We start from the raw sequence: 66,363 nt of genomic DNA, 5'->3' as shown, positions 1-66,363 counted from the left end.
TTAAATCAACAAGAGCAGATGCAAAAGTATACTCTGCAGCTGGTAGCTCCATGTTCTTCTGCATCTGTATCAGGGGTCAGATATCAGATATCCTTTGCAAGCAAACGAGCTCATGTAATGACAGCCCACTGCATCATTCAAATCGATACAGTTTCTCAAATGTTTGTTACGTTCAATATTGTTTCAATTGGTGGTTGTACATAATCATCGAAGAGAAATAATTGAAGATCTTTACAAAGAATGTGTTGACCCTGCCAAAGGAAAGGTGATTCAGTTATTTGTAATGATCTTTGAGTTATTATTTATCATGCCAATAAAAGTAACGATTTATAGTATTAGCATATTTTGACCCGATTCATACGACAAATATCGTAATAATTGACACTAGCAAACACATAATATCTATTTACAATGATTCATACTTTAAATAATGTGCAGCGGTTTTAATAGAAATCGCTAATTGAACAACAATTTGAACACACAAATTGATGTACATATCGCATAATATACTACAAATCGATATAACAATTCAGCATAATCGCTTATTTATATTACAAATCGATACGATAAATGTAAGTACTGTTATGCCTCACAAACCCTGAACAACAACAATCGTGGTAACTTTATAAATCATAAATACAAATTGTGGAGCCTGATCCATCAGATATTGAAGATGAAAAGCAAACGAAGAAGGATGAAGAAGAACTAAAGATGAAGAAGAAGAAGGATGACGAAGACAAGGAAAAGCAAAGGAAGGAGGAGGAGAATGAAAACTCGATATACATATCGTATAATATATTACAAATCGATACGGAAATTCAGCATAATAACTAACAAATTGATATTAACAAACAAAACAATAACTCTCAAATCTATAGTATATTATTACAACCGTGATTTGCGTTATACTATTCCAATATTTTCTATACAAAGGCAAATTGTTGTGGCCGACATAGACGTCATTGCGTAAATCTCATAAATCGTCAAGCGGAATACAGGTCTCACAAGGCATATCGATTTTTTACAACGAGCGAGATGTGAAACATTGTTTCTTTTATAAATGAATGACACATATTTTGGTAACAAAGCCAAATTGACACGATTTATGAGTTATGATTTATACATTTAAAGCAACAATGATTTATACATTTAACGCAGTAGCGATTTATTAAATATAAAGCTACCAAGATTTGTACTCAAGTTTGATAAATCGTGCAATGAGGTTTACTGTTAAAGCCCAAACGTTACAACGATGTGTACTTATGAAGGGTGTGATTTATACATCGTTTTATAAGTTTGAAGTAGCAATTTGTACGTTTAATTCAAGAACGATTTATATGTTTAATGCAATAGCGAATTATAACTGTTGATGATAGTGATTCACGTGACCCTAAACCCTAAACACTAAACCATAATCCCTAAACTTAAAACCCTAAACCATAAACCATAAACCCTATAACCTAAATCCTAAACCATAAACCATAAACCCTAAACCATTTTCCTGAAACCCTAAACCCTAAACCCTAAATATATTACTAAACCCTAAACCTTAAACACTAAACCCTAAACTGTAACCCTAAACCATAACCCCTAAACCCTAAACCATAAACCCAAAACCCTGAACCTTAAACCATAAACCCTAAACCGTAAACCCTAAATCATAAACCCTAAACCATAAACCCTAAACCCTAAACCCCAATCCCTACAACATAAACCCTAAATCTTAAACCCTAAATCCTAAACCATAGACATCGTGTCGATTTGTTCTTTAGTAAGTCTAAACACTGTATTGATTTGTTTACAGATATTTCCTTTCCGCCTTTTATGAACCAGTCATTAGGTAAATCGTGATACGACATATCGTTCACGTAGAAAACCCTCGTAAAAGCAAATCGCGAAAGGATATCATTCACATAAAAAACCCTCGTAAAAGCAAATCACGATAGGATATTGTTCACATAGACAAAACTGGTAAACGTAAATCGCAATAAGTCAAATCGTTTCCGATTTAGGTCTACTACTGTACAGATCTTGATAAAACACTTCTTCTATAAAACAGTGATAACGATTTTCAACTTTAACTTAATGTTTGTTGCTGTATAGATCATGATAGAACACTTCTTCTATATAAAAATGATAGTGATTTACAACTTTTTAATAGTTATTAAGTTGTAAATCAATTTGTACTTTACTAAGTCTAAATGTCGTGTCGATTTGTGTACACGTGCATAAAACCCTATTCTATGTAAAACCCTAATATAGATCTATGTAAAACCCTATTCTATGTAAAACCCTACCTGACCCGACCCGTTGTCCATGTCTAAAACCCTAATCTATTTAACCTATCTTTCTCTTTTTTGCGGCAGCGCAGCTTCTTCTTCTTCTTTTTTCTCCTTCGTCTTCTTCTTCTTCTTCTCCTTCTTCTTATTCTCCCTTGTATTTTTCTTTCTTCTTTGTTCTTCTGTGTTCCTTCTACATGTGCTTGATAGATGGGTTTTGATGTTGATAACGTAGTTGTTTCACGACATGAGGAAAGATCTGTATAATCTTCGATGATGATTATGGTTGTTATCTTCTGTGTATACATCGATATATTCATGACATATACGACTATGGCATATTTGACGTAAAGTATATCGAAGCATATGCAGAATATAATGACCATAATCATCTTCAATCGTTGCCGTCATACTGAAGCAAGCACAAATATTCTGCATGATAGACAGGGGGTGATGTTGATGTTCATCTATTTGATCTATTCCTACTGTCGGACCCTCCATTGTTCGCAAACCGTAATTCGTAGTTGGAAAAATATTTGCCTACCTTCGATATACTTCATGACAAATATGTACATAGGATCGGTTCATTTAAGGGGACAGTGCCTGAGCTGATGTTTGTGAAGCATATTCTCAAGAGTGCGCTCATTTCCTGTTGCAAAGCAATTCTATGTGACGATCGCATATATACCTCTCTAGAGCTCTTGCTAGCCGAAATATGAACTCTGTGCCAGAAGTGATAACATTGGAGGATCTTTGAAAGCAAATAATGTGCAACACTCAAAGCAAAGAATGTTCAGTTGAGGATATTTGTATGAGAAGCAAAGAATGTGCAACACTCATATATTTTGTAAATGAATGTGGTTGTAATATATCGTTTAAGTTAACTCAATTTATAGTTTACTATGCCTAAACATCGTGTCGATTTGTTTATTGTATTTTTCTTTTGGCCTTTTATGAATCAGTCATTGTATAAATCGTGGTAGGACATATTCACTTATACAAAGCTCATAAAATTAATTCGTGAAAGGACAATCGGTATCAAGCAAAATTTTGTATATAATCTTAAAAATCGATACTGAATAATACCTAATATCTTACACATCGATATACATATCACATAATATATTAATCATCGATACGACAATTCAGCATAATATTGATTTCTATCGTGATTCTGTATATCAATTTAAGATATTGTTTTGATTATTAATATCGATTTGAGATATTGTTTTGATTCAAAATATCGATTTTTAAGATATCAATGCGATTTTTCAAATCGATTTATGATTTTGTTCTGAATCTTAATATTGATTTCTATGTTGATTCTTAATATGGATTTAAGATATTGTTTTATTCTTAATATCACTTTAAGATACTGTTTTGATTATAAATATCAATTGTTAAGATATCAATAGGAATTTATATATCGATTTAAGATGTTTTGATTCCTAATGTCGATTTAAGATATTGTTCTGATTCTAAATATCGATTTTAAAGATATCAACATGAATTTTCAAATCGATTTAAGATATTGTTTTGAATTTTAATATTGATTTCTATGTTGATTCTTAATATCAATTTACGATGTTGTTTTGATTCTTAATATCGATTTAAGATGTTGACTTGATTTTAAATATTGATTTTTATCCTGATTATGTATATCGATTTATAAGCTATCAACAGTAATTTCTATATTGATTTGTATGATATTTGATCATCCGATTGTGTTATACTATGACAATATTTTTGCAACAAAGGCAAATCTTTATGGCCGACAACGACGCTATTTTAAAATCTTTTATTATAAGACGTGAACTGTCAAAAATGTGAACCGACAAAAAATCTTTGGCAGGTCCCATAAGCATTAAACTACTCAGCTATAAAAGGAGTTCTTCACAATATTTTCCCCTAATCGTTCCACAAAATTTCTAACGCTTTATCTTCTTTCGTCGAAGCACCCTTTACCGTCTCGATAAGTTTTTGTGTTGTGCAGGTGACCAATGGCTTACATTCCTAAGAGAAGGAACGTTTCATCGTCAGCGGAGAAAACTCTTGACAAAATCGTCCAAGAGTATGCTTTGTATGAGCAAGTAGAAGCATACTACAGAATAATGAAGATTGAGAATGATAAAGAAAGGGAGCAATTGTTGGTAAAGTATAGAGCAGAGCCTAATCCGTCAGATATTGAAGATAGTAATCCAACGATGAAAAAGAAGAAGGATGATGAAAAAAAGCGAAATGCAAGGAAGGAGGAGGATAATGAAAAAAAACAAAAGGAAACCAAGGCAAATGAAGGAGGAGGTGGAGGATAGGGAAAAGCAAAGGAATAATGAGGAGAAGGAAGAAGAGAAGTGAAGGCAAAAGGAGGAGGAGAAGTAAAAGCAAAGGAAGAATAAGGAGAAGGAGGAGAAGCGAAGGCAAAAGGAGGAAGAGGAGATGGAAAATCAAAGGAAGGAGAAGGAGGACGAAGAAGAGAAGGAAAGACAAAGGAAGAAGCAGGGGGAGGAGGAGGAGAGGGAAAGGCAATTGAAGGAGGAGGAAGAGAAAGAAATACAAAAGATGATGAAAAAGTTTTTAGCACAATGAAAGAGGATAAGGCAAATGAAGGAGGCAGAGAAGAGGGAAAGGCAAAAAAAGAATAAGGAGGAGAGAGAAAGGCAATTGAAGAAGATGGAGAAGGAAAGCCAAATGATGAAGATGGAAGAGAAAAGGCAAAAGAAGAAGCATCAAGATGAGGAAGAGAAGGAAAGGCAAAGGAAGGAGAAGGACAAGGTGGACGAGGAAGAGAAAGAAAGACAAAGAAAAGAGAAGGAGGACGAGAAAGAAAGGCAAAGGCAAAGGAAGAAAAAGGAAGACGAGGAAAAGAAGGAAAGACAAAAGAAGGAGAAGGTGGACGAGAAAGAGAAGAAAAGAGAAACGAAAGAAAAGGAGGATGAGGAAGAGAAGGAAAAAGAAAGAAAGAAGCAGGACGAGGAAGAGAAGGAAAAGGAAAGGAAAAAGCATATGATGGTCACGAAGGACAGAAGGAAGGAAGAAATACAAAAGCAGAGGAAGGAAGGGGATGAAGAGAAGAAAAGTGTGACCAAGGTACATTAATCGCTACTATATGTCATGGTGTACTGTTGTAGGTATTATTATCTATAGCGATTACTATATATAGTGATTATTATGTGTAGTGATTACTCTATATAGCGATTACTGCGATAGCGATTACTTTGCATAGTGATTACTCTGTATAGTGATTAACTGTGATTTGATATTTTGTGTTACAGGTAGGTCATAAGAGAAGCAAAATAATATATGAAAATCTGAAAGGGCGGTGTATGTGGCCTGTAGTTCTGTCGTGGTTCAGAAAGCTGAGTAAATATCAAAAGGACCGATTACGAGAGATGCACTTCGGTGGCCTTCTGGATCAACATTATTTTGAAAATTGCTAACACCATGACCCACCTGGTCAATAAGTTAAACCATAAGACGAACACGTTCCAGTTTGGGGGTTTTGAGATGACCATGACCCTAGAAGATGTGCCACAAATTACGGGTCTTAAGTGTCATGGAAGTGTTGTCCTAACACGGGATTTAAATTATAACCCAAGGGACAATTGCACGACCCTTCTAGGAATGTCGATGGAGGAATGACGTGAGTGCATTTCTGGTGGAGGCAATTCCTTATCGATGAAAGTTTATTTTTTCTGTAATAAATGGGAAGGTCGATCTGTTGCATGTGCATCTGAAACAACTGACTAAGAGTTGTGCGGCTTCCTTCTTTATTTTTTGGACTAACTTTATTTTTCGATTGTTCTGGTTCGAGAATAAGTTATTTGTGGCTGCAGTTTCTGGAAGACTTAGATAAAGTCAACATCTGGGCATGGGGTGTTGCTATGCTCACACACTTGTACAATCAACTTTAACATGCGAGTATCGGGACAAAAAATGGGGGGGGGAGGGGCATTTGTTCAGGTATTTGTTTATTACATATTTAGCGTTTTTGGACTAAGCTCGTTGAAGGTTGTAGTCTTACTAATATATTGTTTTTTGTAGGCCTAGACTTGAGAGCATATTGTCGCCTTGTGTCCTCAATGTGGCTTTGCGATTTATGGTTTTCCCATGATCGGTGCGTGGGCTTCAATAAATGTCAAGTGCGAAAATGCTCAATTCATTTTAGATAGGCTACAATTAAATGAGGTAAATGGTTTAAAATTGTTGTAATGTTTAGCATTCTTAAGTAATCATCGTTTTATGATTTTGTCATAATTAGTGCAAATCGTAATCTCCTTTGCATCTAACTTTCATTAGCGTAAATCGTTATATGGTTTAGCATTCTTAAGTAATCACTACTTTAGGAATTTATTTTCCTTAGTAAAAATCGTTATCAAATTTGCATCTAACTCTCATTGGCGTAAATCGTTGTAATGTTTAGCATTCTTAAGTAATCATCGCTTTAGGATCTTGTCTTCTTTAGTACAAATTGTCATCGCCTTTGCATCTAATTTTCATTACCGTAAATTATTGTAATGTTTAGCATTCTCAAGTAATCATCGCATTCATTATATCATTCTCCTTAGTACAAATCGTTATCACATTTGTAACTTACTTTCATTACATTAAATCGTTGTAATGTTTAGCATTCTTAACTAATAATCGCATTCAACATTTTGTCTTCTCTAGTACAAATCGTTATCACATTCAGCGTTTTGCATGAATAATTATATCTATATTTAAACCACAATCTCGATTATACAAGTTGTGTGGAGACCTTATGGGGATGGGGAGGATGGGGACGATGAGGTTTTTGCCAAGACTGCGAGACTGTCTGCCTGCAATATTTGGCTTTTTAGCAAATGTGAAGCCGAGATGCAACACGGTAGTCGAGTACTCTTACAAGCTGGCTTGGGACAGTCGATACCAAAATTGACTGTGGCATTGAAAAGGAGGGCGAATAGTGTTGGGGCTACAAACGTGAATTAGCACAAGCACTTCACAAAACAATTGGATGACTGGAAGAAAGGAGGTGTTCATGTCATACCATATGATTATAAAGAATGGCAATATGACCCCAACTATTTCAAACAATATTGGCAACCCATGCGTGGAAATCGACAGACTGAGGAGAAGCAACCTGAAAGTGAGGTCACTCTTGTCCCCAAGCATGTGGTCCTCTACCATAGACGTAACGTCCATCGTGTCCATTTGGCGAATACTATGATTCAATTTGTTGCAATACACGATAAGGAGCAAACATAGCTCCCAAAGGAGAAGTTATCGTTCGACCAAAGGTTTGTGATATTGGAGAGTGAGAATAAGGAGTTACGGAAGGACGTGCAGAATTTGAGTAAACAAATTGGGTCGCTGGTTGAGATGATTATCAGTGGGTTTTATAAGAACAAGGGAACGAAGAGGCCACCGATTAAAGATACTCCACCAAGTCTAAGAAAGAGATGAGTTTCATGTCCATCTGAGTCGTCAAGCGCAAGTGAATAAACATATGTGATTTATGTATCCCGATAATTCTATGTTGTAATTCTGACATTCTTTGTTGTAATTATATAATTCTTTTCTTAATAAGAGTAACCCAGAAGTGCCACTGAAAAATTGACAAGACTACATAAACTTAGGTTTGCAATTATATAACTCTTTCATGATTTGTACTACGTATAGCGATTACTGGCTTAGGGTTTATTATGTATTGTGATTTCTGTGATAGCGATTACTTTGTATAGCACTTTATATGTATAGTGTTTAGGAAGTTACAACGATTTATACTTACATTTGCTAAATCGTATAGCAATTACTAGTTTAGGGTTTATTACTTTTAGCGTTTCTTGTGATAGTGATTACTTAATATGTCGATTACTCAGTATAGCGATTATGAAGATAGCATTATTTGTACTTACGTTTGCTAACTCGTATAGCGATTACTGGTTTAGGGTTTATTATTTATAGTGTTTCTTGTGATAGCGATTACTTAGTTTAGTGATTATAGGTATGGCGATTATGCAGTTATCACGATTTGTACTTCTTGTGATAGCAATTTTAGCGATTACTAGTTTTGTGTTTATTATGTATAACGATTCTTTTAGATGCAAGAAACCTCGCATAACAATAGTCTAGGGTTTAAGATCTGACACACTACTGATGTTATGCTATGTGCCATTCATTTACACGTACTAATGTCGTGTCGATGATACTAGCAAATGAAATGACGTCTTTTAATTAATGCTCAATGTAATTTATTTAATTGCTAATATTCTTTTTGCGTGAATTTTGAAAACTGGCAGGATGTGAAACGATGTGAACAATAAATGAATGAATTGTCCTATTTTACAAGGCACACAAGACATTTCCTTTAATAGCATGAAACATGTGACGTTTCATTTAAAGAAGAAAAGGAGCCTTTCCTATGACCTGCTTCGTGAGCAACAAACAAAAAAATTGACGTTTCCTCTAACCTCCTTCTAAGCACAAGTTGTATCGATGTCGAAGGATGCTATGATTTATTCGAACGTTCGCAAACAAAAATACCTTCGATTTTTATAACTTGCTTCATCTTTTTTACGTCATTTACAGTTCGTTTACTGAATATAATGCTATAGTTATTTTACTGAATATTCAGCTAATTTCAGTACAGTATCTACAAAACAAGGTGCCAGAAAACTCAACAAAGTACTCGAAGAGAACATCGACCGGATGCGAGATGAATTTGCAGAAGGACACACTATCAGTAATTTTGTACGCATGAAACCACTATCAGTTATACATTAACGTATGTCATGGGTATGTATATTAACAAATGCATATTTGTTGTAAACAGACTATACACGATTTTGTCATGTATATTCAAAGCAAGGGAAGAACCATATCGGTCAGCATCGTCACCCCTTATTTTATGGTATATCGGTTATCTGATATGTTTATTTTATCATTTTATTTACTAATGTACCTTCATGTTTTAAACTTACTATTATTACTGTTTCGTTCAACAGAGTATTGTCCGTCGAATGCCATACGCGGCTGAATTTCTAGACGGGATACAATACTGGGGTGACGATGACCAAATGACAGACCTTTTTTCAAGTAAAAAGGTTTGTGACCATATTGATTTGTAAGATGCTAAATCTATTTAAGATCTTGTTTTGATTCTTAATATCGATTTTAAGTTATCAATAGGAATTTGCATATCAATTTAAGATATTGTTTTGATTCTTAATATTGATTTCTATGTTGATTCTAAATATCGTTTTTTAAGATATTGTTTAGATTCTTAATATCAATTTCTATGCTGATTCTTAATATCGATTTAGGATATTGTTTTGATTCTCAATATCGATTTAAGATATTGTTTTGATTCTCAATATCGATTTAAGATATTGCTCTGAATCTTAATATTGATTTATATGTTGATTCTTAATATCGATTTAAGATATTGTTTTGATTCTTAATATTGATTTCTCTACTGATTCTTAATATCTATTTTTAAGCTATCAATCAGAATTTCCATAGTGATTTAAGATATTGTTTTGATTCAATGTTGATTCCTAATATCGATTTAAGATATTGGTTTGATTCTTAATATCAATTTATATGTTGATTCTTAACATCGATTTTTATGGTATCAGTACACATTTCCATATCCATTTTTCAAGATATTTTATAATCGATTTGCAGATAATGATTCCTACATTGTGGCAATCGGAAAAGCATTGGGTCTTATACGTGTTGGATGTACGAGAACAAAAATTATGGCTATACAACTCCTTGGACTATGACATTGGTGTAGACCGTGACATTGTGCATTTGGTAAGTTTTCATCTTTAAGATTATTGTATCTTGTATCGTGGCTCAGAATTTACTTGCTTTTGCATAAACCACAAGTTGGATTTTTCAAAGACATGTTGGGTGTCGGCATTGGCCCATGGAGGCTTTACATCATAGAAGATGCTCCTTTACAAAATAATGGTGTCGATTGTGGCATCTTTGTAATAAAGTATATTGAAGCAATATACTATGGACGAGCACCATAATTCACCGTTGTATGATGTACACTTAAAGATGATTTATTAACCTATATTATTGATGACTACATTTTTATATTATTCTAATTTTCATTTTGTTTTCAGGATGATATACCTGGATTCCGTAAAGAACTATGCAAAGAATTGAAGGATTTTCTAGTTGAGGAAGATACAAAAACCTACACTGTAATATTACCTAGAAAGCTACGAAGGACGTGAGGCCCTTAGCAGTAAGAAGAAGTCATTTTAAACGTCTACCTGTTCTGAAGGATAACGTAAAGAGGGTTACATTCTACTGCTGAGAGAGAGATAACATTTTTTGCTTCAACTTTCAATTTCCAATTTTTTTGTGTATAGACATTTATAACAAATTTTGTAAGACTATGTACAAAATTCATATTGATCCATAAACCAAAACTACGAACCTGGCACACGTGTGTTGAATACGCAAATCGCCACCTCAAACTCCCAAATCGCAATAATGTAAATTCTGCAATAATTTAAGATATTATATCGATTTTTGTGAGATATTATTTTGGTTGTTAATATCGATTTGTAATATATTATGTTAAATTGTCGTATATTGATTTATAAGACATTATGCTAAAATGTCGTATATTGATTTGTAAGACATTATGTTGAATTGCCGTATACCGATTTGTAATATATTATGCAGAATTGTCGTATATCGATTTATAAGATTATATGTGTTTTCTAGTGTCGATTTGTGAGATATGATGTTTTTGTTAACATTGATTTGCAAGACATTATGCTGAAATACTGTATACTGATTTGTAAGACATTATGCTAAAACGCCGTATACCGATTTGTAATATATTATGCGGAATTATCATATATCGATTTGTAAGATTATATGTGTTTTCTAGTGTCGATCAGTGAGATATGATGTTTTAGTTAACATCGATTTAAGTGTAGCACACAAATGCCACTAAATAAATCATTGTACTTGTAGGCGTTCGAAAATAAAAATCAAACAAGCGTTTAGCGTTATGTAGCATGAAAATGCCACTCATTTGCTTTTACGAGTTGTGTTCCTATCGCAATTTACATAATGATTGATAAAAGTCTAAAACGATTTGCACAAACATTGACCATGCAATTTTACCGCTATTTGTACTCATACACAGTGCGATTTTTATTCAGATGTGGCCGACATAGACGTCATTGTGTAAATCGTTAGACCATTGCGATTTACACAATGATGTCTGTCTTTTAGATAATGAGCTTTGTCTAATTGAACGACACGTACCATCGCTAATCCCTTTTACAAGCCTTTGTACAACATATACATCGCTAATCCCTTTTGAGATTTTTATTCACGTAGGGTGAGCATAACAACGATTTCTTAACAGTACACATATCTAATCACTTATTGAATTTTCATTTACGAATGACAAACATTACAAGTCTTTGTTCACCTCATACATCGCTAATCTCTTTTGCAATTTGCATTCACGTAGGGTGAGCATCACAACGATTTATGAACAGTACACATCTCTAATCGCTCGTTAGATTTTCATTGACGAAGGGTGAACATTACAAGCCTTTGTACACCGCATACATAGCTAATCTCTCTTGTGATTTGTAAGATATTATATGTTTTCGAGTATCGATTTGTGAGATATGGTTTTGTTTGGTAATATCGATTTGTAAGCAATTATGTTAGATTTTCGTATATCGATTTATAATATATTATGCTCAATTTCTGTATATCGATGTGTAAAATATTATGTGTTTTCTAGTGTCAATTTTTATGATATTTGTAGTATGATTTCTATTATAGAATTACAACAAAGAATTATAACATTACAACACAGAAATATCGATTTACAACAAAGAATTATAGAATGATAAACATTACAATGATTTGTAAGATATGAAAGCTAGATACTACAACTATTTTGAAGCTGAAGAATCTACACTCGATTCCTGCGTTGCGTTGCTCGCTTTTGAATTAAACAGAGCCTGTAATGAAATAGAACACTATCATACACTACATTATGTTCAACAAGAAATGCTAACATCCTCCCAAAATTGTTATATACCAAAAGACTTGTCATACTCATGCAATCGTTCCACTCAAACATGTTGAATGGAATGCAGGTTCCAACATTATAGTGTACGTCTGTATGGTGTTGCTGCATGTTGGAAATTACACAAGTAAGATATTGATAGGTTGCACGTAATATAATTTACATGGGAAGCAATATATTGTATTAGATACATGTTCATGCGAAGGGCTTGGTTGCTTAAGGGTTGGTTGTTTCTTAGACATTTTCTTGCCAACCAATTACAGTGCACCCTTTGTCCTCCGACGACTGCGATCAGAAGCAGGTTTCCTTTTGATACCCTTCGCTAGGTGAATATTTTCATCATAATCTACAACGTTTACTCCTACCTTGTCGAAGATGATGTTTACGCTTCAATGCAACTTCTCACAAGAGTCAGGGAAAGCATGATTTTCACCTATGTTGTTCGATCTCGTTTTCTTAGATTGGTCTTCACGAGCTGCAACAGACTCATGATAAATTAACTGCACTTTTTCAAGTAATTCTCTTGACACGTTTCTCATACATACATAGGCTTCTTCGCTTTTCGATGTCAAATCTGCAACATGTATAAGTGACCTACATAGTTGTTGGTAACAGGTGGCTATCTGGCACTTCTCATCAACACTAGATGGACTGACATTATTTGTCTCTAGCAGTTCAATCTTTGTTTGTCTCGTCCATCTTCGCATTATATATGACAAGTATTTGTTGTATCTTTTCTTGATTAAGTGCCTTTAATTCATGACGACATAAAATACCTTTGAATTCAAATATTTTGCACGTACATTCAACTATTATGTTGTCAACATTGTATGTAACAAGTGCTTCTTGCCTTTTTGGATACTCTTCGTCATCCGATACAACATGGTATTTATGCATATTTTCATATTGCATATGTTCTTCTATGTTGCAATTCATTACCTGTATAACCTCTTTCTTAGTCCATTCAAATACAGTTAGTGTATACATATCTGCAGGTTATATCAATATTTTTATGCCCAAAGTTACAAGGCGGGTGTTGAAGCATTTTATTTCTTGTTCAAGCTCATTCTGTCTAAGACTGTCTACAAATAATTCATACTGTTCCATGAAACAAAACATTGTTAAACATGAATACAAGGTTTTTTTTAGTGTGACATGCATAGATTCAGCTCTTTGTGTGCTTATCATACCTGCACAAAAGTATTATCTTCCATATGCCAATGCTCACTTCTCTTTGTCTGCATATAAATGTTGTAACCACACACAATCTTCAAGGTCGTACATCTGAATCATTTGCTCTCACTCAGACATAAATGTGACCTCGTTTATGTTCTTAAGTACACACTATCTAAACTTTTTATCAAACCCTGTCTTCTGATAAAAAATGTGTCCTATGTTCTTTGCTGCATTTTGAAAGATATGCCACAAACATAGGCGATGATGTGCATGTGACACTGCAACTGCAATTGCATGATCATCATCTGTAAGTACAGCTCCAGGGTGCTTCCCATTCATTGCCTATGTAAATACTCTGAACAACCACTCAAAGGTTTTCTTGGTCTGGTCATACAAAAAAGCACCGCCTAATATGCAACTCCATGAGTGATGGTTCACTCCGACAAATTGTGCAAATGGCCACTATTCCGTATTAATCTTCACTGTCGTATAAAAAATAAGCACATCATTGAAGCATTCATAATCCACTTTTGACTTTAAATCTGCCCAAAACATATTCACAGCATACCCATCTTCATCCAATTGCATTCCACTAAAGAAACCAGTGTCAATGTTTGATTTTTTCTGTAGGTAATCAACCAAAGAACATATTCTTTTATTCTTCATATTTTCTGACCTCTTCTTTCTCAAGTGGTTTTTTAGATCCATAGGTGTGAATGATACATTCTCGCGACCACCATCTACGTGCACGCAAAAATTGTATGTCATCCTTGGTGCAATTCGGGCGGTATCAACTATTTCAGCAATTGCAGCATGCACTTCAGTTACTTTACGCTATGACCTTAACATAGGAGTCATAAATGAAGCAACTAATTCATGGTTATGATCATTGATTAAAGTACGAACTACATATTTTCCATTCAGAAGTCTTCTTAACACGATTCTCGTTGGACAACCGCATCTTGAATCTGGCTTGCTCCTTGTTGAATTTCCACTTGACTTCTTCCAACCTTTCTTAGAACAAACATATGCCTTTCTCATAACGACACCCTATGCATTTTTCGCCCAAAAATACCTTATAACACTAAAGCCAAGTTTTAAGGCATAATTATTGTAAAATTTGTATGTAGATTCCTCATTATTAAACTACATTCCCTATACGGGAACAAAGTCAAGTGTACTACCATGTAGACTTGAGGTGCCTACACCTTTGTCAAGTGCATTGTCATGATTGTCTACCTCATTATCAATTTGTATTTCGTCTGCTGGAATATTCAAGTCAATAGTGAATCCAATGCCAGCACCCTTCTTATCATGTGCATCATTAGTGCACATTCAGTTCTTCAGGTGCGTCGATAGTACGAATGTCCGTTGCGCCATGACTTTCCAATGATTGAGATACGTCATCTTCACTGCAATTAGTTGATATGCTCAACAATATCATGTGCAAAATATCAATTTGTGTCAGCCAGCGCATGCGTTTACTACGATTTATTCAAGATGCATATAACAACGACTACTGATTAGTTAAGCATAATAGCTTACAAATCGATACTCGAAAAGACATAATATCTTACAAATTAATAAATGATAACTCAACATAATATATTACAAATCGATAGTAACAAACAAAATAATATCTCACAATTTGACAGTAGAAAACACATAATATCTTACAAATCGATATACGACAATTCAACATAATATATTACAAATCGATATTGACAAAAAAAACAATATCTCACAAATCGATAATAGAAAACACACGATATCTTACAAATCGATATACGACAATTCAACGTAATATATTACAAATCAATATTAACAACCAAAATAATATCTCACAAATCGTCACTATAAGACACATAATAGCTTACAAATCGATATACGACAATTCAGCATAATATTATAAATCGACATCAACAAACAAAACAATATTTCATAAATCAACAATAGAAAACACATAATATCTTATAAATCGATATACGACAATTCAACATAATATATTAAAAACGAAACAATATCTCACCAATCGATATACATGTTACTACAACCGCAATTTGTGTTACATTGCATATACTGAGTGAATGGACGATACCAGTGGGGTAGAGACCCTTGTTCGCATCTATTACCAAGCATTCTTGTCAACAGGTCCCAACGTTTTACAAATGTCTTCAAGTTTCTAACCGTTAAAACGATATAATCTACCTGCAATAACAAAACAACGCCTTAATGACACTCACGATGACATACACTCTTCAACAATAACATGATGGCATGGAAAAGTACTCAAGACGCTTTAATGGCACTTGTTGGAATGTTTGTGCATCATTGCTTTTTTTCATACTGCCTAACAAAAATAAAGAAAAAGAGAAGACTGTAAAAAGAGATGGCCGACAAATCCCCCTTTGACACCCACCAATGATCGAACCAGTCATTCAATTTATAGTTATATCCACGAGGTAGGAATGAATTAGGATAAGTTTTCTATCTAATACAAGGCAGGAACGAGAAGGTGTCCATGTGTTGTAGTACAAGCTAAAAACAAAGACGGAATGTGCAAATCTATATACGGGGAGCGGGAGGACATTTTCGTCCAACGCATATCTATCTTACAGGAGGACATTTTCGTCAAAAGCATATCTACCTTTTTTGTATGTTATTTTATTATAAAGTCATCGTGGGAAATATTGGCATATGAATTATCGCGGGTCCCAAGATATTCCTCCATACACACAGGAACACACAAATTTGTGTTTCGGGGAGAACACAGAACACCCTCCCAATAAAGATCAGTGTTGCCAAGATGAAAATAAGAAGTACTAATGTTTAAAATTTCAAACCCGTGTCTTCACCTATTTTGACAATCTTTCCCATCCTATTGTTCTTGCAACGAAAGATAATTCTAGTCATGTGTGCGATGCTGTCGAGTTTGGGTACCAATTTCCTTTATCAATGTTGCTTATGAATGCATGATATGCTCATAGAGGTAGAGATGGACTTTTTAAAACTCAAACACAATGCCCGCCAATGTTATCAAGCAATTAATTGTAGGATTGCTATTACTGGATACAGAATCATCATGATTTCATCACTTAATTGAGCTTCTTAAGAGAATAATAGCTCCGGTAAGCCACTAAGAGTAATAAGATAACTTCTTATAGAGAACGATGTTCTAAATGCAATAGTTATTGGGCAAACCTCTCAAGACATATAATATCAAATCTTCTTCATTCGTTGGTCTTGCAGCCACAACAAGTTGGTGGATAAGAGTTTTTGCCTTTTGAAGGTATTTATCAATAGATTTTGTCCCTTTCTTGAGAGTTTACAATTGTTCTTTTAGCTTTAATACTCTTGAGAGGGAGTGGGCAACATATTTGCCTTTGAGAGTGTTTCATACATCATATGATGTCTTGAGTTCAATGACTTGAACATGGACAAGTTTAGATAATGATAAAATAGTTTAGTTGAGAAGAAGTTGGTCATGTTTCAGCCAAAATGAATGGGCTGGATTAATGATCTCGGTTTTTTGGTTAGAAAATCTAAAAAAACATGGTGGGTAAGGTTTTATTCCATGGACATATCCAAGAACATCATAAGAAAGTAACAAGGGAGTAAATTGAAACTCTAATAACAAAAAAAAAATGTTGTCAATTTAATGGAAGGAAAATGCTAAAGGCTTGTCAAAGTGGGCAATAAAAGAGAGAGACTTACTCATCTTAAATATGCCTGTTAAAGAGGATGATTATGTTGTCCTAACAACTCACAAAGCTTAAATGAACAATCCCTGAGACTTCTTGCGCTTCTATGGTACACAATAATCGACACTTTCTTTCTCCCTTATTCTCTTCCTGGTCGGTGTGCTCTCTGCAAGCCGTTCATCATGTCTACTATTGTCTCACTCTCCTTGTGCAAATGTTGCATCTTCTACTGATTTTTTATTTTGGCCATCATTAATTGGCTTTCTTCGCCTTGTCGGTATTGTATTTCCTTCTATCTTTCCATGCACGCCATCTAAATGCACCCTTCCTTTCCTTATGGGAATTGCATTTTCTGCAAAAATTTCTTTTATTTCCTTTGTAGACACTATCTTTTTAAGGTAAAAACAAATGTTTTTTTGTATTAAAATTTTAATTTTTTAAGATTTTTTTTAACTAAGTTTTCCATTGTGTCATCAAAATTCTCCTTAAGCAAAACAAGCAAGTGCACTAGCCTCAAATAATTAAAATAATATGATAATTTTACATAGATATGGATCCCCAAAAAACAAGGGTATTATAGAAAAAAAAAAGTTTGGAAAAAAAATGAATTGAATATAAGACGTGAGAGTTGTGAGATTTGCTCTTCAAGTTGTGCATATTTCTTCTTCTGCAAAATAGAGATCAACTACAATAAGGACTCAAAATCTTCAACGGTTGGACTTTAGCTTGCAAATGATTATACTACCAACACGATTCCTCGAAAAAAAGTGAGCTTGATGATGTGAGCCATTGTCAAGGCTCGAAAAAAAATATAAAAGTACAAGTATACTAATGTTAGAAATATCTATATTTATAATAATAAATAAATAGAATAAATGAAAATAAAATGACAGGATCTCACCTCGGGCTTATATAGCCTTTTCTTATGATATAGACGAGCATGAGGAAACTCTTATAGCACTAGGCATGGGCTTTGAGAGTGTAAGATCTACAATTTTTAGTCTGAATAAAAATATGAGGTACTTTTACATGATTTCATCGTATTGACCTGAAACGTGAAACATAGAGATTTCACAGAGCCAATTATACTTAAGACGCATATATCCTAAGAGATATTTGCTTAAAACGTTTAGAAAACTATACCATGCTTATTTGGCAAAATAAAAGAATTTTGTAGAGAAAATATGTTTAGTCTTGTCAAGATGAAGAGAATGACACATTCATTTTTTTTTTGAAAAATATTGACGAAACATAAAAAAATATGTGGGCCCCACAAAAATACCTTGTGAGCACCACATAAATATCTTATAGGTCCCATATAAATATCTCATAGAAATATCTAGTTAGGGCCCATAGGAGATATATCCATCCTTGTCCGAAAAGGGTAGGAAGAAATCAAGAAAAATATCATACTTATCCCTTAGAGTGGGGCCCACATTCAACCTCTATAAATAAGACCCCCTCCTCCTTTTAGAAAATCGCCACCCACTCTCTCTAACTTTCTCTCTCCTATCTCCGGTTTTGCTTCCTTTAGAAAAGACTCGCTTTTTAGAATAGTGCTTTCTCTCTTTATAAGAGCTCTCTCTAGAAAAAAAATTCTCTTTAGATTTTTTTTGTGTTTCTTCGCATCGATGAGTTTTACACGACACTTCTGGTTGTGATTGTACTGAACGTAAGGATGCACCGACCATGACTCAGGAGTTTCTCTATGCTTACGCTAAGCCATCTCTACCAAATTTTTAGTAGGTTTACACATTGTTCCCTATTTCAAGTTATATTTGTTGAAATAATTATCGTATGTTATGAGATTTTCCTTACCGTACACTTTTCTAAAAATGATATCAAATCCTAGTTCTTGGTTCATGCTCTTTAAGGACAACAAGTTTGTTTCAGTGTTCACACGTGTAACCTTGCATCTACTTCTCAATATTTATGGTGAATTATGTGTCATAGGGTCCTAGTCATTGCTTCACGCCCTTTAAGTCACCGCAAGCTTGCTTCGATGTTCACACACGTATCCTTGTGACTACTTTCTTATTTACTATATATATATATGTGTGTGTGTGTGTGTGTGTATTTATACATGTTACTTAGCCTGATGCGTAGTTTCATTCATCAGGCTCTACTTTACCTACTTTACTTTGTTGTCGCATAATTATGTGCACATACTCCTACTTTACACTATTTATTTTGTTGTTATGTACAGAGGCTCCTGTTTTTAATAAATACAAATGTGTTATAATAAGTGTATAAATGGTGACTAATCTATATCCCTTAAAACGATTCAAAAGCCTTATTGCATTCAAAATATTGTTTGGCAAATAAACTCTTTATTGTAAAGGTTCGAATTTATGCAAAACCATATTTACATAAACATCTAAGTTACCAACGTAAAGCCTAACTAAGGTCTAAGTTTTTGATAAACCATGAGAGATACAATATACATACAACAATGCACATCTATCAAAAAATGAAGGTAGCATTTTTTCCATTAAATAGAAGATATGCTACCAAAAATTCTGGCAAAATACTCACCTAAGCTAGTATGGATGGCACAATGATGCCCTTACTATCGAAACTTTGTTAGGTTGGCTCATTTCATTTCCTTTTTGAAAAGCACCGTACTCTCATTGCGCCACAATACCTATTGTGCCTTGTTAGGTCGATGCTCATTGTGGCTAAATATGCCCGAGTAACTGATCAAAAGTGATCATTAATTATCCATGCTTCTGTAAACTACTCTTACAAGAATAATACTCGTAAGCGTCGTTATGCCAAAATTGGTTATCCTCCCGCAATAGGTAAAGCACTCGTGAAGGTCATAGACCTCAATAACAATGTTTGCATGCATATAAGCAAACATAATGATAGTTCATGTCCACATGATAACTGACCCGTGCTTCAAAAAATTGACTGAGGTTGGGTTCATATTTTCCTTTGTGCATAATGCATTGGTTGCCTATGTGACACTTGACATTCTAGTAGTAAAGATTATGCCATCGAACCCCTTTAGGACTTACGCTCATTGAGGTAGACGTTGATGGTACCACCTCCAGTGACATACTTTATCTTATGAACCAAAAAGTCTAGGAGTCTCCTAGTCACTCGGAGGTTAGAAGGACGAGTTATCCCTACGACCTAGTTGGTGACCCCACTACTGCAGTAGTAGGATGCATCTGAACTGCCCTAACAGGGATCTCCCAACAAAAATCTGTTGCCCCACTATGAACATAATAACTCAGACATCTGGGTACAATAATACTTAGCATAAAAAACAACCAAATTGTTTCGTTTAACACCGAAGTTAGGTTCTCCTGCATACCAGGAAGTGAACTTGTATTTATCAAAATAATGCATAAGTTATACGTACACTAACAAATGAATGAATGAATGTAGTACTCATGCATCACCTTATATAAGGTACTAATCTTGATATAGTGTTGGACTGATCTTGTGAAAGACCCAAATTGTATCTGCATGGCAAAGCGAGGCTCAAAGAGCTCATACTTCAATCCATGAGATATTTATACGCTAAGTCATGGCGACTTGAGCTATGATATTTTCAACTACGGCTTTAAAGTGACCTTTTATGTTTTCAACATATTATACTTGTTAGAATTGAAATGCTTTTCTATCTGTCCAGGAATGGTTCTGACAACGTTTTATCGAAGATATAGGTACTGAACCTACAGTGTGCGACGTGGAGTATGACAACATTAAGATCCAAGGTTTCTACAGACTTCTTTAAGCATTTTGTATACAAACCCAATTTATGTAGTAATGTTTTACTAAACAGTACTGTCTGTAATAAATAATTCATTTTGGTTTGCTTAAATAAAATATTTTGATGTTCAATAAGTAATTAACCTTATACTTGTGACTCGCCTTATATCTTCTAAAATCGACTACTAACTATCATATATTTTCGCTGCTAAAATCTTTTTTAAATCTTGTTGTAAAGAAGAAAAAAATAATCTATGAAATTTGGACAAAGTGTTATTTTGAATATTTGAAGCATTACAAAGAGGCTAAGTGAGACGAAGGATTTGGGTTCTAAACTGGGCTAAGTGGGTACAACTGGTTGAGCTTACCTAAGCAGAGTCACGGTAGTGGGCTTTGAGAAGCTAGGGTGAGTAGTGAATGCAACATGGTATCAATGCTCTTAGATCTCAAATGCTAGATTATGGGTTAAAAAGATCAGGTTACTAGTTATAGTTTTTCTGTTGGATATGGATCTTAATCTTATAGATCTAAAATCCTGATATTCAAATCTATTCATGGATGATGTGGCAAGATCATTGCAATTATTGTCACGAAGGTCACTTTCTTATTGGCTAAATGTCTTCTAGCATGGAAGCTAAGCTTTTGAGCTAAAAAATTAGCTATAGTTTTTTCTGAGATTCCAAAATAAAGGTCAAGTTCAATGGTTTTAGTTTTCGGGCTTCTGGGATAGAGCTAGGAAATTTTCAAAGGTTTATCTCTAACTGAAGTGTAAATTTGAACCAAATGGTAATGGAGCCATCTTGATGACAAGTGTTATCTTGGCCACAATTGTGTCAAGGGATCCATTTCTGATGACAATTCAAGGAATGTTGATGACAACATTTTAAGTATCAATGACAACTGACTTGTTATTAGCGATAAGTTAGTTTTCTTTGGCCATAAGTTTTCACCCAGATGTCTATTTAAGATGATTTTGTATGCGTTGGAAAGATAACATCTTAACTTTAATCCATCTATTAAACAAAAGCCCCAAATCAACTGTTTTACTGGTAAAAAATACAATTAAAGTTAAATAAAACCAAAAATAGGATTTTGACTGTGCAAGTCACCTCATTTTGGTCATTACTCTTGATGGGAACATGAGATTGACTTGATTCTTGGTTCATTTGAGAGTTGAAGTCCTCTTTTCTTGAATGGAGACTTAGAGGATGTTGTTTTATGGTTGAAAGTGAATATATCTTGTCATGAAATGGCTTGGTCGAAAAGGGGTGTTTATGTCAACAAAAAAACACTTTATTGTGACCTATTTAAACTTGAATGACTACATGAAGAGATTAGCCGATATTCTTGCACACATGCCTTCCACCCCAACATTTATTTTATTAAAAATCATTGATGACATCTAGTAGAAGCATGTATATTTAGGCATATAACTAAGAATCAAGTTTTCCAAACCATTGGATGTTGACATAAGGCTCTCACTTGACAGTTTCTAGAAAAGCTATAGCTTATATTACGAATTTCGGAGAAGTAAGTTCCTTTTTGGGATAAGGGTGAAATGTTGGCATTTAAATAGAATTTTTTCCTGTAAAAAAATGCTTAAAACCTAAAACCAGTAACCTTCGAAACCTTGTCCTTCTGGAGGCTTGCCCCTTTACCCTCTCACCGCCGGTGAGTTTTCCGGCCAGTTGGAGAACCACCGACGGTGGTGGTGACAACGCTTAACCCGGGGCGCCCTCTCTCTCTCTCTCTCTCTCTCTGTGGCGGTGGTGCCCGGCCGTTGAGTTCGCGAGGGTCCGTCAAATCTCAACAGACCACTCGACTCTCTCTCAACTCTGAAGCAAAGTAGCAGAGACAAGGTAATCCTGCCTTCTAATCTCTCTCTCTCTCTGTTTGTGTCGCGAAAAGGGGGTTGCTAGCGCACCCTGTTCATCTCGGATTTTCGGTGTTTTTCCTTCTTGTCTACCTTTCTACCCTTCCAATAACAGATGGGTTTTGTGATTTTTGTGCATGTGTAACTTATTTTGGGTGTTACCTACGAGGTCTGTCATTCTGTTGCAATCGTTTTGTTGTCATTGTAGATAAATTTAATATTTTGCTAAGTGCTTGGTAGGTTTTATTAATCTGGTTGATAGTCTTGCTTAATGAAACTAGTTTTTGGTGAAGTGTTTGGTGGGCTTTAATTGCTCGGTTGATAATCTTGCGTAGTGAATCTATCTCGCCAAGCCTCAATTCGATTGCTGCAGTGATGAGTGAACGGGCTCGAATGTGTCATCATCCTAGTTTTGCATGAATACTATTAGAAATTTAAAATTTTATATCCTCCCATTATGGACTCCAATTGTTTGTGAAGTGTTTGGAACATGATGTTCTTGATCTTTTGTTGGGCTATTTAATTACTAATTTTCCTCTCTCAAAGCCTCTGTTTTTATGATATTATTATGCATTTGAATGGAGGCTTGGGAGACAACTTGGATGATACTTAGATGTAATTATAATGTATATGTTTATTATTTATGTTTTAGTAAACTAAATAAGAAATTGTGACTCGTTCAAGTCATTGAGTCTCAGGTGGCCAATCAGATATCGAGTTCTGAGAATACCAACCATTCTTTTCATAAAACTCATCTTATATCATCTTATGATCTTTTGTTAAGCAAAACAATGATGACTGTATTTTATTCACTTTCTTTGAGTAATCAAAAGTCAACTAAATGTTTTAAGACCACATTTATCTTAAACATAAAGTATAAAAGCAAGAATCTTAATGTAATAAATAAATAGTAGACTGTTTTCTCTAATAGCTGATAAATTAGGTGTCTTTTCGTAAAGTACCTTTTTTTAATATAAATATCTATCTTGAGTAGGTTTTCCCTCTTGATCTGGAATATTGCTATCAGTTAAATTTATTTAATCACTTATATCAAGGGTTTGTATAGATACCTAGCTGAGAATTCTTTGTTCCGAGAAATCTGGTGGGCCTTACATTCTATGCCAAATCAATACAACAGCAACAACAACAACTACCCCTTTATCCCAAAACAATTGGGGTCGGCGATATGAACCAAAAAAGAAATTCATTCTGGGTCTTCCACATGAATCCTTCTCCTCCAATCATTTCTATCCAATGCCATGTCCTCGGTGAGGTTCAAAGCATTTATATCCTTTCCTATCATCTCCATCCAAGTCTTCCTAGGCCTATCCCGACCTCTTTTAACTAATATATTTTCCCATTTCTCCATCCTTCTAACTGGAACATCATTAGGCCTTCGCCGAATATGTCCAAACCACCGTAAACGATTCTCTCTCATCTTATTTTCAATGGGTGCAATGCCTACCTTCTTACATATCTCCTCATTTCGAATCTTATCTTTTATTGTATTTCCACACATCCATCTAAGCATACACATCTCAGCTACACTCATTTTTTGAATATGATGTCTCTTGGCAGCCCAACATTCCGTACCATATAGTAAAGCAGGCCTAATAGTCGTCCTATAAAACTTTTCCTTCAACCGCAATGGCATTCTACGATCGCACAATACTCCAGTTGCACTTTTCCATTTCATCCACCCAACCTTTATCCTATGATTTACATCTCCATCAATTTCTCCATACTTTTGAATGATAGATCCCAAATATTTGAAACAATCATCCACCGTTATTTCTTGCTCACCAAGCTTCACTATACTCCCATCACTACTTCGTTGCTTACTAAACCGACATTCCATATATTCTGTCTTACTCTTACTCAACTTAAAACCTCTTGCTTCCAATGTCTGTCTCCATAATTCTAACTTAGCATTAACCCCAACTCTAGACTCATCAATCAAAATAATATCATCAGCAAACAACATACACCACGACACATTTTCTTGAATTGATCTCGTAAGCTCATCCATCACTATAGCAAATAGGAAAGGGCTTAAAGTAGATCCTTGATAAACCCAACAGTTATAGGAAAATTGGTTGTCACCCCTCCACAAGTGCGGACATTGGTTACTACTCCTTCATACATATCTTTAATTATACTAATGTACTTGAGAGAAACACCTTTTTTCATCATTGTCCACCAGAGAACGTCCCTAGGTACTCTATCGTATGCCTTCTCCAAATCAATAAAAACCATATGCAAATCTTTGTTCCTCTCTCTATATCTCTCAATAAGTTGTCTAAGAAGATGTATAACTTCCATAGTTGATCTTCCAGGCATAAAACCAAATTGATTCTCCGATATCATGACAACCTTCCTCAACCTAGATTCAATCACCCTCTCCCAAAGTTTCATAGTATGACTCATGAGTTTTATACTATGTCACATGGGTGCGGGTGCGGGTGCGGGTGCGGCACTTTCAAAAACCTAGGGTACGGGGGTGCGGCAGGGGCAAAAATGTAAAAAAAAAAAATATATATATATATATATAATTTTGAAGTTTTAACAGTTAACAGTAACACTATTATATATATATATATATATATATATATATATATATATATATATATATATATATATATAAAGAGAAACCTTGACAGTTTCAAGGTTGGCATAGTCATGGCATAGTCAGATAGACCATTTTCTTAGTCAACTATATGCTTGGACTGGTCAAAACAGGGGTATATTAACCAGGTTATATGAACATATACATGCTTGAGTGATTCAATGTAACTTCATATTTCTAACATTAAACCTTCCGCAGCATGTGTCATTAAATGAGTTATGGAACGAACTGCAGCAAAATTATGACCATGCAACAGAAACTAAAATCGAGTACAAACACATATAAGCATACACCTGTACGAAGAGCAACCAACAGAAGAACTTGAATGAAGAGAATACCTTGTGTTTTTTGAAACAGGAAAGTGAGCAACTGCACCTTAAAATATTGACAAATCAATAACTTCTGTAACTTGGTAGATCTTATAATCCTATGAACTGAACTTAGATAATGAATCAATCCCAAAACAAATAAATTAAACCCATTACATGCCCATAACATAGCAACACATTTTAAGCAATGGTTGATAGAACGACTTTTCAAAAAAGATGAAAGTAACATTTGACCTTAAGTCATCAAGCATAAGCAACTAATAAAATAGATTGTAAACGAAATAAAAAATCAAGAAGCTCCACAAAACCCATTTTAGCATAGAATCAAAAGCCCCAAAATCAAATAGTCAAAGATCCCCAAAAAATAAATACAAATTTCATTAACAATATACCTCTATAGCATCATCAATTCATCGAAAAATTTCGGAATGCCCAAACCCCCCAAATAACATTATTGAAAATTTTTTGGAATGCCCAAAACCCCTAAATAATATTATTGAATTTTTTTTGAAATGTCCAAAAAGCCTATAAATAAAAAGTTAAAAACCCTAGATGCTAATGACCCACATATAATACAATCAGAGAGAAGAGAGATAGTGAGAGTGACGAAGAGCGAGAGCGAGAGATAGTTAGAGTGACCGAGAGAAGAGAGACTATGAGAGAGACAGTGAGAGTGACGGAGAGAAGAGAGACCGTGAGTGAGAGAGAAAGCAAGTCAGAAGGAGACATACTTGAGAACTGAGGAGGAGCGGCCGGAAGGAGTCGGAGATCGTCGACATCGGCATTGGCTTTAGGCTTCACGAGGATTTTTGCCCTAATCCTCCTCCTCTCACTCGCTTTTCATCGGGCGAAAAAAAGTCTAAAAATTGGACTTAAATGACCTTGGGTGCATTGACCGCACCCAGGGTCGTGTTGACCACACCCGGTGCCGCACGCGCACCCGTGTCGCGTTGCGTCGATGTGGGTGCGGCATCTGCTTTGCCGAGTCCCTGTGACTTTGGTTTTATACCACGATAGTTTGTGTAATCTTGTATATCACCCTTATTCTTATATAGAGGCACCAAAGTACTCTTCCTCCACTCATTAGGCATCTTATTTGTCTGCCAAATCTTGTTAAAAAGATTTGTCAACCATTCTAAACATTTCTCTCCCAAGCATTTCCAAGCCTCGATAGGTATATCATCTGGGTCAACTGCCCGTCTTGATTTTATTTTCTTCAAAGCCTCTACAATTTCTTTCTTTTGAATTTTGCGCATGAAGTCACGATTTATCTCATGAAAAGGAATGGAGAAGTCTCCAAGATCCTGAGCATGACTTCTATTAAATAGCTTATCAAAATAATCTTTCCATCTCTCCTTAATCTCCTCATCTTTGACTAAAACCCTTTGCGTTTCATCTTTGATACATCTAACCATACCCAGATCCCTCGATTTCCTATCTCTCATCTTTACAAGCTTATAAATATCCTTCTCGCCCTCTTTGGTATCCAACTTGTCATAAACCTCCTTATATACCTTATCCCTCGCGTTTCGAACTACTTTTTTAGTTTCCTTCTTTGCTATCATATACTTCTCCAAATTCTCATTATCACGACTCTTACTTAGATTTTTATAATACTCTCTTTTAACCTTAATAGCTAATTTGACATCCTCGTTCCACCATGATGTATCCTAACCTAGCGGTGCACCGCCTTTAGACTCACCCAATACCTCCTTAGCCACCTTTCTCATGCCACCCACTATCTTATTCTACATTGATTCTGAATCATCCTCGAGACACCAATCAACTTCCTTAACTACCTGCTCTATAAACATTCCTTGTTTAGCTCCTTTTAGTGCCCACCACTTAATTCTAGGATATATCTTATGTCTATCCCTTTTGCAGCATTGTCTAATTCTAAGATCTAAAATTAAGACTCTATGTTGTGTAGCTACACTTTCTCCCGATATAACCTTACAATCGATGCAACAAACCCTATCTCTCTTTCTAAGTAGGAAAAAATCTATCTGACTCGTATTAACCCCACTTTTAAATGTTACTGGGTGAGACTCCCTCTTACTAAACCAAGTGTTTGCTAAGATCATATCATAGGACAAACCAAACACTTTCGTTTCTTTCTCCTATACCATAGCCTCCATGGATACTCTCAAATCCATTCTTACTAATGCCTACATGTCCATTAAGGTCACTGCCGATGAAAACATTTCTCCATAAGATATCCCTTGTACTATTCCATCTAAATCTTTCCAAAATTGACGCTTAATGGAATCATCTAAACCTACTTGAGGTGCATAAACACTAATAATATTAATAATATTCGTACCTAATACTAATTTAATAAGTAAAATCCTATCACCCTTCCTACGGACCTCAACTACATTATCTATAAACTCACGACTCATAATAATCCCTACTCCAGTCCTATTCTTATTTATTCCTGTATACCAAATCTTATATCCCCAAGGTTCTATCACTTTTGCTTTCTCACCTACCCATTTAGTCTCTTGTAGACATAAAATATCAATCTTTCTCATACACATAACATCTACTAACTCTACCAACTTACCAGTTAAAGATCCTATGTTCCAAGTGGCTAACCTAATTTTATGGTCTTGGACTAACTTCTTTACCCTCACCCGTCCAACAAAGTGAGGGAACCCTTGCCTATTTGACACCACACCCGGGCGCCGGTGTGACGCGTCGCTTCTGGGCGACGACCTAGCAACCCTTGCCCATTTATCACTGTCTCCGGGCCTATAGAGTACATCGCGTCACTCAGTAGGGAATGCCCCAACGAAATTCTCATATTGGTTCATATTCATAGGGTATGACTAAGTTTTTATGCTGGCTGTCATTGGCCTACCTTAACCCTCCTCCTTTATCCGGGCTTGGGATCGGCAGTGTATAACTAAACAGTTATACACAGGCGGAGTTTTCTATGCCAAATCAATATGGAGCTTTATTAAGTTTTCAAAAGTTACACCAATCTAAGATTTTCATGGTATTTTGGGTTACCACCTATAGAAACAGTAACATGATTTCCTGAAATAAGAGGGCCCACTTTAACCAACAATTTCCATGAGTCAGATCTCTAAAAACAACTAAAGAGAATTTCTTTTTCTACCAATTTTCCTTTTTGCCAAAGCACACCTTAAATTAAGCCTTTTTGTTTTACATCCATCCATCCATTAAAAGGACATTTGTATGTCCTAATATGACATTGGATGGTTCTAAAACCAAGGAGGGAATCCCTTGCCGCAAGGTCGAAGCTTGTATACTCTCTAGTGGGCAGCGGGGACCTTAAGTTAATCTAGCAGTAACTTATTAAACCCCTCTCCTTTGTATGTTTTATAAATAGCTTATTTTTCATTTGTATTTATTTAAATAAATATTTCATGTTTAATAGGTTTATCTTTATTTTTTAAACAAGTGTTCATAAATAAAAATAAAAACCATCATTTGTTAAACAAAAGCGGACTTTTTTTTCTTTCTATTTCTCCCATTCTATCACCATCGTCATCCCTCTTCCCTTGCTGCCATCATCTTAGGTTTAAATAGTTTGCAATCCAAACAATTATTTTCTTATAAATAAGAAACAATTTTTATTTATAAAATATTTTCTTATTTATGCTTACAAAAAATAAAAACACATCCAAACAGGACCTACAGTTTTATATCATCAATAAATATAGAAACAACAACGTTGATTACAAATCTGAAAACCACAACATAGACAAATGTGGACTTATATGAGCTACCCAGAAAATTAGCTCTTGCAAATAAAGATCTCATTGAAAGTTGTTATACATTCACATTCACTGACTGGATTATTAAAAACTAAAAGGGTATTTTATATTTATGTATGGCAAATTCATATTTATCTTCATTAGGTTCCAAATATTTTAGATAAATGACTAACTTTTTAAGAAATTACTCAGGTGATTGCTTCTGTCAGCCAAAGGAAGCAAGAAGAGACGTGGGCTAAGGCATGCCAGAGGAGAGAGAAGGGAGGGATGGAGGGGATCTCCAAGGAGGGGGCCCTCCCATCGTAAAGATTCAAGGTGTTGGCCTTGCCAACAACATCCCTCCTCCACTGAAGTTGGAAGTTGAAGAGTCCTCCGAGGGAATGAACCCTGGGAACATGTGGCAGGTCCACCTTCACTTATCCCTTAATGCCCTTCTTTTTTTTTCTTGTGGTTCTAGAGCTACATCACTTTATTGGTTTTTTGCTTATAACCAAAGCGGTGGCATATTTACCAAGGGCAGTTTAGTTAACGCTATTGTGTGTAATCTTATTTCCATGCTATTATGTGTGAACAAGCTTAATTGTTTTTCGGTCATTGTTGTGAAGGGCAGTCCAAGTCTTTAGAAAAAAAAGGTCAATATGTGAATGGAACTTTTTTATAGTTTGTACAGTTGGTCAAACCCATAGTTAGCAATACATGCAATGTCAAAAATGGTTAAATACTGAATACGTTGTTTGAAAATTCATAAAGATAGCTGAGAAAAATGACATAGAACAACGAGTCACAAAAAAATCGGTGTTGCTTCTTGTGGATTTCTTAGAGTGAGACATTTTGTGTTGAAGTACTACAGTGTTAGACTCTTGCAAGTTCTTGTTTGTTGCTGCTGTTAAGTTTGTGTAGAGTACTTGAATATTGTAGTTTGGGGTTTATGAAGTATGGACTATGGAGCAGAAGGATGCTATTCACATCATCCTCATCAATGGATGGGACCAATTACTCCTACTGGGTCGAATATGTAAGAACAGTTGGGAAGGGCCTATGATATGGTGGATATTTAGATGAGTCCAAAAGAAAGCCGGAAAATGATGATGAAAATTATGAGATTGCTTTTGATGAATGGGATAGAGATAATGCCAAGGTTAAATCCTGGCTTTTGAGTTCTAGTGAGCAAAATATTGCTCTGAATATTGTGAAGTTTGAAGAAGCTAAAGAAATATGGGGTTACTTTTTGAGCTGTCTAATTGAGCTCACAGATATCAACTGTCTCAAGAGCTCAAGAACTTGAGGCAAGAAGGCAAGTCAATTCAACCCTTCTTTACAGAGTTTCAATAATTATGGATGCTCTTTTCCCTATGCTTCCGAATGTGAAGTGTTCCAAATGTAAGAAGGGTGGGGAATGCAAAAAACTTGAAGCTGAGTTTAAGGACCAGCAGCAGGTCATAGACCTCCTCATGGCTCTGCGCATTGAATTTGATAGTGTGCACAATGGGATTCTTCATTGAGCATCCTTTCCCACCCTTATGCAGGCACTATCCGAGTTAATGGCAGAAGAGACCGAGAACAAGACTCTTGGTGCAAAACCATTTGAGACTGCATTGGCTACTACCTAGATTGGCTAGATATGAGCTTGCAGAGAGGATCAAAAATCAGTTTAAGAGCTGTAGCTTTGGAGGATTCCATTTATGGCATCAGCGGCTTGGCCACATTTTCAGCTCACGACTTTAGTATCTTTTGTCCACTTGGGCATGCTAAAGAATGCGAAAGTTGTAAGTTGGATAAAGTCATGCTCTATCGTTTGGGTCTAGAATAATTGAGTCTGTTAGAGCATGTTTGGGGACCTTCGCCAATGTTGTCTAAAGGAGGTTAATAAGTTCATAATTCAATCCAAAGTCATTAACATCTTCAATGCATGCTAACTTCAAAATCTTAGTGTAGAACAAATTCACATTGAAGTTTGAAATGAAGGACACAGTTTTTAAAAAATGTCATAACTTTTGAATACTCAACACAAATAGTATTAGGAAGTTCTTAGGAAGGCAAACATCGGAGTCATGGAAGATGAACAACATTGCTAGCTCAAAAGAGAAGCTTTAATTGAATGCTGAACTCATCGTCATTGCTTGCCACAAACTGCTTTATCCTATTATATTTTACAACTATGGTTGAAACTTCCAGAAAAGTAAAATGGTAAGCAAAATAGAAGGAAAAAGTAACAATCATCAAAGAACCATCCACGGTATACTTATTTTCAACTAAATCAGGATATTGAGATTAGCCTGAGAACAACATATAAAATAACCTTCATATAGGATTGCAATACAGTAGTAACAAAAACGAGTCCATTTCATCAGCAAAGAAGAACATAACTGTATTGTGTGTACAACATCATCATAACTAAGGTATTCAGTGCAGAGCATTCATAACTGAATCTACACAAACAAACAATGTTCAAAAACTTGAAGGTATACAGTTTCTATGTTCTAAAAAAGTTAAACGCACCGCAGGTTCAACTCATACTCGACACACAAAAGTTAGTATTTTCTCCGCGCAATTTATCAACACACAGGCATTGAAAAACTATTCAAAAAGACTTGATATTATGATGAGTACACCCAAAAAAAAAGTTTGTTTACATCCTTACTCGACAAAGGGTAGGAGAAATAAGGGAAATGCTAACAAATGGATGATTATCTTTCCAAAAAAAAATATCACAAAAAAAATTGCATTTTAAGAATTCAAAATATATGAGATTTACCAGTTTCTCAGTACAAACAAATCCAAAATAAATCCCCAATGAACCAATAGATTCTACGTTCCCACCCAGATTAAAAAAAGACAAAAAAAAGAGAGTTTAAAAAACAAAGAAGGTATTCAAAAAATCTGTCTAAAAACAATAAGGCATAAGTTCCATTAGGATTCCGCTAACAAGCAAAATACAAACTTAACAGACGATAGATCTTTCCTACTTCCATGCTAAAAAATAGCAACAACAATCAAATTAAGGTTCTAGGATTTTCCAACAAGAACCCCCAAAAAGGAACTTAATAACTAGGAGATCTATAGGATGCAAATCAAAGAGGCCTCAATTCTCAAATCCAAGGTAGGATTTGAGATCCTCAGAATTGAGAATGGATGATGCTTGGCCCAACCCAAAGAACCTTGATTTAGAGGAAAATTTCATCTCAAATCCTCAAAAGGTGAAGACCTTAGATTGGCTGATTTAGGCATGATCTCTGCCATATCCATGGCTCTCCATTTCACATCATGTCCGCTGACATGAGACTGAAGTCATCAGATAGACCCAAAAGTAGACATTTTGTACATTAGTAATTTACATATAGGTACCTAATGTATAACATATCTGTTACTTTTGAAGTATTTAAGATAAATTTCTGTTTTGAAGAGTTAACTATAGTCAGGTGATATATAAAGTAACATAGGTAATCATCTCCACAATTTCTTAAATAGATATTTATCTTAAATATTTGAAAATTGTGGTGACTGAATGTAAATGTACTATATGATTAAATAACTATATGTAAATTACCCTATGTAGGGTTTAGAATGCATCTGAGTATAAATTCATTTGGTTTTTTATATGCATGGTTTTTTTAAGGAAGGTTTTTTATATGCATGGTTATGAATTGGTTTGGGACCTCAATCATGTAGGTCATTACGAGTAGGGCTGCACATGAGCCAACCCGAGCTTAGAGCCTAGGCCGGTCAAGCGGGGCTCAAATATCACCAAACCAGCCTAGAGCAAAGCTCGGTTAAGCTTGAGTCAACCTAGATATTAAGAACATGTTTATTTCTTAAAACACATAAAAGAAGAGGAGCATAAGCTTAAACCCTCAATTAAGAGGATATATTTAAACTATCACCACCAAAGGTTTTGGCTTGCCAAATGCAACTAAACGGAATTGGATATAGGATAAAATCCAATTCATTGACATCCAGCATGGTTCTATTAAATCAGATTTGGGTTGCGTCCAACCGGCTATATCGTTATATCGAATGACGAAAACACTTGGATGTAAACATACAATTGACAAAAAGGTGCCTCACATGCAATGCCAAATGATTCTAAATAAGAACCTAGAGGTAAATTTATAGAAAGAAGATGCCCCCAAGGGTAATCTAAGGAACTTGAAGGTGCTCTTTGGCCTTCTTGCCTTTTGGCATAAGTTTTATAAAAGATATTTTAAAAGTTATTTTCAATAAAATGTTATCTGTAAACTGAACACCAAATAATAAAAACTGGTTTACACTAGGGTGAGATCCGGGTCGAACTCAGGGAATGAGATGAAAAATTTTGTATTCCAAACAAAGCACGCCTTTATTGCCTTAATAATAAAAAAATAAAAGAGAGTGCAACAAACAAGCGCGTAAAAACCTATTACAAAGTCGCAAACAGAAAGAAAATTAATTACAACCCAAAATGTGGCCTAAGGCCCTATTTAACTAAGAAATAAAATGAAAACAAAAAGAAAGAGAAACATCCGCCTTTACTCGCAACTACAATCCGAATCCGCGGGTGTCGATCTTTGTGCATCCACTTTGACACCACACCTCCAACCCATGATAGCCACCTGCAAAAACAAGAACAAACACACAAAACACAAACTCCACACGACCAGGTTAGTTCTTAAAAAATGCAAAAAAAAAAACAATTGAAAATAAAGGAAAAGAACCAAAATTCTAAACACAGAAACTAACGAACTTTCATGGGTTTCTATACTAGAACAGAGTGTCCTCTATTCCAGGACATGACACCACAAAAGAAACTTACGAAACAAGACTCAATAGATGCAAAAGTGACGATTTCATCTTACGTGATTTCGAGAATTTCTTGTTTGGACAGATTCTCGTAAATCTGGCGAACGGACAGGTAAACTGCGTCAAATCCTTATGAAAATTTTCAGATTGATTCCTGACACACTCGGGAATATGACACAGTTTACAGAATCGAAAAATTCCACAAAAAGTCACATAAAATGATGATGACACTAAAACAGAAAAAGCGTAGGAAATTTATAGACAGAATACGGTAAAACAGAGCGACAGTTCGTCAAACAGATTTGGATCTTGACGAAATTTTTCAAATTGAAAGTAGACTTGTCTAGAAACCTAACCCACTTTACGGATTCGAAAAATGTGTTCGGAAACTCCAGATACGCACAAAACAAGATCAGGAAAATAAAAATAAAAATCAGGAGATCTAATTATCGATTTTTCCTAAACTCAACAACTAATCTAATTAAACCTAAAAAAATAAAAATAAAACCTAACTAATCAGATAAACAGAAAATAAACACAGATTAATATCCTAATAATCATAACAAATAAAAAAATTAAAACAGAAACTAAAAAAAACGCTATGTTAGATCTATTTGACGACTTGAATTGAAGGATGGTCGATTCAAGCTGTCGACCTTGAAAAGAAGTGTTTTCTCGGTTCCGGGTCATGGATCTGAAGATCCAGGACCCGTGACATCCACTTCTTCATTAATGGCATTATGTAATCTGAAGATCCAGGTCCCGTGACATCCACTTCTTCATTAATGGCATTATGTAATATTGTTTATTGTAATGAGGGGTATTTTAGTACCCTAAATTTTTGTAATCAGTTGTTAATATGAAGGAATACACAGCAGCCGACCCTATTACTGAAGGGGTATCGGCTTCTCCCATCTTCTCTCTCCCTTTCTCTCTCTCTCTGTTTTTCAGATCTCACGCGTGGAAGGACCTGGAGATTCAAGATCTAACATGGTATCAGAGCCACGCTGCAATTGAAACTGGAATCGATCTCAAAGGTACGTCCGATAGATCTGTCCTTCTCGATTTCTTCTTCTAAGTCAAGAACATATCCCTCCATTCCCTATTTTCATTTTTTTTTGGTTCACGTACGACCCATTTTTGTCTCCCCACATTCATTTCTTCTATATCAGATCTGATATCAATCAGATCTGAAGATAATCAGATCTGACTTCTTCTTCCCACAGTCCTCTTTTATCCTCTTTCTATTTTTCTTTCACCTCGGTGGTGGCTGAACCTCGGTTTCCCCACAACCTCGGTTTCTATCCCCACAGCCTTCTACCTATCTCTTTCCTTTTCTCTTGTTTCAGTTTATTGATCTCTTTATTTCTTTCATATCAGCGTGATCTAATCACGCAGGGTCCTATTTCTCATTCTGTCACTCGCATACCTAGTTTATTGCTGTTGATAGCGGCGTGATCTAATCACGCAGGGTCCTATTTTGATTCAGCTCAAGCCGATACATTCATTTTCTGTTTCATTTATATCAAATGTTTCATTTCATATACAAATCAAAAATTATTTTGATTCAGCTGCATCCTTGATCAAGCCGATACATTCATTTTCTGTTTCATTTATATCAAATCTGATTGACATTCAATTTCTGTTTCATATCAGCAATCTGAATTGTTTCTGCAGTCTGATAGCATCGATCTGAGTTAGTTCCTGCAAAAAAAAAAAAAAACTGCAGGTGTAAGCAGATTGTGCTGAATACATTCTTAATTCTGTGAAACATGAATTCACTTCCTAGTCAATCAGTTCTTTCTTCCAGTTTCCTCAGTCATCTCGTGTCTGAAAAATTAAATAATGGTAATTTCTTGACTTGGAAGAGGCAAATCATACCTTTCAGTAGGAGTCAGGATCTTTCTGGACACCTGGATGGATCTATTCCAGTTCCTCCTGAGTTCCTATCACAAGAAGAAAGGGACAACAAAGGGGAAGCTACTACCGTATATGTTAGAAATCCTGAATTTGTGGCTTGGATGAAAAGAGACCAAGCGCTTGTTGCTTATATTACATCAACACTGTCACAAGAGGTGCTTGTAGCTATTCCAGATGACTGCACTGCCATGCAACTTTGGAACAGACTAGTTCAGACATACTCACAGGTTTCTCAGGCCAGGATTATGTTTCTTAAAAGAGAATTTCAAATGTTAAGAAAGGATTCCATGTCCATCATGGAATATTTGAACAAAATGAAGGTTATCACAGATCAGTTAGCAGTTGTTGGAAGTACAGTTTCTGATAAAGATTTGGTACAACAAACCCTCAGTGGATTGGGACACGACTATCATATGATTGTCACTTCTCTATTATGTTTACCTGAGCTGCCCAACTTTGAAGATCTGCGCGCAAAATTGTTACAATATGAGATGAATCTAAAGGGATTTTCTGAAGAATCATCTATGCAAACTGGGGCACAAGAAGTTCTTGCTACAGGGGTTACTTATGCACGAGGACGAGGAAGCTATGATATTAAGGGAAAAGGAGCACAAGGGAGAAGTAGCCATGGCGGTCGTGGATTATTGCCTACACCCAACTCATATACCAACTCACAAAGACAGAGGCCAATCCCTACTTGCTTTCTGTGCAATAAAAGGGGGCACATCAAAGCCAACTGCTGGTTTAATCCCTTAAATAAAGGAAAATCAACACAAACTGAAGCAAAAAGAGGCACAGACAGTACAAGGACCAATGGAGAAGTAAAAGAGTTGTTGTTGTCAGCCTTAGCAGAATTGAATCTGAAACAGAATGAGCAAGGTACTTGGTATGTGGACTCTGGCGCAGCGACTCATGTTACTGGTGATGCAGGTAAGCTCCTAAAACTTGTTCCTTACATTGGTAGAAGTAGTATAGTTACTGGAGATGGATCACACCACTCTGTCTCGCATATTGGAAACTCCATCATATCCTTGCCCGAATCTTCCATCAATCTTTCAAATGTTCTTTATGCTCCTAATATCAAGAAAAACATTGTTTCAGTTTCTAAACTTGTTGATAATGTCAAAGCCTCAGTTGAATTTACTCCTTCTTCTGTTCTTGTTAAGGATCTCTACACGAAGGAGACGTTTGCTAGAGGAAAACGACAAGGCAATATGTATGTTTTTCAAGAAGATCCTTCAACACATGTTAGCTCTGCAGATCCAAACTTGAAGCTCCAATCATCGTTGTCTTCTGAAAATCCTACCTGTGTTTTTAGTGTCTCTGAAATCAATAAGCCAAATCTTTGGCATGGTCGTCTAGGTCACTGCAGTAGTAGTTTCATTGAAAAGCTTGTTTCGAATAATCTTATTCCCAAGTCAAGTCTAGGAATAAATGTCAATGACAATAAATGTTCTAGTTGTCTCTTATGTAAGAGTCATGTTTTACCATTTCATTCTATCAATAAAAGAGCTTCAAGACCTTTTGAGACTATCTGTTCTGATGTTTGGGGGCCTGCTCCAGTTGCTTCCATGTCTGGAACTAGATATTATCTTTTATTTGTTGACAGTTATTCTCGATATTCCTGGATATTTTTCATGAAACATAAATCCGAGACTTTCAAGTTGTTCCATAACTTCCATTCCTTTGTAAAAAACCAATTTTCTGAAAACATCCTAAGTTTCCAATGTGACGGAGGAGGTGAATTTTCTTCCATTGACTTTACTAACTTTCTTCAAAGTAATGGGATAAGAAAAAAGGTGTCTTGCCCACACACACCTCAGCAGAATGGGATTGCTGAAAGGAAGCATCGCCATATTGTTGAGAGTGCGATGAGTATGATGCATGACAGTAATCTTCCGATCACTTTATGGACAGAGGCTTTTCATTCTGCAGTCCATGTGATAAATCGATTGCCCATGACTATTTTGGAAAACAAGTCTCCTTACTTATCTCTTTTTGGTGTACACCCCAACTACTATGATTTACATGTCTTTGGATGTTTATGCTATGTTCATGTTGACAGTTCAAGGAGACATAAGTTTCAGGACAAGGCTTTAAAGTGCAGGTTTGTGGGTTATGCTGATGACTATAAAGGGTACAGGTGCTATGATCCGGTGAGCAAGTGCATCAAAATATCAAGAAATGTCATCTTCGATGAATTGAATTTTGATTGTCGATGTACTAGTTCTTCAGAATCAAAACATAGAGTTGAGGCTTATTATCCTTGGTTGAATTATGAACTTCTCTCAGGAGCTAGTGATGCTTGCTCAAATTGCATTCAAAAGGATAAGAAACTTGTGTCTACTGATGGAATGATTGATCATGAAAATACAGACTCAACTTTGAATCCAGGAAGGTATAAAGGTCTTGTCTACACTCGACGAGAAAGAGAGTCACCCACCATAGTTGATTCAGATATGGACGCTTCCTCAACATCCAACATTGTTGATACTAGAAGATCCACACGTTCTCGCCATCCAATTGAAAGGTGGGTCAGTTATGAAAATTTCTCATTAGATTTTCAACTCTTTCTAACAGCCTTGAATAAGGAAGATGAACCCACAACGTTCTCTCAAGCATCAAATTCCAGAAGATGGATTGAAGCAATGAATGAGGAGATGGAAGCTCTACATGAATGTGGTACGTGTGATGTCGTATCAAGACCACCTGACAGAAACGTTGTTGGTTCGAAATGGGTGTACAAAATAAAGTATAAACCGGATGGGACTATAGAGCGATACAAGGCGAGACTTGTAGCCAAAGGTTTTACACAGGAGCAAGGACATGATTATGATGAAACCTTTAGTCCAGTTGTGAGGATGGGGACAATCCGAGTCATACTTTCTTTAGCCATTGAACACCAATGGACCATTAGCCAACTTGATGTGAAGAATGCTTTTCTTCATGGAGATTTGAGAGAAGAAGTTTACATGGAACAACCCACTGGTTACGCAGAAGGTAATCCTACAAAATATGTCTGCAGACTAAAAAGGGCTATATATGGATTGAAGCAGGCATCTCGATCTTGGTTTGACAGCTTTTCTCTTGAAATACAAAAGTATGGTTTTAAGAAATCTCTTCTTGACCACTCCCTATTTATATTTAAGAACCAAGACACAATTACTCTGTTGTTGATATATGTGGATGATATTATCATCACTGGCAGTTCCAATGAGCACATTGAAGAAGTCAAACATCTCTTGAATCAGAGGTTCAAAATGAAGGACCTTGGCAAACTACGGTACTTTCTTGGAATTGAAGTTGACAGTTCCTCTGAAAAAACGACTCTCACTCAACATAAGTATACCATTGATGTTCTCAATAAATCAGGTATGAAAGACTGCAAGCCCTTGAGCACTCCTAGCGTTCTTCATCAAAGGCTTAGCTCTCAAGACGGAGATCCTTTTGATAATCCCACACAGTACCGTAGCATAGTGGGTATGTTACAATACCTCACTTTTACTCGCCCTGATATAGTCTACTCGGTGAATCAAGTTTCTCAGTTTATGCATGCCCCATGTGAAGGGCATATGGAAGCAGTTAAACGGATACTACGATATCTGAAGGGAACGGTTGGGGATGGTCTCACATATAAGCGAAAGACAAATGGGCAAAGTGCACATGAGATCACTATTTATTCTGACGCGGACTGGGCAGGAGATCCAGATGAACGCAGATCAGTATCAGGCTATTGTGTATTTGTTGGGATGAATTTGGTTTCTTGGAGTAGTAAGAAACAAAAGGCTGTTGCCAGATCCAGTACAGAGGCTGAATACAGGTCAATGGCAGCTGCCACTGCTGAGGCTACTTGGGTTAGACATCTACTGACAGAAGTCGGAGAATCGATATCTCGATCACTTCTTTTGTGTGACAACCAGAGCGCCATTAGTATGTCTTTTAATCCAATCCATCACAGTCGTGCCAAACATATTGAAATAGACCAGCATTTTGTGAGACAAAAGGTAGAAGAGAAAGAGATTGAGCCTGAATTTGTTCGAACTACAGATCAAGTGGCGGATATATTTACAAAAGGATTGACAAAAGACAGATTTTGGATGTTAAAAGGCAAGTTGTTCATGATTCAAGATCATGCACAACTTGAGGGAGGGTGAAAAGAAGTGTTTTCTCGGTTCCGGGTCATGGATCTGAAGATCCAGGACCCGTGACATCCACTTCTTCATTAATGGCATTATGTAATCTGAAGATCCAGGACCCGTGACATCCACTTCTTCATTAATGGCATTATGTAATATTGTTTATTGTAATGAGGGGTATTTTAGTACCCTAAAATTTTGTAATCAATTGTTAATATGAAGGAATACACAGCAGCCGACCCTATTGCTGAAGGGGTATCGGCTTCTCCCATCTTCTCTCTCCCTTTCTCTCTCTCTCTCTCTCTGTTTTTCAGATCTCACGCGTGGAAGGACCTGGAGATTCAAGATCTAACAGACCTATCTCTTTTTTTTTCTCAATAAAAATAAATAAAGAAAACACAACCTAAGTGCAGATCAATAAACTTAATCTAATCCAATTTGATCTATAAATAAAAATCGAGAAATAAGAACAGAAAATTTAAAACTAAATCTGTGGTAGAGAAGTAGGAGGAGATACCGAATTGGCAAATCCGGTGTCGCCCAACGGACTGGGTTGAGAAGAGAGCGAATTTCTGCCTCATGGAGTGTGCAACTGCCTCCCGGATTGGATCTCACGCTGATCCTGCAGAGAAGAAGAAAATAGAAGAAAAGAAGAAGAAGAAATAGAAGAAGAAGAAGACGAAGTTGAGAAGAGAAGGGGGATTTGCGTGAAGAGGGAAGAGGGGATCAAAGAGGGAGAGAGACTGCTGTAGAAAGAGGGCAAAAACTGCCTCACGCCCCTCTACAATGAGTTTTTATATTAGGTTTTAGGTTAGATTAAAAATTACAAAACTAATCCTATTTTAAAAACTATTTCAAAGAGGCGACTTACATCTATTCTAAATTACAAAAATAGAGTGGGGCCAAGAGAGTTTTTTTTTGAAATTTTATTAATTATCCACTATGGATTTGGGTTAATTGGACTGCAAATCACGTGTGGGTCCTATCAAAGATCCACCAGACGTCACATGGATTGGATCCGGAATCGGTTCTTTTCTGAAATTTGCTCGAAAATCATAAAATGACCATAAATTTATCGTTTTAACTTCGAATTGGACGAAATTCAAACCACAGCTCCGTGACACCTGAAACATCATAAACATGGGCATCAAAACCATAAAAGACTCATAAATGCATGGATTTAATAATGGATATGAATGCATTTTCATGCATTATCACCTTCCATTCTGTGTGGTTTAGAGGAGAAGAAGAGAGGAGAAGCACTTGCCGTCGAACGTCTCAGAGAAGGAGAAGATGAGAGCAAAGGTCAGTTTTCTTGCCTAAGCGGTAGCCTCTGTGGTCTGCATCCTGTAGATCTCCCGGTTATTAAGTTCTTTTTTGGGGGTTTTTGTTGGGAAATCCTAGAACCCTAATTTGATTGTTGTTTATTTTTTTAGCATGGAAGTAGGGAAGATCTGTCGTCTGTTAAGTTTGTATTTTGCTTGTTATCGGAATCCTGATGGATCTGATTGTTTTAGACAGATTTTTTGCCCGCCTTCTTTGTTTTTGAAACTCTTTTCTTTTTGTCTTTCTGTTTTTTCTTAAATATGGTTGGTAATGTGGAATCTATTGGTTTATTGGGGATTTATTCTGGATTTGTTTGGACTGAGAAACTAATAAATCTCATATATTTTGAATTCTTAAAATGCAATTTTATATATATATATATATATTTTGGAAAGATAATCATCCATTCATTAGCATTTCTCTTATTTCACCTACCCTTTGTCGAGTAAGGATGTAAACAATCTCTTTTTTGGGTGTACTCATCATGATATCAAGTCTTTTTGAATAGTTTTTCAATGCCCGTGTGTTGATAAATTGAGCGGAGAAAATACTAACTTTTGTGTGTCGAGTATGAGTTGAACCTGTTGTGCGTTTAACTTTTTTAGAACATAGAAACTGTATACCTTCAAGTTTTCGAACATTGTTTGTTTGTGTAGATCCAGTTATGAATGCTCTGCACTGAATACCTTAGTTATGATGATGTTGTACACACAATACAGTTATGTTCTTCTTTGCTGATGAAATGAACTCGTTTTTGTTACTAGTGTATTGCAATCCTACTAATCTCAATATCCTGATTTAGTTGAAAATAAGTATACCGTGGATGGTTCTTTGGTGATTGTTACTTTTTCCTTCTATTTTGCTTACCTTTTTTGCTTTTCTGGACGTTCCAACCATAGTTGTAAAATATAATAGGAGAAAGCAGTTTGTGGCAAGCAATGACGATGAGTTCAACATTCAATTGAAGCTTCTCTTTTAAGATAGCAATGTTGTTCATCTTCTATGACTCTGATGCTTGCCTTCCTAAGAACTTCCTAATACTATTTGTGTTGGGTATTCAAAAGTCATGACATTTTTTAAAAATTGAGTGTCCTTTATTTTAAACTTCAATATGAATTTGTTCTACACTAAGATTTTGAAGTTAGCATGCATTGAAGATGTTAATGTCTTTGGATTGAATTATGAACTTATTTTATTACCACCATTGTCATTGCCATCATTATGATCTGTTCAGTGAAGTTCGACATTGTCTTGGACTCCAACATTATGATGTGATATTTCGGTTGAACCAATAGTTTGGCTTGTAGTATACTGCAATCTTTTAATATGATAAGCTAGTCTTCCCTAACCCAAGATACATAATCAGAGTTCAGTTCTTGCCCTTTTCCATTGCCCAACCGTTTAAACTGTGATGGGCATGACTTCCAGGGAAAAACTAAATTTTGAAAATCTCTCGAAAAAAAATGCTCGCCGAGAAATTACCTTAAGCAATATAGGTGACTATATATATAGTAGGTGGTAACTGCCTACCACTTTTCAGATCTACCTGGTTTTGAGTGTTTTTTCCTTGTTTTTCTGAAATCTGACTATACAAATGTGTTCTATGCTAAGTCACACGGACTCGGCTAGGGAGGTGCCGCACCCGAGTCGACACGCCCCGACACGGGTGCAGACACGTGTACGGCTTCTGACTCGGCCTGGACTTGGTTAACGCCGAGTCGGACTCAGTCAACGAGTCGAGGCCGAGTCTGTCCATATTTTGGATTCGGTCAACTTTGACAGAGTCAAAAAATGTCCATTTGTCCCTAAAAAAATGATTTTTTTTATATTTTTTATTTAAAAAATATATAAAAAGAGTCACAATGCACAGTCACAGTGGACTGTGCTGCAGTCACAGACTGTGACTGTGCACACTGCACAGTCACAGACACAGTCACGGACTGTGTTGTGTCTGTGCACTTTTTTAAAAAATAATATATATATATATAGCCGAGTCCCCGTGTCCAAAAATTTTAAAATTGCGCCGCACCCGTGTCGCACCGCGCCCGCACCCATGTGACATAGGTTCTAAGTGCTTGATTTTATAAGAATTGACTCTTAGATCGTCCGATGCCGACATGTAGGTAAGTTTTTATAAGGTTTAAAAATCGACGATCTAAAATTTTCATAAATATTCAAAACTTAAAAAATCATGTTTTTTTTAAATTAAAAAACATTATCCATAAATATTCAAAACTTTAAAATCATGTTTTATGTTTGTCAATTGCCACGTTGTGGTTTATTGTATTCTTGCCTATTAGTGGTTTATTGCTTGTGTGCATGTGCATTTCGTAACATACACACCCTCCTACCATTAGGAGGAGCCAATTACTCTTTCTCTCTCTCTCTCTCTCTCTCTCTATATATATATATATATATATATATATATATATATAGATAGATAGGGCCACTAGAATATGATGACTAAAAATGTGAACTGGAGTATGAAATAAGCATTTTAAAATCTTTTTTGCAAATCCGACCTTGCAAATGTGTTCAGCATGATCCATTTGCAAGGAGCTATGTTACCGGGACATGCCACTTTAGGTGCCGTACCTGTGTCAACACAGGTATGGGTACGACATGGGTACGGGTACCAGACACGCCATTTTTCGTGTTCTATATTATATTATATTATATGTTATATTTTCAGTATTTAATACATTATATTCAGTTTATTTTGTATTTATGTGATATTTAATATTATATATATTTATATATATAGCCTTGTCCCCATACCCACTTTTTTTGGAATTGTCGTGTTGTACCCACTGTACCTATACCCATACCCATACCTGCACCCGCACCCGTACCCAGGTGACGAGCTATAAATCACTTGTTGGATCGTGTATTTTTGACAAAAAATACAATTTTTGCATGGATGAATATTTATGAAAAATTCTTATCCATTGATTTTCAAGACTTAAAAGATCCAGTGTATGCATTGTAATTGGACGATCCAAGAGCTGGTCCATATAGAACCAGGCAAAATTTAACGAAAGAAACAGAAAAAAATTATGAAAATCTTGGTTCATATATATATAGGGCTAATCTACCATTAAACTAATTATATTTAATGTTAGACACATCCAAAATAAAATTACCAAATAACCTTAAGGTGGTGGCATTTTTGAAAATTTTGTGATTGCTTTATTAGGTTAAAAAGTAAAATCCATTCATGTGGGAGAAAAGCATTTTTCCATTGGGAGAAATTAGAGCTGTTGGCCTATTTATTGGGGTTGAAGGGCATCTTCTGGAATTCCCTTTCAAAATATATGTAACCTCTCTCTCTCTCTCTCTCTCTCTGTGCAACCCATCTTAGTGCAAACTTGCTTACTTGTCATAGTCACGGGATTCAATATATGTTTCCTACTAAACAAACCATGTAGAATCACATCTATAACATTTGATCTACAAAAAAAAAAGAACATTTTAAAGAAAAGAGTGATTTCTACACAATATTTCCGTACCTTCATTAGTACTACCCTATTTATATAAAATTGCTAGCTGCCTACCACTTTCCTAGCCTACTGCCAGCTTATCACGAGCGAACAAGTGTTTTCAAGAATTTTTTTATTTCGCAAATTTGACTCTGCAGATGTAATCGACAATGTTGATTTACTAGGAAACAAAACTTGGATCATGTTTTTTAATTAAAAAAACATGATTTTTAAGTTTTGAATATTTATGAAAAATTTAGATTGTCGATTTTTAAACCTTATAAAAACTTACCTACATGTCGGAATCGGACGATGTAAGAGTCGATTCTTATAAAATCAAGCACTTAGAATACATTTGTATAGTCAGATTAAGGAAAACATGGAAAACCACTCAAAACCATATATATATATTTCAAGGTAGTTTCTCCGCGAGCGTTTTTTGTTCCGAGAGGTTTTCAAAAATGGAGTTTTCCCTGGAAGTCATGCCCATCACAGTTTAGACGGTTAGGCAATGGAAAAGGGCAAGAACTGAACTCTGTTTATGTATCTTGGGTTAGGCAAGCCCAACTACTCTTAAGCTAGATAATTTCTTCCCTTTTCGAAAGGGTGCACTCAAGTTGTCAGTTTGTGAACCTTCTTCGATGTGTGGAACACGCTGAAGCACACATGCTGTTCACTCTTGCTCTCGGGTTATGCAGTTGAAGGAGCAACTGCATACCCTTAACAAGGATTCTGTCTTCAGATGAATATTTTTAGAAGGCAAGGATGTTGTCACACCTGCTTGCGATGGCATCAAAACATGTAAATGATGATCATATGGTTCTCCATCTGCTTAGAGGTTTACTAACTGAGTACTGTGTTGAGAATGGTTAAGAAAGTAGTTAGTTAGTTTACACTTCCAATTTTCATAATTTTGAGAATTATATTTGTGATGCTTGCTCTAGAGGTTCTAGAGCCCTTCTAATAACAATCCAGGAAGTGCTAACAACAATTCAAGGTCCTGATGACAATGGAAGAAGTTCTGGTGACAATGCAATTATTTTGGGACCTTACTGATGATTAAAGTATTTTTTAACAACAAAGAGTGTCATCATAAGATGTTGATTACTATCTAGTCTGTCATTCCGATACGCAGGTTTAAGGTACCTTGTCTTAAAAGGAAAAAAAATCAACTATTGGATTATCCCATTCCGATGCGCAGGTAGATTTTTTAAGGTTTAAAAATCATCCGTTTAAGATTTCATAAATATTCAAGGCTTAAAAAATCATGTTTTTTTTAATTGAAAAAACATGATCCAAGTATTGTTTCCTAATAAATTTACTATGTCGAACATATCTGCAGTGTCAGATTTGCAAAAACAACCTGAAAATTTCAGTTCCTTCATGGTAGGCTATGTCACAGGGATTCGGCTAGCAGGGTGCCGCACCCGCGTCGACGCGACTCGACGCGGGTGCGTGTGCGGTCAACCCTATCCTGGGTGCGTTGACCGCACCCAGGATCATTTTGGTCCATTCTTGTTTTGGATTTATTTTTTTTTAAAAAAAATTGCCCAAATGAGCTGCCAATTTTTTTTAAAAAAAAGTAATGCTGACCGCTGCTGACAGCAGCTGTCTTTCAGCTGCTGACAGCAGCAGCAGCTGTCAGAACAGCTGCAGCAGTCTACTGACAGCAGCTGCTGTCAGCCGCAGCAGCTGACAGCAGCTGCTGTCAGCCGCAGCTGCTGACAGCAGCTGTCTGTCAGCTGCTGACCCCCTTTATATATATATATATATATATATATATATATATATATATATATATATATATATATATACATTTTTGCCCCTGCCGCACCCCCGCACCCGGGTTTTTTGGAAGTGCCGAATCCCCGCACCCTCACCCGCGCCCGCACCTGCACCCATGTGACATAGATGGTAGGCCGGCGGTAGGCAGCTACCACTTTTCCTCTATATATAGAAGGTGGTAGCTGCCCACCACCTTCCACGCGACCGTCGGATCACATGCTTAAAAAGTTAAAAGTCATTAAAATGACTTTTAGTGGCATTGTGACTGCTGCTAAATCCTTTTTGGGTGGACAGAAAAAAAAGGCGTGATGTACACGCATCGAGCGGGCGCCACTGGCATCTCGCAGGGAATGTGATATGCAACTACCACATTCTCTCTCTCTCTCTGTATATTTATATATATTTACCCTATATATATGTGTGTGTGTGGGAAAATATTTGGTACTAATGAAGGTAAGGAACTCATGAGCTAGAAATCATATGAGCAAGTTGTATCGACTCAATCTAACCACATTGATGTGTTTAGCATGGATTGTTTGCTAAGGATCAAGCCTTGGATCTTGCATTTGTAATGTAAAAACATGATCTTTTGAGTTATGAAATTTTGGCACATTTGTGGGATGTTGATTTTTGAACCCCTTTAAAAACCTAATTACGTTACGTGTCATACTCACATGATTCAAAACAAGTTTCCTACTAAACAAACCATGTAGATCACATTTATAACATTTGATCTAGAAAAAAATATTAGTTCCTTACCTTCATTGGTAGTCAATATTTCCCATATATATAGGGGAATGGAAACCTACAAAATATTCTCGGTGCAAAATGAAACATGCTATTGGATTTCTGGTGTTTTTTCAAAATTCTGACTATACATATGTTATGTATATGCTTGTTTTTTGTAGGAATTGCTTCTTGGAGCATTTTATAACGTTTCAAAAATCAACGGCCTACAATTTTCGTGGGGTTGTCTTTTGTTGCTCCAATTGAGATTAAATTTGAGGTTTCTTTTGACAGAAAGCGATGGCCATCTCGGTGTCTAAGGTTAACCAGCTGGATGCAGGGAGGTTGGATGAGGAGATGTCAGCAATGTTGAAGGAGCAATTGGTGAAGGTTTTTTCTCTAATCAAGGTAATGTTGATCTGATTTTTGTTCCACTTTTCCACTCTCCCTTGTGTTCTGAGGTTTGGTGAGCATTGTGATGATGTTAAAAGATCGAAAAAATGCATGTTTGTTTTCACTCTATCGATGGATTTCAGATTTTGTTAGTTTTAAGTTTCTCATTAAAAGTTTTCATGAGGAACCCATGATGCTAAGAAACACTTTTTTATTTTGTTCTTACTAAAGTGCTTATGGACCAAAGAAACACAAAAACAATTAATGTGTTTCGACAACAATGCCTACATCCACGACCAGAAATTTCTCTTTACCTCTCTCAACAACTACCTGAGATAGAGGTTCCTTTAATAGAGAATATTGTTACAATTAAACTCTTTAGGAACTTCCTTATTCTCTCCTTAGGATCAAGTACCAAATTTTAATTTTCAGAATCCTTAGCTTCCAGGAGTCTTCTTTTCCTGAATAACTCTAACAACTTCCTTTGATTGGATGATCTGCATATCATGATTCTTTAACTTGGGCCTCAAGTCTTCTAGATAATTCAGTTGATATCTTTGAGCCTTTGAACTTTCCATCTTGTGAACTCTTAGCACTCCCTTCACTTTTAGGACTTAGATCTCTAACATCCACGTCAAATTCAACGGTCCTAGGACCACGTTGAGTTTTCACCGAAGCTCAACAAAGTTACAAACTGCTTAGTAGGTAAGGTTTTGGTGAAGACATCAACACATTGGTGTTGAGACATTATATGCTTGACTACGAGTTGCTTAGCCACTCTATCTTGAACAAAGTGAACATCTATTTCAACATGTTTACTTTTTTGGTGAAATACAAGATGAGCTCCCATATAATTCTCACTCACATTATTGCACCATAAAACAAGAGGAACAAAATGATCAATTCCCAACTCTTTTAATTCACCCAAGTCCTTTAAAGCAAACTTTCGACTTAAAGAATTAATCAGATTCATGATATATTCATTGGAGCTGCCAGTAATAAAGATATCATCCACATATACTAAAAAAACAGTGAGATTTTGTTGTTGAAGAATAGACAAAGATGTATCAGTACTAGAGCTCACAAACCCCATAGATAGCAAGGCATTATTGAGTTTTTGATACCAGGCTCGAGGAGCCTGTTTTAACTTTTAAACCAGAGCGCTTTCAACAAACAACACACATAAGAGGATCTTGAAAACTTGAAGGTTGATGCATGTAAACAACTTCATTTAAATCCCCATTTAGAAAGACATTATTCCCGCTTTCAACAAACAACACACATAAGAGGATCTTGAAAATTTGGAGGTTGATGCATGTAAACAACTCCATTTAAATCCCCATTTAGAAAGACATTATTCCCATCTAGTTGTCTAACCATCCACTGATAACTGGCCACAATAGATCAGTGATATTTTCAAAATATCACAATATTTTTGTGATATTTTTGAAAAAATCTTTATTTTATATGTTTTAAGCCATTTTTTATTTTTTGTTTATTTTGTGTTTTAAATACTTTCCAAACTTATTTTCTTATATTTTTTAAAGAAAAAGATACAAAACCTATTATTTCTTATTTTTTTTATATTTTTTAATTGTTAAAACTTCAGATTTTTTAGAGACCAATTTTTGAAAATGTCGCCGAGAAATTGCCTTGAATGATATAGGCGACTATATCAAGTAGGTCGTAGCTGCCTACCAGTGCTACCACTTTTCTGGGCTACTGGGTTTTGAAGGGTTTTTTCGATGTTTTCCTTAAATCTGACTGTACAAATGTGTTCTAAATGCTTGATTTTATAAGAATCGACTCTTGGATCGTCCGATTCCGACACACAGGTAAGTTTTTATAATGTTTAAAAGTCGACTGTCTAAAATTTTCATAAATATTCAAGACTTAAAAAATTATGTTTTTTTATCGAAAAATATGATCCAATTGTCGTTTCCTAGCAAATCGACATTGCCGAATGCATCTTGCAGAGTCAGATTTGCGAAAGAACAACTTGAAAACACCTGTTCGCTTGCGGCAGTCTAGGTAAGTGGTAGGCAACTACCGATTTTCCTATATATATAGGGTAGTACTATTGAAAGTATGGAACTATTGTGCAGAAATTATTGAGATTGTAATATACGGGTCGGGTTCTAGATCCGATTCTTTTGTATTGTATTTACATGGGTTGACAGACTCGATCCACTATATATATATATATATATATATATATATATATATATATATATAATATCGAGGATAGGGCACACTCGATGATTGAGTATCGTGCCAGTCATTGCCGTCTCTTCTTCTTGCAAATACTTCTGCAGTGGACGAAGATCGGGCCGAAGGTGCGTGATTTCCAACAGAAATCACTATTTTCTTCAAAATGTTCTATTTTTTTTGTAGATCAAATACAGACTTGATTCTACATGGTTTGTTTAGTAGGAAACATATTTTGAATCATGTGACTGTGACAAGTAAGCAAGTTTGCACTAAGATGGGTTGCACACACACACACACACACACACACACAGAGAGAGAGAGAGAGAGAGAGAGAGAGAGAGAGAGAGAGAGAGAGAGAGAGAGAGAGAGAGAGAGAGAGAGAGAGGTTACATATATTTTGGAAGGGAATTCCAGAACATGCCCTTCAGCCCCAATAAATGGACCAACATGTCTAATTTCACCAATTGAAAATGGCTTTTCTCCCATCTTAGTGGATCTTACTTTTTAACCCAATAAAACATTTACAAAATTTTCGAAAATGCCACCACCTTAAGGTTATTTGGTAATTTCATTCTGAATGTGACTAACATCAAGTATAAGTAGTTTAATTGTAGATTAGCCCTATATATATCTATTTTCTTAAATTTTACCTGGTTTTATAGGGACCAGCTCTTGGATCGTCCAATTACAATGCATAAATAGGATCTTTTAAGGCTTGAAAATGAATGGCTCAGAATTTTCCTAAATATCCAATCCAAAAATTATCTTTTTTTGTCAAAAGCACACTATCCAACAACTGATTCCTAGCAAATGGACCGTGCCGAACACATCTGCAGAGCCGTATATATATATATATATATATATATATATATATATATATATATATATATATATATATATAGAGAGAGAGAGAGAGAGAGAGAGAGAGAGAGAGAGAGAGAGAGAGAGAGAGAGAGAGAGAGAGAGATTGGTTCCTCCTAACAGTAGGAGGCTGTGTACAGTCTCAACGTTTCATTTTTTGATACTTTTACTGGAATTCATCCTTACATATGTGATCTACATGGTTTGTTTAGTAGGAATTGACTATTGAATCATCTGATTGTGACATATTAGCAGGTTTTTATAAGGATTTATGTGATACAGCCTGTGACATATAGCCTGTTGCCTCTGCTGCTATCTTGGTGGTAGCATCAACACTTTCATCCTTTTTTCCCTTCTCATTTTTTGCTGATAGTCAAGGTGGGGAATAGGACTGAGGGGATTCGACCTTGAGATCCCTTGATAGGATAGTGTGGCTCTAGCAAATCTAGCTATAGTATTGGACCTGTTGGTATCTTCATAAAAAACTGAAAAAAATGTTTTGGCATTTTTTCATTCTGTGTACATTGTACAACAGGTTATGTTTCCTATCCAGTTCATAATTTTCTACAAATTCTTTCTTGATTTTATTGTGTTACATTACTATTTGGTGAAGTTTTTGAATTTTGATTTGATTATGCTTCTGATCCTTCTATCATCACTTCATTGAAATTAGCCAGGATTCATATTTCAATATGAGCCAGAAATGGATGCTTTTCTTGGGCTTCTCATATGGAGTTTTTCAATATGTGTTGATAAACCAACTCCTGGTAATGCTCTTATGAATCTAAGGTACAGAGATGAACGCTCAGCAACCCTACAAGGGAAAGAAGGTAATCCTGTTCCTTGGGCTTTCTGTATACACTATGCAGTTTCTAAATTAAACTTCGTATTTCTATATCAGAACTTAATTTGCCCTGGCAACTAAAACTTCAGTTTCTTGCATCACCACTGCTGCCAGAGTTTTATGCAAGCAAGTGGTATTTCATAGCATCTGGTTGTTCCTGGATTGGTTGCAGCCTTGCAGGTCGCTAGCTGCCTACAGTCTTTTTGCATGATGGGATAGGATCCTTCAAACCATAGAGACAATGATATCATTGGATTTTGGGTTTTGGCTACACTAAAATAGATAGCATGCTAATTGGGTGTACCACATGATGTTTGTTGTGAACATTCAAATTTTTTTTTGTCTGATGGAATTCATGTTTTGGCATTTTTTGAAACATGTCTGAATCTCCATCACCCTCTTTTCTTTGTTACTTGTCATTTATCTATAGGACTGCTCAAATCTAGGAGGGACTCATTAGCTGATGCTATTTCCATCATGCAATCAGGATGTTATCTATAACTTTCAACTCAAACTTGGGAAATTACTTCAATGTTCCATTTATGTTTATGAATTCAATCTTCTTTTGGAAGGGCTGTTTTTATTTAATACTTTGGCTCTTCTCTCTATTTATGATATGTATGGATGTCTTTATTGTATCCTTGCATGTGTTGATCAGTAAGGACAGGACTAGAAGGGCCAGGTCTTACTATTGCTCAAAAGATTTGGTACTGCCTTGCCACAGTTGGTGGTCAGTACTTATCGGCTCGATTGCAATCTTTCTCTTCTTTCCGAAGTTGGGGTGATAATGAACAGGTACATTTTTTAAAATTGTTTGCATATATGGCATGATTTCAGGTGTATAAATGACTAAGGTATTAAACAGTCACCTGTATCTTTCAAGGTAATTTCTCGGCAAGGGTTTTTTTAACGATATTTTCAAAAAGTTATTTTTCTCAGGAAAATCTTGGAACCTATGAATGATAAAAAGATAAGAAATAATAGCTTTTTTAGTATTTTTCTTGCAAAAATATAACAAAACAATTAGAAAGGGTTTAAAATAGAAAAGAAACAGAAAAGATTTTTTTTGAAAACCTTGGAAAATATCATGATAATATCATGATATTGTAGGTTCTGGCGGTATCTTGAAATCTCGGGAAAAATATCGGCTGACCTTGAAATACTGATAATATCACGATATTTTCAAAATATCGGTGACTATGGTATTAATGAATTCTTCATGCTACTTATCCAGAGATCATGGATGCGGAGATTATGGGTTCTAGTACAGCGAGTGGAGGGTTGCTATAAAGCTCTGTCTTTCGCTAATCTGCTTATCTTTCTTTATACGGGAAGGTTTGTTTCTTAAATCAGATAATTTCTGTGTTGATCATGTGCATCTTAGTATGAATAAGTTGATAACCATTGATTTAGTACTCATTAAGAATATTGCAGTAAAAATACATGGGGTAAACCACAGAGAGCTGGAGGGTGGTGGTATATATTCCCTAAAGTTCCTTATTTGCTAGTTCTAATGCAAGACTGAGGGGGAGCTTTGTCTGTGAACCTTGATGATAGGGGTTGAAAACTATTCCTGGAGTATATTTCTCAGAGTAGCATACACAGCTTCTTAATAGCTAGGGAATGTTTGTTTAAATTCTGGTGTAGTTCAATTATGGTGTTTGTATTTCTGTGCCTGTTTCGAACCACATTTATGCCTCTGCCTTTTTGTGAAATATTCTTATTGACAAACTTTTTATGTACGTTAGCTCTACTTCCTAAAGATGGTAGAGATCTTGTACTGACTTATCTGTGTTTTTGGGAAGTACTTTTTTTTGAAAAGCAGGGAAGGCTTTAAAAAAATAGGCAAAGTTTTTTAATTCTGAGAGAGATGTACTTTACCTGTGGCTGGGAAACAGGCTGAGCTGCTTGTGGATTGGAAAGAGTTCGTTCAAACTCGTAAAATAAGCTTGCCAAGCTGAATATGAACAATAGATATTCGGCTTGGCTCGACTCATATAGGCTCTTAGGTATTAAGAAATATATGATATATATATATATATATATTTACATGTATTTTTTTGTAATCCTATTTCCTTCAGCTTTAAAACAATGTATTTTTTTTATAAACAACCTAGCTCGAACTTGGCTCGTCTAACTTGGTCTGATTATGAGCTTGGACTCAGCTTGGCTTGCCACATGAATGATCCAAACTTGAACAGTTCAAGCTCGTCTTGTTCAGCTCGTTTTCCAGCCTTAACTTACCACATTTTTTATCCTTTTGATCTGTAATTTACTGTTTTATGAAAGAAATTATAGTTGCTTTTGCTCTTAAATTGAATGTGAACTCGTAGGATTGGTATGCCTGGGGTATATAAATATTTACTTCATGAAATTAGGCCAACTAGCCAGTATTTCTGTCTGTTTTGAACCACATATTTATGTCTCTACCCTTGTCTGGAATATATATGTTAGCTCTACTTCCTAAAGATGGTGGAGATCTTGTACTAACTTAACTGTGTTTTAGGAATGTACTTTTCTTGGAAGGTAGGGAAGGGTTTAAAAAATGGGATTTTTTTTCATTCTGAGAGAGAGAGAGACTTTACCACAATTTTTATCCATTTGGTCTATAATTTGCCGTTTTCTGGAAAAAAAATCTTGGAAGCAGTTGCTTTCTCTCTTAACGATGAATATGAATTCGTAGGATTGGCATACCTGGGATATTTAACTATACTTCATGAAATTAAGCCAACTAGCCAGTATTTGTGCCTAGTTTCCTAAGTTTTGCAAATACACATATCAAATTGCTTAAGGGCTTCAATGGTTATTGGATATTTAAAGTTTCTGCTACTTCGCAACATTCAGGTACAGGAACCTTGTTGAGGCGTCTCTACGAGCAAGACTTGTTTATGGAACCCCCAACATGAATCGCGCTGTCAGTTTTGAGTACATGAATCGCCAGTTGGTGTGGAATGAATTCTCAGTGAGTTTTCTTCTGCTTTCAATATAGGACACCTTATCCATTGCAAGTAATACGAATACTACCATGATGGGAAGGAAAAGATTGTGTGCTCATGGCCTGCCTAATTTTCAGTCTCTCAGATTGTTTTCTCATTGTGTCGAAATTGGCATGAATGGTTATGCTTTTATGATGATATAATTTCTTCTGACAAGGAGTGCATTTTCTGCAGGAAATGCTTCTCCTGCTTCTTCCCCTCCTCAATGCATCATCGGTGAGGAGATATATTCTCCCTTTCTCAAAGGGTCAACAATCTGGCAGCTCCAGTGATGATACAGCCTGTCCCATTTGTCAAAGAAGTCCTATAATTCCATTTAGTGCACACCCATGTCAACACAGGTATGTATACTCACTAAAGCTGCCAGTTGTGATTATCTTGAACGGTGAACCTTGGTTTCAAGTAATTTGCATTGATCAATGAATTAATGATGGATATTGAAACATTTAAAGTTTTGGTAACACCAGTATATATATATATATATATATATATATATATATATATATATATATATATAGTAATGCTATGGTGCTCCGGGAGCATCTTCTCAATCAAACCTTATAGATGTACTTAATTTATTTGATAGAAATCATGTTTTGGATCATATTTTTTGGACATAAAAATAGGTTTTTCTTAAGTTGTGAAATTTTGGTACATTGTGAGCCATTGACTTTTGAAGATCTTAAAAAACCTACATGTATGCCATAATCACACGATCCAAAACTTGTTTTCCACTAAATAATGAAAAGTGGTAGCTGCCCACCACCAGCCTACAGCAAGCGAACAGTGTTTTTGGGTTGTTTTTCCCAAATCTGACCCTACAGATGTATTTGGCATGGTTGATTTTCTAGGAAATGATACTTGGATCATGTTTTTCTAGATAAAAAACATGATTTTTAAGCCTTGAATATTTATGTAAATCTTAGTCCGTTGATTTTTAAACATTATAAAAACCTACCTGCACACTGAAATGGGACAATCCAAGAGTCCATTTCTATAAAACCAAGCATGTAGAACACAGGTGTAAGGAAAACATGGAAAAACCCTTTGAAAAGCCTGGTAGGCTGGCGATAGGCTAGAAAAGTGGTAGGCAGTTACTACCTACTGTGTATATATATATATATATATATATATATATATATATATATATATATATATATATATATATATATATATATATATATCAGACACTATCAATGTGATCTTTATGGCTTATTTGGCAAGAAACATGTTATAGAACATGTGTTTGCAAGTAAGATTTCATGGGCTTCAAAAAATCAACAGCATACACTGAAGTGACTGAACCATATTGAGGACTTAAAAACCTGGTTTTATGTCGAAAAACATGATTCAATACGGGATTCCTAACAAAGAAACTTTTTCAAACACATCTATGATGTCAGATTGATTTGATACAATTTGCATGTACTCACTAGTTTGCACAGTCAATTGTTGCATAGTCCATTTGCTAGGAATTGACATTTGGATCACATTTCTTTGATGAAAAAAATTTGATTTTTTGAGTCTTAAGTAATCCTGCTCATGTGGTGTAATTTGATCATCCAATAATTGGTTCTGACATCCAATCATGTAAATCACATCTATACAGCCAGATTTTAAAAACAAAAATTGAAAAAGCTGTTGAAAGTGCCAGTTCACAGTTCGTAACTAGGTTGCTTCATGCCTGCTGAAAATGCTCTCTCTCTCTCTCTCCATATACATCTGTATATCATGTAATGCTAATATTACTAAATTAACGACTCAGGTATTGCTACTACTGTCTCCGGACCCGTTGTGCAGCAAACTCCTCGTTCCAGTGTGTTCGTTGCAATGAACCTGTTCTTGCCATGCAGCGTGCCCGTGTATGAGCAGATATTAAGCCTTAGTGAATAGCACGAGAAAAATTTGTATTTTACATAAAAAATAGACATGGTAATTGATTCTACAGTCATGTAATAAAAAGTGCCTAGCTTATTTTTGTGATTATGCATTGGCAACTCAGTAATTTCTCCCATGATGTTATCTTCTCTCTGGGCTTGTTCTCTCTATGAAATCTATTCTTTCCCAGTCATTGAAAGTTACATATCCGATGCCTCTGTCTTGCAATAACTGCATCAGACGTGTTCACCCCGATTTTGTACCCATGCGAATGCATCAATTGGCCTTGTTCGAGGTCTTCTGAGATGCTATTTACCTGAGATTTCCATAGTGGTACTTGAATCAGCTTTCTGAATTCCCCATATTCAACCAAAAGGTTGGATGGTCTGCGAACGAACTTTCAGTTTCTTTAGAACAGCAGAGGTTTGTGGCAATGATTCCAGTAGGGCCTCTTTTCAACCAACCTGCTACATAAAGACCTTTTTCTTGAACATGGGATTCTGAGCTCTCTTAAAACTGGGCCTCTGATGTTTGATACTATGCCTACAATAATACATGGAAGTGTCAGATACGAGCCCCAAATGTTTGTATTGGGAGGTGAATTTGAATGATAATCCTGATTGTATAAAATCATTTTACCCAGCCCAAACAAATTCCAGAAACTTGCTCTGGTTCTTCCCCAGCCAATGATAAATTGTTGGTGGCATTCATGGTGATTTTGTGAAAGCAGGACTGAATTTTGAATAAGATCAGACGAATTGGACAATCATCCGATTTGATACCGAAAATAAGCTGGAGATCTGAGAATGCTAACCTTTGTAATTATCAAAAGTCCATCCATCAACTGGAAGGGACTTGTAACAGACCTAAATGTAGCAGCAGGGTAAATGTAGCAGCAGGGTAAACAACAATGCAAGCATTAGAGCTGCCGATAGTTCAATCAAATTCATAGCCTAACGGGAAAGCGAAAAATGTTAAACCATTTAGGGCCTGTTTGGAATCTCGGCGCTGGGATGGGCAGTTATGCATTTGGTGTTTCCGAGGCAAAATCTTGGTCAAACGCCCATGGTGGAGGCGCTTGGAATCTCGGTGCTAGGATGGGAGTTTATGCTTTTGGGATGGAAAGTGAGGCCCTTTCTCCTTTGTATTCACACTAAAGGATGGATTTGGCAGCTACCACCTCCTAGAGGTGGTAGTTGGCAAAGCAGCTGCCACTTCCTCAAATGCATAAACTCCATAAACGCCCATCCCAGCTACCGATCCCAAACAGGCCCTTAGTCATTCATATGTGGCAGTTGTGGATACCTAGGTGGCTCATCAACCTTTAATATTGCATCACTTAGAATCAACCCTAGATGAAAATAGAAAGAGTTTCATGGGGTATGCCAGCATGCCAATGCTTACCTATGGTTGATCACATTATCATTGTCAAACCACAGGTTTTGTTAAGATGATCACATGATTGAGAAGACGCGGCATCTAATTTGATATTATTGTCACCAATCATGTATTGTGGAAGAAAAGTGGCGAGCTGTTCATCATGAGCTATGCAAGCCGATGCTCAACTATGGTTCATCAAGTGATCAGAGCCTAACCACAGGTTTTGTTAGTAGATCACATACTTGAGAAGATGCCGCATATAATTAGCTATGACACAAGGACATGTGACGCGGGTTCAACTCGTAAGTTCGAAAGCTTTTTGGAAAATAGGACACGAGGACAAATTTTTTAATTTTGTAATATTTTAATCAATACAAGTTATTTTTTATTTTTTATGTAAAAAAATGTATTTTTTGAAATAAAACCTGAATAAAAGATTATCGGTATGTGTCAATGTCCGTGTCCACGTGTCCGCGTGTGTCACCAGGGACACGCCACCAAAATGGCATGTCCCTGTGACAAATTATCATATATTAAGATTAGTCAGCAGCTGTTCCTTCATTCCCCCCATTTCAACTTAATGTGGAGAAGCGTCACGTCAATGCCAATTCATTCATGCACAAGCTACCAAAACTCAAGATTGTGAACCATCCGAAAAGCGTATAATGTAAATTTATCTTATTCCAAGCAAATGGAAAAGAAAATGCAACAGACATCATATTTGCCTATCATTCTTGTGATCCATTTGTTCTGATATTGGGTTAATAACTTGGAGGCTTCAAAGTTCAGCCAGAAGAATCAAAGGATAGAAAACCATATCAACAAAAAGCAAAAAGTAGAACTCTGTTGTTTGGTAAGATACGAGCTTAATTGTCAGTATTTTCAACAGTTTTTGGTATACTTTCTACTGAGGTGTAAGAACTAAGAAGCATAAATTGATATCAATTTTCAATATTAGAAATGGCCACGTAATATCTGATGGTTTCTGGCTACATGAACATATATACCCAGTTTGAAGTCTTCAAATTGTCCGTTACCAAATTCAGACCATCTACCAGCTTTATTTTCTGTGCTACAAGATGTATGGTACCAACAACATTGCTCAACAAAGAGTTCCTTGATCTTATTAATCACAGCAAACCTCTCAAAGCTGCCTTCTCCAAGCGTAAACCGTAGATTCTGCTTCCTGTATCAGATTGTAAGAATCCGTCTGTCTTCCTGAAGAAAACAAAGTAAAACTCACGCTGACAGGAGCTGGTATTTGAATGTTGGAAGAATCCTTTACAGAATAGTTTATAGACTCGTTTCTGAATCCTACTGTTCTTGAGCTCTGCCTGTACCCACACCATGCACTATGTATAATAAGCAGTGGTTATCAACAGAGAAGTCAAATAAAAGAGCCACGACATGAGGAAAAAAAAAGACAAACACACACAAAATTAAATGATTTCCTCAACTCTAACAGAAAATATGCCTCATCCAGATGTGGCAGCTTTAGATCGGCTTCCTGTATGTATACACGCAAATTCCTGATTCCTATAAGGGCACATAAAGTGGTTCATTTAGAAGTAAATGTGAGACATATGATAAACCCACTGTCAACACATGACAAGTCAATGCTCAAAATCATAAATTTACATGAGGCCTATATCTGGATTATATGAGATGCTAATCATAATGACCAAACATAAAAGAAAATAATCCATGACTCTATGGCCCTTACCCATTACTCTTTTTTAATTCCTAGAGGTGGGTGACCCACCCTGGGAAAGAAAAAACTTTCTTCCATTTTATAGAAAATTATGCATGTGGACCCAACAAGAGTCCCTTTTTGTGATGAACATATGGGAGAATCCTCTTTGAGTTTGTCCAAGATCTCCAACCCACTATCGAAAAGAGACTATATCTCCAACCCACCCTGAAAAGAGAAACTATCTTATATTTTACAGAAAATTGTACATGTGCATAGAGTGGTTAGCCAGCACGCCATCAGAATCTATTGCCAGCAAAGATTGCTTGTTGTGGGTTTCTATGCAAAATCCGGTTTCTTTTTCGTTTCCAAGGAAGGTGGTAATGGTATATTATGTACAAGACGCTACTTCTAACTTTACAATTTAGGAGGTTGAAGAAATCATCTAAAATAAGAACCCAGGAATGCGATAACAATTATTCTGTCTTTGTTGTGCTAAAAGAAATCCACGAGAGAAAAAAAAGAGACAAATCTACAAATTACTTCTAAAAATACAGATACTGACCAAGAATTTCACGTAGCTCCTTTGCAATACAAACGGTCTGTGACAGCCCACGTCTCCCAACCAAATATAATTTCCTACAGAAGGCAAAAAGGAGAACAAGGTGTTGAAGGGATCCAATTGATCGACTCTAAAAAATGTTCTACTTATAAGATTTTATCAATTTGACATGGACATTATCTTATAGAGCTCTCTTGCAAAGCAACCAAAGCATTTTTTTTTACCTGAAGAAACCACCCCCAGAATAAGAGACCTAGCCGTGGTGACTTTGCCTACCGTACTTACAGTACTCACTATCCTGACAACATAAAAATCCATAGGGATACCCTTTGCCCCCAGGGAGTCACCACGCTTCCGCTTGCGCAAGAGGTGACACCCATGGGATTTGAACCTACACCATATGCCTAACAGCCTAGGTTCCTTCCCGCTACAGCAAACCCTAAAGCAACCAAAGCATGTTCTGCAATATCTGTAGTTGCCAACTGAGCCACAACTCACAAAATAACACAGGCAACATCCAAAGCAACATTACCCAAAGGTCGCCATTGCCAATGCGTTAGCAAGATTTACACTTTCATAGCACTCAACATTTCTAACACACACACACACACACACACACACATATATATATATATATATATATATAGGGTAACTAAAATATGTAAACCAGTCAAATATGTAAACTCTGAGATTTTCAAAGTTTTTTTTTTATTTTTTTCTAACATTTCATCGTATGAATGCAATCTACATGCATCGTTTTATAGAAACAACTTCTTGGATCATCCGATTATGATGTATAAGGATCTTTTAACTCTTGAAAATCAATTGCTCAGAATTTTCATAAATATGCAAGCATAAAAAATCACATTTCTTGATCCGGTTACAATGATCCAATAGTCGATTCCAAGCAAATGAATCAGGGTTAGATTTACAAAAAAAATTATGAAAATCTTTGTTAATACCAGTTTACATATTTCAGCTTTCCTATATATATAGTTTTCACTATAAAGATGAAGGTTAATAGCAGTGTTTTTTCTCGCTGCTATTGGCCTATAATGGCAATATTTCTCGCCGATAAGTCATCGTAAAGAAATGACCTTTGTTGATCAATAACGATGACATTTATAGGTCACCGTTGAAGGGTGACTCAACACCAGCGAGATAGGTCGCAAGAACTGGTAACACTAATAGCGGCGAGGTAGCCTATAATGGCGAGTTACCCTAAGTGTGACATATCAGGCTCGCCGTTATAGGCTTCCTATAGGTTATAACGTTTGTGTCTCACCGTTATAGCCTATAACAGCGAGCATTAACTCATTGTTGTAGGCTATAACAAAGAGAATTAACACATCATTATAGACTGGCTATAACATCAAGACATGGATCTTGCCTATAACGGTGCGACATAAATGTCAGTGTTATGGGCTATATAAGCGAGCCTAATATGTCACCATTATAGCCTACAATAAACACATTTCAAATATGAACTGACAACATCCTCTCCGAGCATGCAACAAACACACTTTAAATACAAACCCCTTACACTCCCTACGTCTTCAAGCTGCAACAAACATATATACTTCTAATATTCATATAAACCAAAATTTAATTGTAACAATTGTAGCAAAGAGTTTAGAAATTAAAACATATAAACTTCCTTCCTTGAAGTATCACCCACCTATGATTTGAAGTCGATCTCGTCTAGGTATTCACCTTGGTTGGCGGGTGGTGAACCGATCCACGAAGAGGAAGAACACCTACGTCCTCTTTGTGAACGATATGTTGACATCTGTTAATTTTATGCAACCAATATTAGATCAGACTACACTATACAAAATTGCATCATACAAGAATATTCACTATCATACAAAATAATATTAAATTTAATATATATATATATATATATTATGAATAATCGATTCACAAATTACAGATATATCAAATAAACGACAACAACAAGATCACAGAGTTAAGATAACACACAATTATGAAATATAAACAAAGGTCATATATATTTTTGAACTCGTTTTCAAGAGAAAAAAAAGAAAAAGCAGAAAATAGAGCGATAACACATGCACTTACATTACACTTTCTATGTGACCCTAGATGCTTTGTCAACTCTTCAATAGGTAGATGTTCAATTATATTTATATCAATTTTGGGGTCTAGCCATGAGTTCGCTTGTGATAGAGACATGCTGCAATAACAAAAATGCTCTACAATATTATAAAATATCACAAATAAGATTGGACTGAAGGCTCTAAATACACTAGTTAAATTAATCACATTTAAATAAGATTTTTTTATAACATAAATAAAGTGATGAATCATATTAATAATCTTAAAATATTTATCATTCATCCTCTAAATCATCTTGGTGTAATGGCATGAGATCTTCATCAATAGTGTAGGGGGATAATAAATTAACCCCTTCACAATCGGCCTCCTGATACACATCGTTGTCCTGTTCTTCATTCTATTCAGTTGAAGATGATAGAATCTCACATATATTTCTTCGTATTATCTTTCGTGCTATATCATTTCACTATTTATGCGATCTCTAATATAATATACTTTCATATCTTGAGAGGCTAAAATAAAGAGATCCTCCTAGTATGTTGGGTGAGACACGTTGAGACATGTAAAGTATTTGTCCTTATGTATATGCCTATTATTAAACCAATCACATCTAAGCGTATGTACCCAATTTCATCATATATATTTAAATTCGATAATATCTTTTAGAACATTATAATAGTCTGTATTAGGCTCCCTTACATTGCCTTTACATACAACCATTATTCCAATGTTCTGAGAACTACAACCTTGACATCGAGACTATGTATGAAACCTGATTCCATTTACATTACAAATTTGATAAGACTCTGATTCACGTTCAGATCCTCTTACAAGACTTTATAATTCTGGAGAAGCATCCTCATGATTTTGTAGAAACCAACTTGCAAACTCCTAGTGATATCGTATTGTAGCTTCTTCAACATTGTTGCATAAGTTGTGGATTATCTGTTTGTGTTCTCTTAAATACGACTCTAATTCAATGCAATTGTCTAGCACATGCTCTTGCTTTAATAAATATGATTGTATTGCAATAAATATACAAATGGTGACTGATCCATATCATTTAAAGTGATTCAAATGCATTGTCACTTTCAAACATTGTTTGGCAAAAAAACCCTTATTAAAAAGGTTTTAGATTTTCATAAAAATGCATTTACGTAAACATCTAAGTCACTAGCAAAAGGCCTAACTAAGGCATGGGTTTTCGATAAACCATGGGAGATGCAACGTACATACAATGGTCCACATCTATCCAAAAATGAAGGTAGTGTTTTCTCCATTAAACAAGAAAGATGCTCTTGAAATTTCTCACAAGAAGCTCTCTGAGCTAAAAAGGAACGTAGCATTTTTTTCATTAAATAAGAGAGATGCTACCAAATTTTTTAGCAAAATACTCTCTTAAGCTAGTATGGATGGCACAATGATGCCTTCGTTGTTGAAACTCTGACAAGATGACTCATTCCATTATCACCTTCAAGGGCATCGTACTTGTAAGGGCCACTGTGTCAAAATAGTGATCATGCATAATTTCTATATGTTATACATATATTTCTATGCATGATCTACCAAAAAAATACATTAAAAACTCATTATTATCAATGTTTTTGAGAAACAGCTTTAAAATTCAAAATAAAGATAAAATCACATATTTAAATCCTTCCCTGCATTTTTCAATATTTTGAGTAGTTTAGGACTTTTTAACTTGGACTTTAATTAGTTTAGAAATTTTCAATTAATATTTTAGTTGGTTTAGAAGTGTTCTTTTCTGAAAACACATTTTTCTAGAAGTACTCAATCAAAATTTTATAAAATTAATTGGGGTTTTTAGGAAAAATTGTGTAACCTAATTTTTTAGTATAAAAACTAACTTTTCAACATAGAGGGGCATCTTGCTATGGAGAAAACACGCCAGCCTCCTCTCTCTCTCCCTTTTTTTTTCCAACTGATTTTCTCTTTTTACTCTTCCTCTTTATCCCCTTTTATTCTTCTTGCTTCTAATCCCTTCTGACGCCAATTTCTTCTTATCCCCTTCGTCGAAGGCACATACAACTCGAAGGAAAGATCACTTCTTTTCTCAACCCCTCTATCGAAAGTGGATTGTGAGGTTTGCTTCTTCTCCTCCGCCTCTTTATTGATTTTTCGCATTTAGAGTAGATTAAATTTGAATTGTTTTATTGCATGTATAAAAAAAATATTTTCTCATCGCATACATCATATTATATTCTTTGCATAGTGCATAACATCTAGCATAATCTGATTCTTGTTCTATTTTCTGCATATTAGGCTAGATTCTTGTTCTATTCTCTGCATATTAGACTAGATATTTATTGCATCCTTTATTGTTGGTAGTTTTTAATTTTTTTTATTTGTATTAAGTTCGGTCAGTTATTCTTGTTAGAATAGAATTTATTTTAGTGTTTTTAATTGTTCATACGTAGATTATAGCATTGTGTTTAGTTCATGGATACCAGAAGTAAACTATTCACGTCAAGCCATTGAAGTTATTGTTGTAGATCGGTTGATCTGATCGTATGATCAGATCCAACTAAATCTAAGTATTAGAGTTCTTTGAGAAACCCGATTAGCCGGTGAATAAGGACAATTAGATTCAAGGAAAAGTCATGGTTGATCTAGTCAACCCAGATTATGCGTCTTATAGTTTGCGTGAATCCGATCTGCCTAGACCACCATTGCAATCAGTCGATCCACGGCTTGAGAGTATCTCAAAACCGGGTGCATGTGTAATTAGGATTGCTATTTGTTTTCCACATGCAACGTGTAGTTAAACTTCTAGTTTCATTTGTTTCGTATTTAGAATAGTGGTCATTCATAGTTTAAATTTTTATTTGGTTCATGAGTATTTTTTAATGCAACTCTTGTTTTGCATATTCATTAGCTTTGTGTCATCGGTTAATTTTTTAGTATAGTTTAGTCCAGTCGTGTGAATATTTGTTTTAGAATAAATCTGTCTTTTGTTGCAATTGGTTAATAGTACTCTAAGGTGCACTTCTTTTTATTTATTAGTTAGCCATTTAGATTAATTTAGCATTGGGATAATCGGTTTTGTTAAAATCACGTGCTTTTAGTTTAATCAATTAAGTTAGATTCATTTACTTTATTGTATTAATTTAGTTAGTTTAAGTTCATGTTTTTCTTGAATCAAAATTAGTTAGTTGTTTTAGTTTGTTTCAAGATTAGTTAGTTATAGTTTGTTGCACGTCAAGTTGTTTGTTTTGAATTAGTTAGTTTTATATTTGTTTCAAAGTAGTTAGTTTGTTATCAAGTTTGTTATTTAGTTTGTTACTTAGTTTATTTATTACATAATTAGTTTCTTATTGGTTGCATGTCAGTTAGTTAGTGAGTTAGTTAGTTATAGTTTATTAGGTTAGTTTGTTAGAATCTTTTTTTCTTGATTTTTCATAAAACTAACCTTAGATTTTGGCATAGTTTTCTTTGTTTTTTGTTTTTGTTTGTTCTTTTTGTTTTTTAGGGAAGTGGTTGTGCGTGCCATAGACCCTCAAAAATATCCCTAAAGAGCCCTTTGAGGCAAGGTTTTAAAGCCCGTGACTCGGGACTCGACTCATTTTTTATTGACTCATGACTCGGCGGGTCAACTTGGTGACTCAGACCGGGTTTTGTTAACTTTTGATTTGACCTAATTACTAGTGACTTATAAAAATATATAAAGGTTTGTCATTTAAATTGTCCTTACTAGTGACACAACAAAAAATATGACCTAGACATTGGAAATTATAGGAATATGCCCCTAATAAATCTCCTCAACATGTTCCCTATGAAGGAT

At 35.5% G+C, this 66,363-nt stretch overlaps 1 protein-coding gene across 3 annotated transcripts; it reads left to right on the top strand.

Annotated features, from left to right (window-relative positions):
* The first annotated feature begins 22,577 nt into the window (after positions 1-22,577).
* On the top strand, positions 22,578-57,040 carry TED3 (Pex2/Pex12 N-terminal domain-containing protein / zinc finger (C3HC4-type RING finger) family protein). Of its 3 annotated transcripts, XM_090011412.1 has the most exons (9): positions 22,578-22,804; positions 29,712-29,923; positions 47,962-48,075; positions 51,806-51,962; positions 52,635-52,771; positions 53,211-53,311; positions 54,821-54,938; positions 55,147-55,313; positions 56,738-57,040. In XM_090011412.1, the coding sequence occupies exons 2-9, from the start codon at positions 29,762-29,764 to the stop codon at positions 56,838-56,840; spliced, it is 1,059 nt and encodes a 352-aa protein (XP_089867538.1). In that variant the 5' UTR covers positions 22,578-22,804; positions 29,712-29,761; the 3' UTR covers positions 56,841-57,040. The 3 variants fall into 3 exon arrangements, with proteins under 3 accessions (XP_089867538.1, XP_089867540.1, XP_089867539.1); XM_090011414.1 differs by lacking the exon at positions 55,147-55,313; XM_090011413.1 differs by lacking the exons at positions 22,578-22,804; positions 29,712-29,923 and adding an exon at positions 41,595-41,656.
* The last annotated feature ends 9,323 nt before the right edge of the window (positions 57,041-66,363 follow it).

The sequence above is a fragment of the Nuphar pumila genome, chromosome 6 (assembly GCF_984573655.1).
Source record: "Nuphar pumila chromosome 6, dmNupPumi1.hap1.1, whole genome shotgun sequence".
NCBI lineage: Eukaryota > Viridiplantae > Streptophyta > Magnoliopsida > Nymphaeales > Nymphaeaceae > Nuphar > Nuphar pumila.
This window is presented reverse-complemented; position numbering and strand designations above follow the sequence as displayed.

Excerpts from the sequence above, each read along its gene's own strand:
- TED3 (XM_090011412.1), top strand. The coding sequence starts at position 29,762 with ATGCCAGAGGAGAGAGAAGGGAGGGATGGAGGGGATCTCCAAGGAGGG. Across the intron at positions 52,772-53,210 it reads GTTGGGGTGATAATGAACAG|AGATCATGGATGCGGAGATT; the intron begins GTACATTTTTTA and ends CTACTTATCCAG. Across the intron at positions 53,312-54,820 it reads ATCTTTCTTTATACGGGAAG|GTACAGGAACCTTGTTGAGG; the intron begins GTTTGTTTCTTA and ends CGCAACATTCAG.